Source organism: Lycium barbarum, chromosome 8 (genome assembly GCF_019175385.1).
Source record: "Lycium barbarum isolate Lr01 chromosome 8, ASM1917538v2, whole genome shotgun sequence".
Classification (NCBI taxonomy): Eukaryota; Viridiplantae; Streptophyta; class Magnoliopsida; order Solanales; family Solanaceae; genus Lycium; species Lycium barbarum.
Window position 1 is genome coordinate 117,533,433 of NC_083344.1, and position 72,089 is coordinate 117,605,521.

General features: G+C 37.2%; 1 protein-coding gene and 1 pseudogene across 1 annotated transcript; both read right to left on the reverse strand.

The window, feature by feature from the left end:
• Positions 1 to 21,823: 21,823 nt before the first annotated feature.
• Positions 21,824 to 33,528, reverse strand: LOC132608201 (transcription factor MYB1-like; annotated as a pseudogene).
• A 31,131-nt stretch (positions 33,529 to 64,659) lies between these two features.
• On the reverse strand, positions 64,660 to 70,036 carry LOC132608202 (uncharacterized). Its single transcript, XM_060322265.1, has 2 exons — positions 69,674 to 70,036; positions 64,660 to 68,045 (listed from the first exon to the last, which is right to left on the reverse strand). Exons 1-2 carry the CDS (start codon positions 70,034 to 70,036, stop codon positions 64,848 to 64,850), a joined length of 3,561 nt encoding a protein of 1,186 aa, XP_060178248.1. The 3' UTR covers positions 64,660 to 64,847.
• Positions 70,037 to 72,089: the final 2,053 nt, after the last annotated feature.

Here is a 72,089-nt window from a genome sequence, read left to right on the forward strand (position 1 = left end):
TTAAATACGGACCGTATTTCACAATACGGCCCGTATTTCAAATCGTAAACTAAAACCAAGGATTTCTGAGCATTCTGGAATTTGGCAATTTGATGTCAAATGGTTAAATACGGACCGTATTTCAAAATACGGCCCGTATTTCAAAATGTATTTGGAATTTGGGAAAACCTCCTTCATGAAAGTTGTAGACGTTTGAAATACCTTTCCAACGGTATATTATGGGGGTCAAACGGACATATGTGCAAAGAGTTATGGCCATTTTACTGAAGAGAGGCAGTGCTGTCCATATTTCAAAATACGGCCAGTATTTCAAAATACGGCCCGTATTTTGAAATACGGCCAGTATTTAACTGGGCCGAAAAATGAATTTTTCCAGAACAGTATATATTCGTCCATATCAGTTCAAATCATTATTTTTCATTCCTTCAAGCCCTAGAACGACTTCCTACCCTCTTGCATCATCAAGAACACCAAGGTAAGCCTACTCTAATTATTCCAAATCAATTCTAATACCTATCCTTGTAATCTAAACAAGAAATTATCATTCCTAAACTAGGGTTTTCAAGAAAACCCATCTCAAGGTTCAAGAATTCAAGATTTTGAAAATCTTCTTCAAAGCTCAAGTCTTTAATTCAAGTTTTGGAGCAATTAAGGTATGTAGAACTTCCATCCACATGTGGGAATCTCTACGTTCTTCCCCATGCTCCGTTTCTTGATATCCATGAAGTACAAACCCTAGGGCATTAAACCCAACATATTGGTAGCCCGTATTTATGTACATGAATTTTGTATCTATATTCGTTATTGTATTCCTAATCTTCCATTACGGTTATTAGGAACCCTAACTTAATCCATGAATCATGAATTCTTCCTCATGTATTCTCATTATGTTTATATGAAACTTTATGATTTTATGTAGCAAGTTACAAGCATGTTTTCAAGTCAATTATATATATATAATTATGAACTATTGTTATTACTCATGAATCAAGAACATGTTTGCAAGACTATGACAAGTTATCTCATGAAACCATATTACAAGATATTTCATGAAACCAAGTTACAAGTTATTTCGTAAAATCATGATTACAAGTTATTTATAAGTTATTTCACGAAAATCATGGGCTTCTTAGCCAACTATATTATGTTCATGTTTTGGGAATTGCTTAGTTAACCGAGAAGGCTCAAATAGCCTGAAACTACGTAGCCACCGTAGGATAAGGGTTGTCAGCAAGGAGGCAACACCTTCATTATGCAGTTTGGATCCTTACATGCTTATTATTACTTAAATCTCATATCCCTGGCAAGGTTGTGAGTGTTCTGCTAGTAGGACGCAAGTACCAGACCATGTTGTCGGTTATACTATAGCATTCCCCACGTTACAAGTAGTTTTACATACAAGTATTTCTATTGATTACTGTTTTAAGACTTCACTCACGTTTCATGTTCATGTTCAAGTTACATTCAGTTTCAGTTCATGTCCTATATCTATGTTGTGCCATGTTCTTCGTTTCAGCAGGTTTTACATACTAGTACTATTCACCATGTATTAACGTCCCTTTGCCCGGGGCCTGCACTTCACGGTGTAGATACCGGTTTTCAGGAGCATACACCTGCGCAGTAGGATCACTTCAGTTATCAGCTTATTGGTGAGCCCCACTTCTCTCGGGGTTCAACATGGAGTCTGCATTAATATTCAGTTTATGGTAGTCCAGGGCCATGTCCTGATAGTTAGTATTCAGACATGTTTTAGAGGTTTCATAGACAGATGTTAGTTCACAGAGTCAGTTGTGCTTCATGTTTGCAGACTATTATGTTTTCATGATATTTCATGCTATGAGAAAATTTCAAGACTTTATTCCGCAAATTACATTTTCTTGATTCATTTAAATTGCATCATATAGATTATGTTGTTTTGATACCCATGTTGACAAGCAAGCCATGAGGTTCGCTCGGACACATGCAAGCAAGGCCCGAGTGCCGTGTTACTCCCAGGCCATGGTTCGGGGCGTGACACACTATTAGGACTTAATGCAAAAACTGCCTTCTTGATCTCAGATTCTAAAGGCAAAGCATTCAACATAACATTATCCTGATGAGTAATCACTTGATCAAGGCATTCAATATATTGCAAGTCTGGCTCATTGTCTTCTTGAAAAAGATGATTGAAATGGTTGATTGCTTCTTCAGAAATGTCATCATCCCTATTAATCCACTGGCCTTCACCCTTCAAGATCCTCTGGATAGTCTCATTAATAATGACATGAAAATATTTGGTATTTGCATCTCCTTCTTCAAGCCATCTGATGTTAGCCTTTTGTCTGAGAATGGATTCCTCGAACTTAAGCCATTTAGTATGTTTGAGCATTGTGGACTTGTTCTCTGTGGTCATCAATGTCATTGTCAATATATTCAGTCTCCAAGTTCTGCATTTTAGTTTCCCGTTCTTTGACGTGCTAAAAAACATTCCTTATTTGCTCTTTGGACGAACTGCTCAGGTTCTTGAGTTTAAGTTAGAACTTTCTCATGCTATTTCCTTGTACATCAATCTCCCAAGCCTCTGGTACCACATTTTTTAAACCAACATGTTCTGTCCAGAATTGAAGAAATTTGAAGTACTTGATCCCTTGGAAATTAGTATTGGAACATATTACAAGCATAGGAGTATGGTCAGACCCAGTACTTGCCAAATGTTCTATGTTACTTCTGGAAAACATCTCTGTCCGCTAATGATTGAAGAAAACTCTATCCAGCCTCTTCCAAATCCTGTGAGGTTTACCCCTTGTATTGCACCAAGTAAATCTGAGACCAGTGAAAACAATATCCACCATTCCACAATCATCCATACAAGTTATAAAGTCACAACTTTTCTCCATTCTATGAGGCTTTCCACTTTTTTTTCTCATCGGGGCTCATAATAACATTAAAATCACCATTGATACACCAAGGTCCATTAATGATACTGTTGCAGCTCCTCAGACTCTCCCAAAGATGAGTTCTCAAATGATGTTTAGTCTTAGCATATACAAAGGTGAAGTAGAAAATCTCATCACTGTTATTGTTGTGAACCTTCACAGTGATCTGTTGCTCATCATCTATAACTACAGTAACATTAAAACCAGCAGCCCAGAAAAACCAAAATTTTCCATTGCAGTTACCCAAACATCCTTCAAACGTAAGTGTTACACCTCGGAAATTTCCCCGCGAACGTACCATGAAAAGTTGCAAGATCGCACTTGACCCAGTGGTCGTAAAACAAAATTACGGCCTGTAAAGTGATTTACGGACCGTAAAGTGCCATCGTCCTTCAGCCTTCCAAAAATTTTGACTTTCTGTTAAATGTTGAAATGGTAAAATACGACCTAGAATACGGACCGTAAATCGAAATACGGCCCGTAAACTGAGTCGTAAACTGCCATGGTCTTCAGCCAACCTTTCTGTCTCTGATATGCTTAAATACGACCGTGGAGGACGGACCGTAAACTAGTATACGGCCCGTAAATTGTGGTTTACGACCACTGTACACCCCGACGACTGTTCATTAAAAATCAGATTTAGTGATTATTATAAGTGACCTTCTCATTCATTTCCATTCATATTTCATCCACAACCTTCAAGAACCCTCTAGAATATTCTCCAAACACTTCAACCACAATAAGACCAAGGAAATTTAAGATCATCAACACCAAATCTAAGCAACAAAGTGTATGAAACCTAGTTGGAAGTCATCTTCTTCAAAAAAATTCCAAAAGAGGTGAAGAAGGGTTTTAGTGCTAAAGGAGTGATTCCACTATAGGCTTGTTTCACCATCATTTAAGGTATGTCTCATGACCTTATCATGTTATTTAAGGTATTGGAAAGCTAAGATGCTTGAAATGTAGAAGAACATGGAAAATGGGCCATTTCTGAGTGAATAGTGTCACCATTGAATGATAGTTGAATGGAATCATGAAAGTTGATATGTTATGATTATGAATACGTTATAAATGACATGTAGACCATGGAATAGGTGTGAAGTAAGCAAAATTATGATGATAAGCTAAAACCATTAAATGTGGAGAAATTGGAGAAAAATGGTGGATTTTGCTTAAAGTATATGAATGAGAATTGTTGCTTGCAGTATCATGAGTGTTGTTGTAAATGTTTGGGAGTTGAAATAGAACATGGGAAAAGTAGTAGAAACAAAGGAAATGCTGCCCAAATTTTCCCTAGAAACAATGATGCGTTTTCATAATCGATTAACTAACACTAGTCCAAATTCTCTCGTGAAAGAAACCACGTGATATCGAAGGAAGACAAGTGAACGATAGTTTAGCTAAACGACACAGGTATGTGAGGCTAGTCCTTCCTTTCTAATGGCATGAATCCTATAGCATAAGTTCCTTTCCTCTTCATGAGTTCCTATATTCCGGAAAGCTAGAAGCCTATATCCATAAATGTCTATATAAGATAAGAGATATGATATGATGATGCCATATTGATAATGATGTTATTTATTTCTTACACTCACCTTATGAACTAATTCCTTCAAGGTGAGGCAGAATGTCAATAATTACTCCATAATGAAATCGGGGGATCACGACCTTACGTCACCCCGATAGAGTATAGTTGATCTTGAGTCTTATGCATGTACTATCATAAGCATATTATGATAAGCATATTATTACAAGTATTTTATAATGAGCATGTCATGATCATATTACACCGCGCCTAGTTGGCCGGGCAGTCACCGCTAAGGCGGGCAGCTATACGGATACACCATGACTGTTTGGCATGGGCAGACACCACTAGTGGGCGGCATGAGATGATACCCCGGACGCGGGAGGCCTGGACGCGGGCTAATACTATGACTATCACACCGATCCTATATGGACGGGCAGTTTATACATTATGCATATATGATATGATGATGAGTATGAGTAAGATTGCATGCATTTCCTTTTTTATGATTATCAGCCAGATTCAGATGCTTCATATTCGTATTCTCTTTATATCATTGGCTTATTTATTTGTTTATGCCTCTCATACTCAGTACAACATTCGTACTGACGTCCGTTTTCTTTGGACGCTGTGTTCATGCCCACAGGTAGACAGAGAGGTGAGCTTGACCCAGATTCCTAGTAGCTGTCAGCTGATTGAGAGCACTCCATCGTTCGGAGGTGCTTATGATTGTTCTTTTGGTACATATGTATATTTTGGGCACGACGGAGTCTTGTTCCGTCTATATGTTTAGTATGTCAGTAGCGGCTCGTAGATACGCAGTGTGGGTTAGATGGTCTCACAAGATGTTATTATATGTATATATTATTTTGATGGCCGAGAGGCAAATGTATATAAAGCATTTATGTTTCTATATAAAATATGATTTTTCTCCAATCCGTGTATAAAATTGGTAAAAGAGCATTAAATGAGTAAGATGAGTATTTGAGCGAGCGGTGCTCGGTGGTTAGCCCCGGGTACCCGTCGCGGCCCCTAGCTAGGTCGTGACAGTAAGTCCCCATTTGTATTGATCAATTTTAGTAGAGTGTACAAAAGATTCTTGAATAGTAATAAATTGAGTCTTATGAATTTTAGATAGGAACTTCAACCTTTCAAAAGCTCCCCTTGAGTTCACCCTCCTAATGTTCCAAGAGATTGTGCTAATCATTTAAAATAATTGAAGGGGTAGCACTAGTTTGATTTGCGTTGACCTTAGCCCTTGTGATAGGATCCTGATTTATTACGTTATTAGTCTAGTTGGTCATTTTTCCTTTTGAACCTCTTGGAGAAAGATTTCCTCACATAATTAACTTGTTTTCCTGTTAAATGATAGCATTTTCACTATCTTGCCCATGCCAAACAGTTCTTGGTGCAAAGGTTTTCAAAAGTTCATCCTCATCTATGGAGTTACATTCCTCATATTCTTCTTCTTCTTGATATTTTTCATCTTTATCGCTTTCTCTTGCCTCTCCCAAACTGGACTCATAGTCATTGGAGTCTTCGTACTCCTATTGGCTGTTGATTTTATTTCCCTCTATATTCTTGTCCTGGTCTGACCTAGAATTAGTAATAGCCACATCGATGTCTTCATTGCAATTCAGATCAACAAATAAATTGATTCCTCTCGTATCATATAGTTTGAATTTCCCTTCTTCTTGAGCCATATTTAAATCAGGAGGTTTCTTAGTTATTCCTGTGCCGAGCTTGGTGGAACTTTCTACCTTCTTGCTGGTGTTGGTATTCTGCTTCTCATCTTGTGTAGAAAAATTTCGGTTCTTTTCCTTGCTTCCTTCCCTTCTGCTTGTTGAGTTCTGATGTTGTTTTCCAATAGATCTTTCAAAAATCTTCAGAGGTGTGCTAATATCTTGCATATTCTGGATAGTGTTTAGCTGCGCAGAAATATTCTCATGTCTTGCGTGATTTTTTTTTTTTCTGTTTCTCTTTAGTACTCTTGGCTATGCTATTCTCTATGTTGTCTTGATGATGATTGAGAGTAGGAGTCTTGGCCTGAATTTCCATTTCATTACTCTCATCCCTTCATTCAGTTGAGATGCCTTCTCGTTCCTCAAAATTATCCAAATTATCATCAGTAGTAAGATGTTGAAAACTATTCTTCATGGCAATATTGTTGTCAATAGGGGGTTGGACAGATTGCCCAGCAACTTTGCTTCCTTCCTTGGCTTGAGTGATTGTCACCTCTGTTTGTTTTTTAATCCCTTTCTGCCTATGCTTCTCCACAAGAATTTGTTTTTTGATTGTCAATTTGCTGCATAATCTTCTTCACCATCCATTTTTCTTCTTGTTTTTTTCCTATTTGCCTTCATTCTCTTTTGATAGTTCATGTTTCTAATTTTGACAGCTCTTGCTGGGAGGTTAAACTCCTTATTTGACTTTTGGACATTGGTAGCCTGAATGGACTTGCTACCACTTGTTTCCCCAACGTGATACACTTTAATATCGTTAGTACCAGCAGCTACATGATCTTTCAAAGCCACGGAATCTGCAATTTTCCCATCGGAACTAGCAGCAATCGGTTTCTTCTTCATACATTGAACATCGGAATGTCCCTGGTGCTTGCAAATAAAGCAATAACCAAGAACATAATCATACTCCACCATCTGTTTGAAACCAGCACCTTCAACACCATGATCACTCTTTATACCAACCCACGCATAATCCCTAAGAGGTTTAGCCAAGTCCACTTCCACCTTAATTTTTGCAAAATTCGGACTTGACTTGATGTCGGTGGCTTTGTCTATCGTCAATAATGTGCCAATAGGGGATGTAATTCGCACCAGTACACTCCAATTATAATAGTGCCAAGGCAGTCTAGGGAGGGAATTCGCATAGTTACCAGTAGGAAAAAGAGGTTTAGGGTTCAGAAGAGGATCGTGGAGGAGCTCCGGGGAAGTCCCAGAAGCCCCTGCCATTGCCGGTGAAGAGCAGAGTTGAAAATATGGGTCGGGCTCAACAGCGCGTGAGGCGCGTTCTAATCTGCCTAACTGTTGATCTTGCCTTTATAGTAATCTCAAATTAAGGATACATAAGTATAATATTTGCATAACTAAATCGAAATCACGTCTTTTTAATAATTATGTAATAGAAGCAATTATTTAGTGATTTTTATATTTATAAAATTTAATACTGTGTTGAGATACAACGTATCAAATGCAAAGGTTTCACAGTATACACATATAATTGCAACATTCTTCTAACACACAAAATTATAGAAGTTAATATGGTGTCTCTGCATCAATTTTCCAGTTCTATAAAATACTTGAAAAACCAAAATTTAGAAAAAGAGAGCATAGCTTTGGATTGGTATAGCTCTTTAAAGAGCTTTTGGTTTTATCGGCTTTAAGTCATGGTAGCTCAGCTCTTCAATTGTAAAATATAGTTGTATCATACTTTGGATGGAGGTAAGATTACTCTATATATATTTTCTTGTATATATTTGAAGCCAAGTACAAGCTTAATTAAGTGGCTTTTAGGTGTTGGCATGGCAAGTTTTGACTTGAGTAACAGAGAAAGTACATAAATACTCAATCTATTTTTAGTACATTGACCAAAAAAAAAAAGCCCCCAATTGGTTTCTTTACAATATCCATTAACCTTTCTCTCTAAAATTTTAGTATACTTGCATGTTTTTATATTTTTCCTTTGTTTTTTCAAGAGAATCTTTGACTATATTGCTCTATAAGACAAGAGCTACAATGTATGAGTTTGTAATTGTTTTTGCTCGGTCACCAAGTATTGCAAGAGGTCTATTGAAGCACCAAACAACTATTCTCAAATCAAGTTATCTACTTCTTGAATCAAGTTCTATTGTTTCAATTGTTTAGTTTTGTTTTCATCTAAAACTTGCTTGTTATGACATTTTACTACGTAATATATATTGTCTTTTTAACTATTTATTAGGATATAAAATACTTATATCATTAGAAAATATGAATCTGATTATTCAAAGCTCAAAAAAAAAAAAAAATCTTTGATACAATCTCAAAAAGGATTTCTTGAGAAAGTTAGTGAGATATCTGACATAAATCCTAAAAAAATAGACTTCAAATGAAAAATATATATAATTTTTTTTTCTTTTCTCATTTTTTTTAAAGGTTAAGCCCCTCATTGAAGTTTGGCTTTAGGCCCGCAACAGTATTGAGTCTCCCCTTCTGAGGACATACCTCGAGTATAAGTGAAAATCTCCTTTTGAAACTGGTAAATCCGTGAACCATTCAATTTATCAAAACGTTCCTTCAATTCTTTCCAAATCAAACACGCAGTCGAGTAGAAAAGGATTCCATAGCTACATTCTCCATTAACCATGAAATAATGATCACATCGATCCCATTGTTCATGCAAATTTGGTCTATCTGTCTCCCTTTTTACAGATCTAGTGATGAATCACATTTTATTCCTTTCTAGGAGTGCAATCTTCATTACGCAACACCACAAACTCTAATTCTCCATTCCAACCAGCTGGATTCTAGCCGATAATGAACCAGCTTGTCCGTCCGATGCATATAAGAACAGTAGTGGGAAAACCCACCTAAAAATCTGACCTCCGGAAAAACCGACCTTCAAATGTAGATTTTTGGGAAAAATCGACAAAAACCAACCTCAAATCGGAGGTCGGTATTTTTTTGGTCGGTAAAAAAAATGATCTCAAGAGATTAAAATGGAATGATTTTTAAAATTACAAAACTATAAAATGCACCATCCGGGGGTGGAACACACATCTTAGCTATCTTAGGATACATTTTAACCCCTAGACCAGTCATGCATTGTTGGTACCATCGCAGCTTAGCTATCTTAGCATACATTTAACCACTAGACCATTCATGCTTGTTGGTTTAAGAGTTTGATTTTTTTAATTTATATTACTCTTCAAATTCATTCTTTTCGAAAAAAAAACTAGAGGTTGGTCTTTGCAATAACAATTTTTTTTTAAGAAACCAACCTCCCGAGGATCAGTTTTAAAGTTTCCTGATTGCTCTATAAAAATCGACCTCCGGAGGTCATTCTTTTGACTTTTTCTTGAGGTCGGTTGTTGACTGTTTTTTAGTAGCGTGAGTGTAGTCGGTCACACTCACATGTGCTGGTGGATTCACAGATTTTGATATCTGCTCTACAGCCTCCTTGATCGCCATGTAGTTAATCATGCTCTGATGTCATGTTAACTTTCACAATTGGAAGATGCAATCGATGAAAACACAGATCTCAGTTGACATTGCAAGGATTGAACTAAGAGAAATGTGAGAGAAGAAGTGACAGAGGAAGAAGGAAAATATATATACATCTGTGCTTTGAAATTACAAGTGTTAAACTATACAGAGTGTGCTAAGCTCTACACTATATATCACTAACTGACTTAAGCAACAGTGCAATTAATTATCCTAACCTACTTCTAATAGCTTCACTAACAAACTCACTAACTGCCAAGTAACTAAAGTCAATGTAACTAACTAACTAAGACTCTTAAACTTTTCTCTCTGACTTCTTCCTAAAAGATAGTATGTCTTCAGTTGACTTAAATGGGCAATCCAAGGCCCATCTACCTCCGGTCCCACCAGATCCACCAAATAACTTAACCCAAAATAGCAAACCTACCATTAACAGTAACATTGAAGTGGCAATCACCACCAACAACGGGCAAATTCCAGAGAAAACCTCCACTTCTGACGACCCCAAGAAAGCAGAGATACCTAATTCTTCGACTAGGAATGATGATGGGGAAGACCCAAACAGGATAGTTTTGAATTCCTCTGAAAATTCTGATGAAGAAAAGCATACCCAATTTGGGAAAAAGGATGACGCCTCTGAGGAGGAAGGTGTTTTCAACAAAAATCACAACAAACAAATTGAGCCAAAACAATCCAATCCAGCAATATCCCTGTTAAGCCAAGAGAAGCTTGCCTAAAAATTTCTTCGAACTATGATAACCCCAAACAATCCAGCACCATCACAGAACATGATCTAACTAAACCCAAAATCACAGAGAACAACAAAGAAGCAAAAGCAAATCCAGTTGAGAACACAAAACCTACTGTATAAACTATATCGAAACCTACTTTTGCTGCTACGGTGGGAATGAAACTAGCTGAGGCAGCCAAGGACATCACTCCGGTGGAAATCAAATACGGAACACATCTAGGTAAACCAGCTATATTCTTCAACGCTCAAGATTATTTTGTTAATTTAGCTGAATCATGTAAACTCACCATAGTTGGGAAGTTCATAAAAGGGAAACCTTCAATGGAGGAAATTAGAAATGTGTTTAAAACTAGATACCATCTCAAAGAACCTGTGAGAGTAGCCTATTTTGACAACAAACATGTGTATTTGGATTTTGGGAATATCTTAGATTTCAATCACATCAGTTTCAAAAATTTTATTCACATTGGTGATTCCCCAATGAAAATTCTCAAATGGAGTCCTGATTTTAAACATGAAGAGGAAACAACAATTGCTCATGTATGGGTTCTGATTCACCAATTACCCTGGCATCTCTTTAGATGGGACTTGGTTTCTAGAGTTTTAAACTCAGTAGGTAATGTTGTTGCTCCTGATATGGCAACTTATTCCAAGTCTAGGTGAAATATTGCAAAGATTAAAGTGGAAGTGGATCTTCTCAAGCCTAGACAAGATGAAATTTGGCTGGGGTATAATAGACTAGATAGAACAGAAGATGGAGTATGGCTCAAAATTGAATATAAAGATGCTCCAGTCTATTGTGTATATTGTAAAATGCAAGGACACAGAGAACAGATTTGCAGGAACAAGGCAAGAGATGAAAGGGCTAAAGCTCAAATCTTGGAAGACAAACAAAGACAAAAATAAGAAGCCAAGACCAATGATGATGGGTTCACTATAGTTACTAGGAAAGGAAAACATAACAATCAAAGGAAAGAGGAGAATTCTCAATATAAGGTTAACAATAACAAAACAAGAGGTATCACAAAACAATGCTAGCAAACAGAAATATACCAACACCAAGCGCACACGAGGAAACAATGATCAACAACAAACCAAGAGGAACCAATCCAACAGAGAGGACATCGTTGCTAGAGACAAGGCACAGGGCAAAAAGAAAATCCAAAAGGGGGTTCATAATCAGCAACAAGAACAGGACACAACAAAAAGAGGAAAAGGGTCCACTGACAATAACAAAGGGAGGGCAAAAAAGAAACAATTCCAAGGTCAACATGAGGCATCTCAGCATACTACTAAGGTTGATAACACCAAAAAAGGAAAACCCATAGAAAATACCGGCAATACTGAGGAGATCAAGATACAACAAAAAGTTAACACCAACAACATCAAGACCAATAATCACCAAAATGATGGAGACAAAACGACACAAAACATCAACAGGGCTGATAATTATAGAGTTGATTACACCAAGGAGAAGGAGCATAAAAAAAACAACAATAACACAAGCAAGAGAAAGACCAAAAGAATAGAAAAACAAAAACGAAACAACAACAAGGATGGGAATGTGCATATTGAAGAATTGGAGAGGAGTGAATCTGAATCTGATGGACAACTTATTAAGTAACAACAAAACAATTATAAGAAAGGGATGGACAACAACATAAAGGAAGACAAGGAAGACATTCTCAGTGATGAGTATAAGGATGACACAGGACAAAGGGAGGAAGAATCAACATATGATTCAGCTACTGAATCAGATGATAACGAAAGCCAACTGGAGTCCGATAGTGATGAAGTTGCAGATAGTCTATCAGAAGCTTTCACTGGCTACCAGCTAACCGATCAAATTGATGAAGCTTTTGGGGACATAACTGAAGAGCTAACCTTTCACCTGGAAGGAAGCCTCATTCAGAGGAGGAAGGGCAACTTCCAGAGGCAGAGGGGGAAGAACTCAAAGATATACCGGATATTCAACTGGGAAGGTTAAGGCTTTATCAGATTTATAATGATAAATGTCTTATCATGGAATATCATAGGCATGAAATCTATGGGTGCCTTTGAAAGATTAAATCAAATCAAAAAACAATATAAAATCTCATTCATGACTCTTCAAGAACCTTTTTGCAGAAACACCAAAATAGATAGATGTAGAAGAGGATTGGGTTTCCAATTTGCTTATGCCAATTGTTCTAATAAGATTTGGATTCTCTATGATGAATTGTTGGAGTGCAACATTGTTTCTGATGCTGAGCAACATCTCACTTGTATCATCAACACTGGTAATAGGCACATTACAGTCACCTTTGTATATGCCAAATGTGAGGCTAACTTAAGAGATAAGCTTTAGGATGATCTGAGAAATACTGCTAGCAACTGTAATACCCGTTGGATGGTGATAGGGGACTTTAATTGTATCATTGATGCAGATGAAAAAAGAGGGGGAAATCATCATAGAATGACTAAAATTATGCCGTAGATTAATTGTATGATGGATTGTGAAATAGTTGATGCAAGTTATGTTGGGTCAAAATTTACTTGGTGTAATAGTTGGGCTCTAAGACAGAGAATATGGAAAAGATTAGATAGGGCATTGATAAACCAGCAATGGAGTCAATGCTATAACAACACCACTATCACTCATCTTGTTAGGACAGGATCTGACCATGCCCCTCTTCTTGTCTCAGTAATTACTAATAACAATGTTCCTCCAAGGTATTTCATGAATTTGTGGGTTGATGAACCAGGCTTCATGGATGTTGTTCAAAATGCTTGGAATATTGAGACTAAAGGTGATAAAATGTGGCAGTTTCATTTGAAGCTAAGAAACACTACCAAAAAACTGTCTTGGTGGTCCAGAAACTGCATAGGGGATATCTTCAACAATACCAAGGAAAAAGAGAAGTTGGTGGCTGAAATAAAAGAACAGTGTCAGCAAAACAACAATGAAGAAAACAGAATTAAGCTTAACTAGGCCAATGCAACTTTGATTAGACATTATAAAGTGGAAGAGGCATTTTGGAAGCAAAAATCCAGTATCAAATCGCACAATGAAAGTGACTTTAACACTAGATTTTTTTTCACTCTATGATGGCCTCCTAGAAGAATAGACTCCTTTTGAGCAAAATTAAGGATGATGATGGGAACTTGATAGAAGGAGACAATGACATTGTTAATGAACAGTAAAGTTCTTTGAGGAACAGTTTACCAAATAGGACATCACTATGAATGCCTCAATTTTGAACTTCTTACCAAGGGTGATAGAGCCAAGTGACAATGAAGAGCTTTGTAAACATCCTACTATGCAAGAAGTTAAGGAGGTGGTTTTCAACATGAATTCAGACAGTTCACCAGGTCCAGATGGAGTTAATGGAACCTTTTATAAAAAGTGTTGGGAAGTCATCAGTAAGGACCTATATGAGATGATTCTGGATTTTTTCTCAGGTAGTGATATCCCAAGATCTATATCTCACTCCTGCCTGATTCTAATTCCTAAATTCAAGAAACCACAAAAGCTTAATGAATTTAGACCTATCAGTCTAAGCAACTTCTCCTGCAAGATTATATCCAGGATTCTGAGCAATAGGTTAATTCCTTACATGAACAAGATCATCTCTCCTAACTAAACTGGATTTACCAGGGGGAGATCAATCTCTGAAAATATTATTTTGACTCAAGAAATGGCTCATAACATGAAGGGTAAACAACCTAATGATAATGTGACCTTAAAGCTGGACATATCAAAAGCATATGACATACTGCCTTGGGATTATCTGATTCAAGTTATGAAGCAGCTGCGGTTCTCTGAGAACTGGACTAATATGATATGGAGGATTATATCCAACAACTGGGATTCCATCATTGTTAATGGAACCATGCATGGTTTCTTCAAATCCAGTAGAGGTCTAAAATAAAGGGATCCTCTATCTCCATCTCTATTTGTTATATCAAATTACCCTTCACTTACTTGGGAAGTCCTATTTTTGTTGGAAGGAAGAAGATATGCTATTTCAATGACATGATAGTGAGAGCGTCTAACAAGGTGATGGGGTGGCAAACTAAGACTCTCAGTACAGGGGGCAAGGCTATTATGATTAAGTCAGTTCTTGCATCCTTACCTCTTCATATCCTCTCAGTTATGCAACCTCCAAAAACTACTATTAAACAGATGGAGATGGTGATGGAAAATTTCTTTTGGGGAGATACTAATGGCAAAAACAAACACCACTTGGATTAAGTGGAGTGAGTTGTGTTATCCTACATTGGAAGGTGGAGCTGGTTTTAAAAGTGTTCAAAGCTTCTGTGATGCTTTTTCTGTAAAAACTGGTGGAATTTTAGAACTGAGAACTCTCTTCTCAAACACTTCCTAGAAGTTGAATACTGCAAGAGAATGCATCCTGTTACTAGAAAAGGCAAGCCAGATCAATCTCAAACTTAAAGAAGGCTTATGAATATCAAAGATAGTTGTGAGCCTCATATGTTATGGTGCATTAGTAAAGGAAAAGTGTCATTTTGGTGGGACAACGGGACAGGGAAGGGTGCTTTGGCCAAGTACCTTCATCTTACTACTAAGTCCAAGAGGACCATGGTGGTTGATTTCATGAGAGAGGGTAACTGAGATGAAATTCATCTCAGAACTGAATTACCTTCTAATATTGTTGAAAATATTCTGAAAATTCAAATTCACAAGAGGCAAAAGGACAGGATCAACTGGACAGCTAACACTAGTGGAAGTTTCACTTGCAAATCTACTGGGAGGATTATGAGAATTGCTAGACCTGCCACTATGACATCCCAGATTATTTGGCACCCAAAAATTCCCTTTAAAGTATCATTCTTTATGATGAAGTTACTGAGAGGAAGGATCCATACTGATGAAAAATTAAGAAAATTTAAGGTGCATGGTCCCTCAGTGTGTAATTGTTGTAGGATTCAACAAGAGGAGAGTATTCATCATCTCTTTGTGGAAGGAGAGTTAGCACAATTGTGGAGGAAATTCGGCAACTTTTGTGGAATCAAGTTCAACGGAGGTTCCATTAGAAATATAGTAATGCAATGGTGGTTGGCCAAAACTAAAAACAGAATTCAAGAGGCCATGTATCAATGCCTTCCTACGGTTATGTGCTGGGAAATCTGGAAAAGCAGATGCAATGCTAGATTTGAAGGCACTAAGGTTTCTAATTATAGAATTGTTGAACAGGTTATAAGATTGATGATTCTCATCCTCAACACAGTTTCCTTGCCTCAACTTCAGAGGAAACTGGCAGGAGTTGTGCAACAAAATTGATGGAGCTAAACCTACGATAAATACCAAGATAATTAAATGGGAAAAACCTCCTTGTAACACCTTTAAGCTTAACACAGATGGGTGCTCAAAAGGTAATCCTGGAGAGACTGCTGGTGGAGGAATACTAAGAGATCATCATGGTAATATGAAAATGGCTTTTCACTCCTACTATGGTGACTGTAGTAACAATATGGCTGAGGATCGGGCTGTTTTAAATGGTTTTCAACGGTGTGCTAATAATAACCATCATGATGTTATCATAGAGTCTGACTCTTTGATCATGGTTAATATGATAAATGGTAAAATCAATGTTATATGGCAAGTTAAGGACATTGTTATGCAGATTAGACAGATCATGGAGAATGGCAATTACTAGATATATCACTGCTTTAGAGAAGCAAATGAAGTTGCTGGCTTACTTGCCAACAATTGTGTAATTCAAAAACAAGAGACCTTTTTGACGGAAGCTTCTTCTTTGCCCAGACAAGTAAAAGTTGCTCTGAAGAATGATCAAGATGGCGCTCCTAATCTCAAAATCAGAATAAAAAAGGGTCACTTTAATTTCTTGTCATGACTTTCTGGATTTATATATGTTTCTTTACCCTTTGGGGACATATTAGACAAATAGTTTGTGAAGTATGTCTTACTATAGGAAATACTCAAACCTGTAAGCATAGCATAGAGCATCTTTTGTACAAGGATGAAATATTCATTCTCATTCACCCTCATAGAGGAAAGGACAATCTTCCTCCTCTTGTATCTCTTTTGCTGATGGAATGAATTGGTAGGGGTCTTCCTAACCCCCCACCATTGAGGTGGCTTAATTTAAAAAAAATGTAACTAACTATCGTACGTCAAGGAATAGCTGTGTACACTTAGGGGTCGTTTGGTAGCTGATTAGAGTTATGCATGTATTAGTAATATATGAATTATTTATGCAAGAGTTACTTATTAATATAATAGTTATTCCATCTTATATCCTGCATAAAATAGTACATAGATTTTCTCATAACTTATACATGTATTAGCTATACGGGTTTCCAAATTTCAAACCAAACATTGTATTAGGTTTGTTAAATTTTATACATGGCAAAAGAATGCTACCAAACATGATATTACTTATGCAAAATTTAATACATGAATAACTTAGCTCCTAACCAGCAACCAAACGACTCCTTAGTTAACTCTCTTACATATCTTATATTCCTTTTTAGCTTTAATGCACGTCATTTAATACTATACGTTACTTACTGATTTAGAGCCTTCTTTTCAATCAATTAGTTAACTATTTTCTTTTAATGACAAAAAGTACTCAAAGTACTTTAATTCTCCAACAAGCAAAAACAGTATAACCTATATTGATGAAAAGTAAATTAATGAAAAATGTGGCCCCCAAAAATGAAGGGCCTAAAGCCTTGGCTTTAAAGGCTTCACCCAAAACTGCTCCCGGGCCTCAATCTCAGTTTACTATTCTAGGTTGCGATCATTGTCAAATTTGTCGCATATTATATAGTAATTAAATAAAAACTTTACAAAGAGATTTCTAAAATTATTTTTGAATTAAATATTAATTGGATATATCTTTTTTTTTTTAAAATAAATTTGGTGTCACGTATCTTCACTAATTTCCCCAAGGGAAAAGTACGTATATATACATATTAAGGAGAAATATTTATGAAATGTGACGATAGTTTTCTATTTAAAAAATATAACATTACAAACCCTATAAAAAATGCTTTTTAAAAAAAAAAATCTTTTTTTATTTTTCATTTTTTTTTTAAAAAAAAAAATTTCTTATATTTTTTTGAAAAATATTTTTTTCGCTCAAAAATTTATGTATGAAAGTTGTATGAAATGTGTATATCTCGCTCAAGACTTAAAAAGTCCACTCAAAATTTAGCGTATGAAAAATGTATGAAATGTGTATATCTCGTTCAAGGCTTAAAAAATCCGCTCAAATTTTTGTGTATGAAATGTGTATATCTTGCTCAAGACTTAAAAAGTTCGGTCAAATTTTGTGGATGCAAAACGTATGAAATGTATATATCTCGATCAAGGCTTAAACATTACGCTCAAAATTTTATGTATGAGAATGGTATGAAATGTGTATATCTCGCTCAAGACTTAAAATTTCATTCACATTTTTCGTATATAAAGTTCATATTAAGTTTCTAGAAAATTAATACAACTACAACAACATTGTCACGACTTTCATACAATATTCAAAGCTTAAAGTTTTCGTTCATAATTTCGTCTATGAAAATTATATTAAAAATTTCGTTGACACATACACATTTCGTACATTTTTCATACAGCTTTCATACACAAAAATTTGAGGTTTCTAGTAATTTTTTAAGCCTTTGAGAAAAAATGAAAAATATATGAAAATCCATCATGTTTCGTAAAATATCGTTATGTTTTTTAAATAAGAAAAACTATCTATATATTTTATAATAAAGAGTCTTAAGTAAGTACTCTATGTCATTTTTCTTTCGCCAATACTTGCTACCTCCCACTAGCACAGATAGAAGGTAACTCTATTCATCAAAGTTTAAATAAATGGAAAGAAATCACATTATATTTTTTGCCTTTGTTGAAATTTGAACCTAAGACCTAATCATTTTTCATTATTTTATTAACTATTAGGTCATGCCCTTGAATGGGGTGCTTAATATATCACATTATCAACGAGTTAAATTCCCCTGCCCCCTCCTCCCAAGACTTAATTCTCTGCCTATGCAATTAATTAAAATGTGGTCCAGGAAGTTCTTCCTAGAATCTTATATCTCATAGTATCGACAAACTGTAGCAATCAAGCAATTTTTTCGTTTCCAAACAAGTAGCTGAAATTGGCGCATTATATTGCATCATCCGTTTCTTAATACTCTTTGGTTTTTTCATTCGCGTCCCTTTTCTTCCCTTTTGCAATTGCTGTAGGGGTGTACAAAGAAAATCGACAAATCGCATCAAATCGATAATTCGAATCAAATCGAGAAAAAAACTCGACTAGTAGTTTAGTTTGACTTGATTTGGTATTGGAGAAAAAAACTCGTTCATAATTGGTTTGGTTTGGTTTTAACTATAAAAAGTCAAACCGAATCAAACCAACCCGACATTACATATATATAAATTTTTAATATATTTTATAAATAAAATATTTACTTATAATGTAATTTGTAAATATTTCTTAATTCTTTTCATAATTTCTGTCTTTTAACATATTATTTCAAGCTTGGACTTAGATTTAAATGTTCCAATAAGTTTTATAGCCCATATATGTTAGTAACTCAAATAAAGTCCAAAACCAAATCAATACTAATGCTTATAAGTCATACCAAAAGTAATACAATCCTAACACTAGATGGTAGTAATAATGTTTAATATCTATTCTTTAGTTTTGCATTGTTAATTTAGACAATATAAATACATAACTTAATTTTTATTTTTCTTTGTCATGTAATTACAGTAATACTTATTAGTCGTACTTATTTTAGCAAGACTTGGTATTTTTAGATGATGATCGTTTTCATTATGCCTTATTAATTAGCAATACTAATTTTATGCTATTTCATTATCTTTTTTTGTTGAATATTTTATTAGAATGTCATTACTCATTTCACTTTTTTGTCATTTTCTTAAGAAACACTTTAATTATATAGTTGTATCTTACTAGGACTAAAACAATAATTGAAATAAAAGTTATAGTTTGTATGAAGATTATTCCGGGAAAAAAATAATCCGAAAAAACCCGAAGTTAAAAAACCCGACTTTTATTGGTTTGGTTTGATTTATAGATTAAAAAACCCGATATAATTAATTTGATTTGGTACATAAAAAATCTGAACCAATCCGATCCATGTACACCCCTAGCAATTAGTTAAGCATGGCAGGGATATAAATTAGGAAATGAAAAAGGTCTCACAATTCATGGATAAAACTTCAATTTTTGATTTTTTGTTTTTCTTTTTCAAGATCAACTTCAAATATTTATTTATTTTTCTTTAAGTTTCAACCAAATTATGTCAAAACTACCGTCTAACTCTAATCATCTTAATTATTACCTACTCCCTTTTCTTACATCTCTCCTTATCCTCTTGTTTGCTAATATGGTGTATCGGGTCAAGCGGCCCCTAATCTAGTACCTTCATCGACGGTGCCAAATGGGCGAATTGAGCTGAATTTGAATGGATCAAAATGAGCAATTTATAAAGAAATTATATGGTTTGGTCTTCAAATGGGTTGGTCTTTAATTTTTGCCCTTCAAATTTGAACTTATGCCTAGTGGGACATAAGTTCTTTTAAGGACATGGAACATAACATGTCGGATATTATGATGCGAAATATAAAATTATGCCCAATGAAAAAATATTTATCTTGAGGGGAAAAAATTAAAGACAAGCACAAAATAGGGCCAAAAGTGCGAATGACCCGCGATTGATTGGTCTGCACAAAAGTTGGGCTGAAATGGATTAGGCTAAAATAGTTAAAAGGCCGATAATATCTCAACCCCCCCCCCCCCCCCCCCCCCCTACAATTCTTTTTAAGTTTTAATTTATTTGTGTGTTCTTTTATAATTTCTTAAATACCTAAGTGAACTTAAACAAAAAGATATTTTGAAAATATTTTGACAAGATTTCTTATGGATTAATTTATACATATCAACCCAATTTTTAGATGGTCTTAATCTTAAAATAAGCTCAGCCAATAAATGATCCGCCCAAACATGGACGGATTGGGTGAATCATATATTCATGGGCTAATTTTGTCACCTCTAATCTTGACGCGAGATAAAATGAAAAACTAACGTTTTATTTTTAAGAAAAAATTACACGGTGTAATTAACTTATAGTCTTATACAATATATTTAACATTCACAACTATAATTTGAAATAATTACGACACTCAGCTAATCTTTGTATTTCACAGTAAAAGAGAAAAAGCACGCGCTATACTACTTAAGCCGTAACTCATCTAGATCGCTCGCGTTTTTCCCTGAAACCTTCTTTCTCCTCTTCTATCTTTTTCTTCTTTTCCCCTTTTTTACTCTAACAATCGCAATCAGTGACGGAGTTAGGATTTTTACTAAGGGGATTTAAAAGTACAAAGAAGTAAACATGTGAAGAAGTCAAGGGGGTTCAACATCTATTATGTATACATAAAAAATAATTTTAACCATATACATACAATATTTTTTTCGCCGAAAGGGGTTCGGGCGAACCCCCTCCCCACTACTTGGCTCTGCCACTGGCCCCAACCTACTTCAATCCAAATTGAAATCTAAAAGTTTTGGCGTATATGGTTTCCAGAGGGAGTTCTGGAGGAGAAACTGATCCATGGGTGTTGTGAACCCGAGATCTCTGGCCTGTATTTCTATATTTCGACGAAGGAGTAATTTTCCTGCATCGAAAATCTTTTTCAGATCAGAAATGTAGTTTTGTATTTCGCCTGTATTTTTGTATTCTGAAGGTGGAATTTTCTGGCAAATCACTGTATTTCTGTATTTCGCCTTGATTATACCATGTATTTGTTGTTTGTATCCTTGTATACACGTTTGTCTTTTTGTATTACACGTTGATTCTAACATGAGTGTATGAGATGTATTTTGTTATTTGTATCCTTGTTTGACCGTGTTTTTATGGTTATGTACCTATGTATACCCCCTGTATTTTTGTTGTTTGTATTCTTGCATACGCCTTTGTATCTTCTGTATCACCTTGGTTGTATTTGTTGCGCGAAAGAATACAGTTAATATAGATTGTATTCATTGCGAACGAATACAGACGTTGACACAGACTGTGTTCGTTTTCCGAACATTGACACATGTTAGATTCGTTGCATAAACAAATACAATGAATACCGCCAGCCTCGCAACTAAATAGTTAAACTATAGCTAATAATTAAACTCCAAACTGTAGCGATTTATGAAATTTTCTGTATTTTTAAGTACCACAAAATGAGAATATCCAAATCAAATAGATAGAGAATGACAATGGTGATAAATCATAAAATAATGACCCTTTTGCAAATAGAGAGTAGGGGCCTAGTGGTACTTTGGAGTTTGGACATAGTAATGTAGAGACATTTTTCAGTCTACCCTCACATGCATCTCTTATAATAGTAATGAAGGCTTCAGATATTAAGTAGATCCCATAGGTCAACATCAACAAAAAAATCATCCCTACCAATATCTCCTTCATGCACGGGGTTGGATATTGCTGGTAATATTTCCTCGTCCAACAAACTTTGTATCTCCTCATCAGACCTCTTCTTTAATGATGAGGAGTTAGCAGATTGCAATAAACTTGACCACCATTGGACGTTGTCCTCTTCTTCTGCCGTAACAATGGGCTTCTCCATAATCATTTTCCCTTCATCGGTAGTACTAATATTGTTTGTGATACTTTTGTTGCTGCAGTACCACGAAGCATTATTCTTCTTTGGGCTTGACACACTACACCAAAAGAGGCTTTTAGCGGCATATATTTTCCTTTTAGCGGCAATAGTTATTGCCACAAAAACATTTATCAGCAATTGTTTAATGTCATTAGATCTAAGGTCGTCGGTAAAGCCTTTAGCGGCATTTATTGTTAGGGATGAAGTTTGTTATTGCCGGTAATAATTGATTCTAGAATATAATTAGCGGCAATTAAGTTATCATAGCCAATGATAAGCATAGCATGCTAGTCTATGCTAGTGATCAAGTTGCTAGCCTCTCTCTTCCACCGTAAACGGTAAAAAAAAAACCCACCTGCCCGTCTCAACCCACTCGCCGTCGCCGGAGATGGCGGAACCGGCGCGTGGCAGCGAAAATGCTGCTAATAACACTACTACGACTACACCTACAGCCCAAAATCTCTCTAACTCCACTTATGCAAAGGTAATTCAAACCCCTAAAATTCCTATTTTGAAAGAAAACCGATTAGGGAACCCGGATGTCACCGCCAAATACACCACGCACAATGGAGTACCGGCTGTGTTATTCAACAACGATGAGTATTATGGGGTTATGTCCGAAGAATGTAAGTTCACGCTGGTCGGGAAATTTATTCGAGCCAGACCTCAAATTGAAAAACTACGAGCAAGATTTGCAGAAATAATTACCGTTAGAGGTAAAGTTACAATTGGTGTTTATGATTTTCGTATTGTCTTTGTCGAATTTTCCAATGAGGATGATTTTAAGAAAGTTTGGTATAGACGCTCTATTGAAATTGATAAACAAATTATGTGGTCAGAAAAATGGACGCCGGAGTTTAAACCCGATGAGGATTCTCCGGTAGTTCCAGTTTGGGTTCTATTACCGGGCTTGCCTTTTCATTTACATACTTGGAATTATGTAAAACAAATAGTTGCCCCGATAGGAACCCCTCTTATTATGGATGCTGCCACTGAGAATCGAACCAGGCCAAGTATGGCGAAAGTGAGAGTCGAGGTGAACCTCACCAAGACTCAAATCAACTCTATCTTCATTGGTACTGAAAATGAGAACTGCCCTCGTAAAGGGTTCTATCAAAAGCTGGAATACGAGAATGCTCCCAAGTTTTGTACTCATTGTAGGATGTTGGGTCACTCAATAATCCAATGTAGAAGAGTTGGAAAGAAAAAGGAAGGGAACCAAATGGTTGCTGCGGAAGTTCAGAACAGGCAGAATCAAGACGAAAAAGGAGAAACAATCTTACAAAAATTGAACACAAAACAGATTGATCAGCAGAACAATGATGTACAAGACAACATCACAACTGAAAATGCACCAAATATGTCAACTGTGGCTGGAATCAGAACTGATCAGGAAGACGATGGCTTTATCGAAGTCATCAGGAAGAGGAATAAGAAGATTTTAAAGACGACCAAGAATCAGGATGGGCTGGAAACAGGGAACCAAGCAAAAAAATAAAACTACTGAACAGACGAGGCACTGGAAACAGAGAACAAATCAGAGGGAACAAGAAACGAATTTGCAGACTGAGGGGCAATTGAATACAGCAGCAAAGAATCGAGGAAAGCAGAAGGCAGAGGCTAGAGAGCAATCTGTTATTTTAGAAGCACCCGGAGTTGACAAGCAAGGGAATCAAATCCATGGTTTGCATCAAAATCAAAAAGACAACAAAGAACGAGAAAAACAGAAGGCAGTGGCTATTATTTTGGAAGCACCCGAAATTGGAAAGCAAGGGAATCAAATCCATGGCTTGCAACAAACTCAAAAAGATAACAAAGAAAGAGAGTTCAAAGTAGCAGGAGCCACAAGCCAAAAACTGAAACAAAAAAAGAAAAAAAAAAGGTTACCGCTGCTAGATTTCTCAAGAATATGTTATGGGCAAAACAGAAACCAAAAGCTGGTAACGAACAAGAACACAATGAAAAATCCGATAAAGCCTTAGATGAAGACAAGTCGACAAAATAGCAACGCCAGTATAGTGTGGAAATCAATCAAGGTCGGGAAGAGAACAAAACAGTTGATAGCCAATGCAGCAGCTCTAAAGGAAGACAAAAAGATCATATGTCCCCTGTTACAGCTGATACTGAGTGTTTACAATTAAAAGGAGGCAGAATAGAGATTGATCTGGGTAACATAGAGTACATTCCTCCTGAAAAATATGGTTCTGATTTAGGAAATAACTCCGATCAAGAATATCGTTACGACACCAGTGAAGAACAAATAGCAGGAATATCCTCAGATGAGGAGGTTCCGGATAGTTTTCTAGAGGTCTCCGAAGAGGAAGAAGCACAAATCCTCGATAATTTAATCGAAGTATTTTCTCCAACTTTAAAAGAAATCCAGGACCCGATCATACAAGAAAAAGAAGAAGCTATCTTACGACAAGGTTTGTCACCAAGAGGTAACAAAAACAAGAAAGGTAGAAAGAACAAAAAGGGAAACAACAATAATTTCCCAGAAAAGCCGGAACAATCTGATAAGGTTGTCTTTTCTCCTGAATTTCCTTTATGATTAAATACATTATATGGAATATTAGAGGGATAACCTCCAAGGGTGCTCTGGACAGACTCGCTAAGGTTGTCAGACTTCATAAAATTGATTTCATAACTTTACAAGAACCTTTTCATAATAGTAACAAAATAGAGAAGTTTAGGAGAAGGATGGGTTTCGATCATGCCATCTCCAACTCTCATAGTAAAATTTGGATTTTCTGGAATTCTAACTATGTTTGTTCAGTAGTTTCCAAAACCAGACAACAGGTGACTTTGCAGGTACACTTGCAGGGAAGCATTGATAATTTCTGGATAACTACTGTCTACGCCAGATCTAAAGCAAACAAAAGGAAGTATCTTTGGCAGAAGTTAAGATATTTGAATTCCATCATCGATGGCCCATGGGCCATCGGACGGGATTTTAACTCTATAATGGAAGCTGAGGAAAAGAAAGGGGGTGTTCCTTTTAGATTAAATACATGTTTTGATTTTATAAACTGTATGGATGATTGTGGTATGACTGATGCTGGATTTGTAGGTAATATCCATACATGGTGTAATGGGCGAGGAGGGACCGAGAGGATCCATATGAGATTAGACAGGTTGCTTCATAATGATAAATGGAGTGCTAAATTCCCAAATATCAATGTGGAGCATTTATCCAAAACAGGTTCTGATCACAACCTCCTCCTCATCAATTGCTCCGACGACAACCAACCGGTAATCAAATACTTCAAATTTCTTAATTTTTGGACTGATCAAAAAGAGTTTCTTCCTTTGGTTAAAAAAGTCTGGGATACAGAGGTATATGGCAATCCTATGTGGAGATTACAACAAAAGCTGAAAACTTTGGCTAAGGAACTTAGTAAGTGGTCTAGAAACAATATTGGGGACGTTTTTTAAAATGTCAAGAAATTTGAGAAGGAAGTTTCAGACGCAGAAACTGCTTACTTAAATTCCGATTCTGATACTGATAGAATGCTGCTTAATAAAGCTAAAGCTGAATATATCAATTGGTTGAAAATGGAAGAGTCTATTTTAAGACAAAAAGCTAGAATCAAATGGGCAGAAGAAGGGGATTCAAATACGAAGTACTTCCACAATACTATCAAGGCTAGGAGAAGAAGAGCTCAAATCTATAAAATTAAAGATCAGAATGGTCAATGGGTCGAAGGGAATTTAAATATTTCCAAAGCTGCCATCGATCATTTCAGCGACTTATTCAGTGAAAACCCAAGGGATAGGAATTTGGACTTTATCAGAGGTTGTGACAATCTGATCAGTACTGACGACAACGCCCTATTAGCAAAATATCCCATAGCAGAAGAGATAAAGACGACAATAGATTCTATGGACCCTAACAGCTGTGCAGGGCCTGATGGATTTAATGTTTTTTTTTTTCAATACTGCTGGGACATCATCAAGAGAGAGGTAATTTCCTTTGTTCTCTCCTTCTTTCATGGGTCTGATCTTACTAAGTACTATAGCCATTCTTGTTTAACACTGATTCCTAAGGTCACCTCACCTGATTGTTTTTCTAAGCTTAGACCCATCAGTCTTAGTAATTTTTCAAACAAAATACTGTCTAAAATTCTTGCTTTAAGGATTAACAATATTTTGCCTAAGATCATTTCTGAGAATCAATCTGGTTTCGTTAAAGGTAGACAAATCACCGAGAATATTCTTTTAACACAAGAGATTATTCATGGTATTAGACCTAACTCTGACAGTTGCAATGTTGTTTTTAAATTAGATATGTCTAAAGCTGATGATAAATTGGATTGGAATTTCTTAATTTCTGTTCTGAGAAAGATGGGTTTTGATTCTTTTTTTATCAATCTAGTTTATAGGTTAATCTCTAACAACTGGTATTCTGTAATTATTAATGGTGTTAGATATGGGTTCTTTAAATCTTCTAGAGGCTTAAAACAGGGAGACCCTCTTTCTCCTGCTCTTTTTATTATTGCAGCCGAAACTCTTTCAAGAGCTTTGAATCATCTTAATCAGAACGATAGGTTCATTAATTTCTCTATGCATAAAAAAGGGCCCCAGATTAATCACCTTAGTTATGCTGATGACCTTGTGCTTTTCACTTCTGCCAATAAGTTTTCTATTAAGATCATGATGAATTTGCTAAGGTTGTATCAAAAGGCTTCAGGTCAAGAGATTAATAAAGATAAGACTTTCTTTCTCACCCATAGTAAGACGGACAGGATTTATAATAGGAGGATTAGAAGGTGGACTGATTACAAACAGTCTTCCTTCCCTTTCACATACTTAGGTTGTCCCATATACAGTGGTAGGAAAAGAATCTCTTATTTTTCTGACATTTCCAAAAAGATCCTTAATAAGATTGCAGGTTGGCAACGAAGATTCTTATCTCCAGGAGGTAAGTCTACCATTATTAAGCATGTTCTTCAATCTCAAGCTCTTCATATATTTGCTGCCTTAATGCCACCGGTTACATCTCTATATGAGATTGAAATTCAATTTGCTAATTTTTTCTGGGGAGAGAAGGATGGTAAAAACAGCTATCATTGGTCCTCTTGGGATAACATGAGCTACCCTACCATAGAAGGGGGCTTGGGTTTCAGGAGTCTTCTTGATATCTGTCACACTTTTGCTGCTAAAAGATAGTGGAGATTGAGAACAAAACCTTCTTTGTGGGCACAATTCATTAAATCAAAGTATTGCCAAAGAAGAAACCTCAACTCTAAGACCGTTGCTCCAAAAGATTCAGCTGCTTGGAAAGAATTGCTTCAGATTAGAGATAATATGGAAAACAACATCATTTGGAATATTAATTCCGGTAACAGTTTGTTTTGGTGGGATAACTGGACCCATCATGGGTCTCTCTATCATATTGTAAACCCTTCGGATAAGCCTGGTAATGTGAAAGTTAACCATTTCTTATTGAATCAGCAATGGCAGATTGATGATAATCCTTTTTCCTTACCAAGGGACACTCTGAATCTGATCAAGAGTATCCCTATCGGTAAGCATGATGAAAAGGATCAGCCTATCTGGAATCTGAATAGCAATGGCTTATTTACATGTTCCAGTGCTTTTGAATTCCTTAGGAAGAAGGAAGTTGCCCCTCACATTTATAATTTCATCTGGATAAAAGAAATTCCTTTCAAGGTTTCCTTTTTCATGTGGAAACTTTTAAAGAAAAATCTTCCTCTAGATGCTAATCTTACAAGATTTAATATTGACAAAGGTGCTAGTTGTTGTTGTTGCAGGACTGCATGCATAGAAACTGGGAATCATGTTTTTGCACAAAGTGAGCTTGCAAAACAAACTTGGCAAATCATGACCAGACCATTGGGGATCAGCATCACTGGTTCCACTGTTCAAACAATTCTCTGGCAATGGTAGAGACAAAAACCAACAAATATTGTTCACAAATTCCTTCTACTTATCACTCCAATGATAGTATGTTGGGAAATTTGGAGAGCAAGGTGCACTAAGACATTTGAACAAAAAAATATCACTGCTTCTAATATATGTTTTCAGTCTGTTTTTCAGATCAAGGTGGCTATAAGACAGAAATTCAAATCCATAGACTACACCTGGAACTGGAGCAAAGTTTGTTTCGAAGCGAAAAATTTCAAAGCTGTGATAACCAGTAAGATGATCAGATGGATCAAACCTACAGGCAACACTTGGAAGCTCAACACAGATGGAAGTTACATGAAAAATCAAAACAAAGCCGGAGCCGGTGGTATTGTTAGGAATAGAATTGGGAATATGATCATGGTATTTGCATATCCAACTCAATTTTGCACTAACAATTATAGTGAAGCTTATGCAGCTTTAGTTGGAATTTCTTGGTGTGTCAATCATCCTTTCGAAGCCCTTGAGGTAGAATTGGACTCCAAAATGGTGGTACAAATGATAGATGGTTCCTTAAAACCTCCTTGGAGGTTATTGGACATTATAGAAAACACTAAGGCAAAGATGGCTCACAGAAACATCTCGATAAAGCATTGCTTTAGAGAAGGGAATGAGGTGGCGGATGCATTAGCAAAATATGCAACCCAAATTCAAGTCCCTAGAATTTTTTTGAATGAAGGTGACCTGCCAACGGAGGCTAGAGGACCGCTCAGAATGAATAAACTTGACTTCCCCTCCTTTAGGAGAAGAGTTAAAAAGAACTCAGGCTGGTGCTTTGAACCACCTTGAGGCGACTTAGATGTTATGCATTAACTTCTTAAGTTTTAATGCATTAGTAGATTGATTAGTATATATATGTAAGCTTAAGTATGGAGGTAAGGTGCCATGTCCCCCTCCAATGTAACTATTTTTGTTTCAATCGACATGGTAGGGGTCCGCCAAACCCCCCATCACTACGATGGTGATGGTTTCTGGAAAAAAAAAAGTTATTGCCGGAAATTAATTGCCGCTAAAAACATATTTTGTTGTAGTGACAGTTTCCTAGGTTGAGGTCTTATTATTTCATTCTTAGTAATGGCTCTGCACTTATTGTTAATCTTTTGATGATGAAGAGGAGCAATAGTATTTAACTTCTTTTGAAAGTGTGTTCCAGTAGTTTTTCACATCATTTGATGTTCTTCCCGGCAGTCTCCCAGCAATAAGTGACCACCTAATTAATTATTAGCCGCACAGTAAAATTAAATCCGATTATGTATAAAAAAGGTGGGAGAACAACAACAACCTATTCATTGTGATTCCATAAATGGGATATGGACAGGGGCGGACACAAAGCTAAGGGGTGTCATCCGACACCGCTTCGCCGGAAAATTTTGATAAATATATGTACGTATATAATCTGAAAAACAGAATATATGGTAGATATAATATAAATGACATTGCTTTGCACAAAGGATATTGTGGCCAGAGGCGAATCTAGAGTTTTTGGAGCATGGGTTCACCACTCAATTTTCAATCAAGTGCCCCATTTAATCTTTTGTAGTATGTGTTCCTGTAGATAGTATTATACTAATTTTAGAAAATATATACATAAAATACCTAGTTTTACGGTGAGATCATGTATTCACGTGCTCCAAAAATACCCCCTAAATTCGCCACTGGTTGTGGCTCACTGGTGAGGTAGTTCGGTCACTATTGCGGGTTCGAACCTTTGCAACGTGTTTGTGCTAGTTTTTTTTCAAAATAATTTGTAAGCGCTCATTCCTTTGTCCATCTGCTGAAAAAGAGCACCTTGAATGTGGTTCGAACCCAACCGCCCAACACTTCTCATTGTAAGGAAGGATGATACAAAACAAGTCAACCTACATTCATTTTAAAATAAGACTTATACATTAAGTTACTTAAATGCAATCAGGAACTGAACTATAACTCTAGGGGTGAAAAATTTATTCATTCTTCTCTCCAATTTGTTCATATGTTTCCCTCTTTAAATGTCGACACTGCTTACGAAAAATTCTGCGTACGCCACTGGATATGGAGAGGATGTTTTGTACAAAGCGTTACCCCTATACTAAAGGTAGAGAGACTATTTTTTATGGACCCTCAACCCAAGTAAAACATATCAAAATCAAGAACAAAAATAAAATACTCTAGTGAAGAAGCCATGCTAAAAATAAAGGAGAAAAGAACAACAAATAATTATATTGTAACCGAAGCAACAAAAAAAAGGTAATAATAAAATCAAATAATAAGATAGTAGGAAAATAATAATAATAATAATAATAATAATAATAATAATAATAATAATAATAATAATAATAATAATAATAATAATAATAATACTAATAACGGAAACTCGACATGTCCCAAGTAAGCTGCAAATGTGTCATGTTCTGTCTAATTACCGCTCCCCAATACTTTTTTGTCCTACCTCTACCTCTCCTCATACTCATCATAACTAACCTCTCACACCTACTCACCGGGGTATTTGTGCATCTCCACATGCCCGAACTATCTCAATCTCGCCTCCTTCATCTTGTCCACCACGGAGACACCTTGTCCCGAATATCTTCGTTCCTAATCCTATCTCTCCAAGTATGCCCAAAAATCCATGTCAACATCTACTTTCATCTTCTGGACATGAAAAACGGCCAACACTTTGCCATACCAGATAGGTGGTCTCACAACCACTTTATAAAAGTACGAAGATAACATTATAATATTATTAAATTATTCAAATTTTGCACTTTCATACTCTTGATATCTTTTCTTGATGAATCTAACACGTCAAATACTAATTTAATTACTATTTTATTTCCACAACTAGTAATATTGTAAATAAGTCAAAATGGATATTTTAAATTTTGTGCTCAACCAAAGTTGCGCTAGTATTTATAAGTTCAAAGGGAGATAGATATGAGATATTATCAGGAGCAGATGTACTGAGGTATGTGTCAGCAGAACTCAATAACTTTAGCTCATATTATTTAGATATATGTCTTACAAAATCTATTTAATATGCACAAATTATAAATTTGGATTATTGATCTGTGTTTAAAGCAATAATTCAAAAAAGGTAGGAGTTAGAACAGAAACTAAATAAATAATTCCGAGCCAAAAGAATTTATTGTATAATCCTTAAGTTATTTAATTCCTTCACTGTTGCCCGGGGTACTTGGATTAATTTCTCCCATGATAGAACTGAAAACTATTCTATAATAGAGGCACACTTCAAATTATAGAATTTGTCGAACTAAAAACAACGAATAGCATATCACACCGGACACTTAAGTTGTTTTGAAAACAAATGCAAAATGAGGGGAGAAAGTTTGCAAATCTCCGGTGTGTTGGACGCAGTGTTTTAAAAGGCGGGGGCGTAAGGCGAGGCGTTTTATGTCTGCCTCAGCGAGGCGTAAGCCCCGAGGCACGAGGCGTAAGCCTCATGGGACTTTAATTTTTAGTATTTTATAAAATGATATAATTATAATAAATACTTTTAAATTGGTTAAATAACGTAAAAAATTGAAGAAAACAATAAATAAGTGATATATATATATATATATATACACACACACATATACATACTCCACCCCCACAAAAAAACTAATTAGAACAATCTATTATACGTACTTACAAGTATAAGTGACTGCTCGTTACTTTTTTGAGATAGTAGAAGACAAGATAAATAATTGGAAAAGAACATATATTAGGCATTCTAGCAATAAAAAAAGGTCTTGACTTTTAAATTTAATGTTTCAGTTCCTTTTTAAAATATTTGAGTAATTACATGTTGACTTTTAAAAATTTGGGCATTATACTAAGGACTTATTTAACAAATTTCGTTTTATTTTGAACAAGTTTTCTGGACTTACGCCCCAACAAAAAAAAACTCGCCCCAAACGCCTAGGCTTACGCCCCAACAAAAAAAAAAACTCGCCCCAAACGCCTGGGCGTACGCCCCAAATTGCTGGGCGTACACCTTTGGGGACTTGCGCCCCGACCCATCGCCCCGAGGCATTTTTGGTACGCCCCGCCCCGGGGCTCGCCCCGAGGCTCGCCTCAAAAACGCCTTTTAAAACACTGGTTGGACGTGCGCAAATGCCTTTTCGGAAACAAGTTGTGACTGCTTGAAAATGATGCTTGTTCGAAAATTTTATCAATCAGATCATTTGGCGAAAGTCGACCCGAGCGAGCGATGACGGCACGAAGCTATGAGCACATTAACTTTTTTCTCTTTAATCATCGAGGGACAAAGTTTCTTTTAAAAAAGAACCTTGTTCAGATTTTTATTTCTCATTCACACACCAAACTTAAAACAACAGAATTCATTAACTCGAAAAGACAAGAAACTAAAACTATAAAATTCAAATCTTGAATTTCGCTCAGGATATTATGACAAAGTGTTTGAACTTGCCTGTTGCCTAAAAGCTTATGAAGCCTCAACATAAGATCTATTTCATCCAGGGGTGGACGCACCTTAAGCTAAGGGGTGTCATCCGACACCGCTTCTTCAGAAAATTTTGATAAATATATGTACGTATATAATCTGAAAAATAGAATATATGGTAGATATAATATAAATGACATTGCTTTGCACAAAAGATGTTGTGGCCAGAGGTGAATCTAGGGTTTCTGGAGCATGGGTTCACCACTCAATTTTCAATCAAGTGCACCATTTAATCTTTTGTAGTATGTGTTCCTGTAGATAGTATTATACTAATTTTAGAAAATATATACATAAAATATCTAGTTTTATGGCGAGACCATGTATTCACGTGATCCAAAAATACCCCTATAATTCGCCACTGGTTGTGGCTCACTGGCGAGGTAGTTCGGTCACTATTGCGGGTTCGAACCTTTGCAACGTGTTTGTGCTAGTTTTTTTTTTCAAAATAATTTGTCAGCGTTCATTCCTTTGTCCATCTGCTGAAAAAGAGCACCTTGAATGAGGTTAGAACCCAACCGCCCAACACTTCTCATTGTAAGGAAGGATGATACAAAACAAGTCAACCTACATTCATTTTAAAATAAGACTTATACATTAAGTTACTTAAATGCAATCAGGAACTGAACTATAACTCTAGGGGTGAAAAATTTATTCATTCTCTCCAATTTTTTCATATGTTTCCCTCTTTAAATGTCGACACTGCTTACGAAAAATTCTGCGTACGCCACTGATTTCATGTGAGGAGAAGTCACGTCTCTTTATATTTGGCCTTAGATAATTCAGCCACCTTAGTCTACAACTCTTCCTGCATCTATTCAGACCTGCATGTACTCACATAAGTAGACATAATGGTGCATATTTCGGACACACTGTTCTGATAGCACTTAAAACCATGTCAATAATATAGTGGGATGGCCAGTGAGATTATTTTACCAGCTCTAATGGGAACAAGATGCCACTTTCCTTCTCCGTACTCCTCAATACATTTTCTTAAAAGAAGATCTTCTTCTTTAGTCCACGCACCTTTCTTCACTCCGGACAACGTCGTAGAAACAGAAGTATTGTTCATGATCATCAGTCTCTCTCCCTGCAAACGAACACCAAGTACAAATTAATTAAACACAACCCCAATGATTGAGTTTAAGCAAAGCTCGTGATGGAAAGTCAGAATATAAATATTAAGCACTAGGTACTAAAAGAGAGAAAAAGCCTAGTAGCTCCTGATGGCTCTTGCAGTCTTGTTTGCTTGCTCTTTCTACGTACCTTTTCAGTCTCTTTATATACTAGTAAGGATAACCCGGGTGTTGCCCGGACCCAACATGAACAAAGTTATAGTATTGTTTTATCAACCTCTCAACGAAGACATTTTTTACTATGATTTCTATTGCCAAGTCATATCACATGAAATTAACTTGTTTTTCAATTAATATGTGATTGTATAGAACGATAAAAAAATATTCATGGGCAAGTCAATCAAATCCTCCTTTTGGTATTCATTTTGAAGCATTAGGGGCTTTAGAATTTTTCCTTGAAGCTTCCTTTGGAAATAAACATTAAGGTTGCTTCACGTACTTCAACTATGCTATTTTATATAATTAATTTTAGGAATAATTTCAGAGATCTCCTCTTAAGACTTTGTATCACTCAAAAATCTAACAAACAAAAGAAGATCTTGATTTCCTCATCTCACATATGATTGAAAAATCTAGCTATGGCTTCATCACATGTCATTTATATATATATATATATATATATATAGGTTTAATGGCCAATTAGTTAAATAAATAAATAAATAACTATGCAAACTATTTTGAGATTAAATGATTAAACAAGTTTGGCATGCGGCTGCAAAAAGAAAGTACCAAAAAGCTGCTAACTTGCTATGTACTACTCATTTAACATGACATTAGGCCTGTCAACCGGTTCCAACCGGAACCGGACCGGGAACCGGTTAGGAAACCGGCCGGTTCCGGTTTAACCGGTTAACCGGTTTTAAAGTCCAAACCGGAACCGGTCCGGTTTGGATTGGTTAAAATATTTTATTTTTTTGTATTATATATATATATTATAGTATTTATTTGTATATTGTAGGTATATTTACATATGTTATACAACTTTATAATTAAAGTTTAAATATTTACTGACTAACAGCCTAACAGCAAGTCAGCAATACAGAATAGTGCTTTTCGTACACATATATATGTATAACTTACATATACTTATATGTATAACTTAATCTATATACTATATATACTTATATATATGTATAACTTAATATATATACTATATATATGTATAACTTAATATATATATACTAAATATATGTATAACTTAATATATATACTATATATATGTACTATATACTATATATAGGTATAGCTTAATATCTATATATAGGTATAACTTAATATATATACTATATATACATATCTACTATATATACAATATATACTTAATATATATACTATATATATTTATATAATATATATACTTATATACTATATATACTTATATATGTGTATAACTTAATATATATAGTATATATACTATATATACTTATATATATGTACTATATACTATATATACTTACTTATATACTATATATACTATATATACTTATATATGTGTATAACTTAATATATATAGTATATAACTATATATACTTATATTCCTAACTTAATAAAAGTAAAAATATGAACACAAGTAAATAGAAGAAAGCTCAATGAGCCATATATTTTATTCATTCTTGGATAACATTTATTTGCAAGTTGTATTTTTTTTTAACTTGCAAATAATACATGAGTTATACAAAAATAGTAGAATAATAAAATCACCAATTTTGAACCATTTCGTTAATTTCCCCCACATCATATTCGGTCATGGAAATATCTTCAAAGTCTTCCATTTGGTCCGGTCCACTAGCTATCAAATCTTCAATTTCTTCCTCTTCGCCTTGCTCCGCTTCTGAGTTTTGGTTGCGTCGCTCCGATCTAATCCAATCTCGAATGCACACTAGTACTTGCAAGCTAAAGCCGGATAATGAATGTCTATGGTCTCCAATTTGTTGTCTTCCTTGGCTAATTGCGCTCTCCGAAGCCACGGTTGATACTTGAACCGTAAAGATATCTCGAGTCATTCTTGAAAGTACCGGATAGCTTGCCTTGTACTTCTTCCACCATGCTAAGACGTCCAAGTCATCCTTGATATCCACATTTGGCTGCATCAAATAAAAGTTAAATTCATCAATGTTTACAGTAGAACAAGAAGTTGGCTGTGAATGTAAAACTTTTAAACCCGACAAGCCCTTTTTGCTACTCTGAGAAGTAGTAGGGCGTGGAGCAACGGGTGTAGCACGTTCTTCCAAACTAGAATAATGAGTAAAAACTTTTCTAAATTCATCATCAATAGCGAGATCGGCTTCAGCTAAAGATGGTTGAACTCCCTCTTCAATTTCTAAAAATGTATAAATTTGACTAACCAAATTTTTAGTATAAGACACTTTTAAACAAGGATTTAAATGTCACGACCCAACCCCGTGGGCCGCGACCAGTGCCCTAGCTGGGCACCTATACGTACCCGATACCCAAATTATCATATTAACAAAATAATATAATAATAATATTAGTGGACGCTACAGAATTTAGTATAAAAAGCAGACTTGGCACACATAGGCCGATAAGGCCATCATAGAACAAAGTATCCCAAACATATGTACAGAACCCACACAGATATATCCACAGACCTCTACAGAACATATCATAATAATAAGACGGGACAGGGCCCCGTCATACCCAGAACAATGTACATATCCAGATAGCAGTGACAGACTGTACCAAAAAGTGGGCTCTGAAGAAGAGAGCGCCCCAAAATAGCAGAAGTGGGATCCTAAACAGATGGATCAGCGAACCTGTCGTCTGTACCTGCGCGGCATGAAAACGCAGCCCCCCGAAGAAAGGGGGGTCAGTACGAAATATGTACTGAATATGTAAAGCGGAATCACAGAAGTCAAATCATAATGATTTCAGAAAATGAGTACAAAATCCAGAGTGTCAAATGCATATTTCCAAAACAGACAGAATGTGTACAGAAACATATGTCATATCATATCCGGTCCCTGCCACGGGACTCAGCAGACAGAACGTGGCCACCCTCCCGACGCTGGTGCCACAATACAGAGGAATCAGAAAAAGGGGCGTAGCCCCGTATCATAAAATGTCATCTCAAAATGGCCATAACAGATCAGATCAGAATAGGCGGACATGGCACATCATACTCCACAGACCCATGTACGCGTATACCTGTCCCCTCACATCGGGATGCGGCGAACAATGCAGAGAATCACGCTTGACAACATATCCTGGCCCGGGCTCAGTGAAGGAAACATTGAGACATCCACGAGTGGAGTAGTGAGAAACTAATGCAATATGAGACATAATACATTTTACAAGGACTCGATGGAGTATTCCGAACAACAACCGTATTAATGAAACTGCACGATAGTCACGGTGCGTATATTTCGGATAACAAAAATAGATTATGTGATAATAGTCTTCTTGGGATCATTTCCATATTCTAAAATAATTTATAAGACTCAATAGAATAACTTAAACAAGTGTCATTTAGTAGTCAGAAGAGTAGTTAAGACGTTTCCTTTAAAACTTCTCAAAATAGGTTAAAATGCAATAAGAGTGAAATCAAGCATAGTGGGCCCACCTCGGGTCAACTAAAGTGATAGGCTCAATTTACGTACATTAAGTCTATAGAGAGGGAATAACAAAGTGCACGAATAGAGTCGTGAGTAGTCATATGCATAAAATCATTATCATAAATTCAAACATAAGTAAAATGATCATATTTGAAAATCGAAATAATAGTCATACCAAATTCTTTCAAAAGTCGTCCGAATTACATAAAGGAAAGCCGCGGGACCCACGGACGGGTATTGACCCGAATCGGGCCCGCCTATGGAAAATATACTCATTATATGCCATATAAACTTCTACAAAAATATTGAAGCAATCCGAGCCTTTCGGTGAAAGATATGGCGTTCACAAATTACGAAATTCTTTAAAGTGAAACCTTTTTATGCAAAGTTCGGAAAGCGATTATTTCAAAGACATAATGGTTCATATTTCATCAAATCATACATAAGAGTGCCAAGGAATATATATAAGGATCATAACGTACTCGGATTTCGAATTTAGAATTTCCTCGAGGCTCGTAATGTAGCCTATTGAAAACTAAGGCATGCCAAAAGAAAGAAGGGTTGCGCTTTACATACCTCGAACGCACTTCCAAGATAGCCAATTTAAAGCTAATCCAAATCTACGCCTCGGGCTCCCCAAGGTCTACAATTACGCCAACGAATACCAATCATTAGCTAAGGGCACTTAAGCCATTCATTCCAAGCTAATCATTAAATTCTACAGAAAATTCGGCAGCACTTCCCCTGTAAATAGGCCATCCCGAGAATTTATCTCGCTCAAAATCAACAACAACAACCACAATAACCAACCTAGTAACATTGATAACCAATTCGAAAGGCAAAATAATAATAGTAACTCTCTTTTACATCATTCAACAACTTTCATAAATTCAACTCGACGACTTACCTTCAAGCCAACATCGATGCTTATATATTTAAATACTAACCCGAATCCATACCAACAATACTTAAAGACATTCTAAGCAATTTTTGTGATAATCAAAATTGAAAATTAAAAGCTCTTATTTCATGTCCGAAAATAATTCCGCCTTTAACTTGAGTCGATTTGCTTGCGGATAATTCGTCGTATAAATGTACGGGGTATAACATTCTCCCCCCCTTAAGAACATTCGTCCTCGAATGTTAGATTAATTCCACGGGTCTCACTAACAATTCGGGGGATTTTCTTTTATAGCCACGCGTACACGTCTTTCACAAATCCACATAGTCAAACAAAGGATTTGGATTATCTGTAGGTACCAGAAATAGGTGAGGATACTTTTTCTTCATCTGCTCCTCAGCTTCCTAGGTCATTTCTTTTACAAAGCGTCTTCAATCATCTGTTCAAACTCATTCCAATTCTGGAGCTGCGTTGCTCTTTCTTCTTTTTCACTAATCTAATCCGTCTCAGCCCACGCGACCTTTATCACGTAATTTAAGGCGAATCGGGGTCTTACATATTTTCAAAACGTTCTTGTAGCGGGTCCCACCCCGATCTAGAGAGAATTCTTTTACTTTTCTGACTATATAGTCACCGTGTCGCCCCCTATAAATCCTCAATATTTTTCTCCTCATGCATATACATATATAATTTTAAACAGCCCACAAATTTACGTTTTCATCCCACAAATTCCATCTCCAATTAGTCGATGAAGACTGATAAAATATTTCTGTACGGCATTCTCCAACCACCAGCAAAAGAACACTAAAATCCGACGAACATCGCGAAATCCTTTGGTACTTAATTCACATAATTACCTCCATATTTATACATATATATATATATATATATATATATATTTCTTCTGAGTCGTAAGCGAACCATTCAATTCCCAACTGCCTGTTATACATTTAGTATTCTTCAAATGAATCGAAACTTAATCGTTGGACATTTTTGCCTTTCACATAAGCTTTTCTAAAGCAACATGTGGTTGGAACATATTCTGATCCATTTAAATAAATTACGAATTTGCTACTCATATATGTTTTCTCGGAATAAAATTTCTCAATCAAGGATAATGCTTCTTACGAATGCCATGGAGGGTATCTCTTGACTTTAATCCAACATAATAGATTTACCCTATCGGTATCGACTTTCAAAACATGTTAAGAACTTATATCTCATTTTCTCTCTTTATATTTCTGGCAAAATTTGAGCAGAGGTTCCTCTGTATTTCTTACTATCCAAGACCTGTACACAGGGAATACCAACCATGCCTCACAGGGATAACACATATACGTATACATATATCATATCATATCGTATCATAGCCACACGGGGCTAACAATTGCAAACAAAAGTATACAGATGTCGAGACTTACCTCACATGCCCAAGTCAAACGGCACCGGTGACACATTCCTGTTTATTTTACTTTTCAATCTTCAACTGTATACTTCCATCATACTTCAAATAGCTTCCCCGACATACATTTTTTCATACCATCTCTTACCTGTGTACGGTATAGCTTCCAACATCATCGGTCACTTTCTTACGTCGATACTGTCCTTCAGCTGAAATTTAAGGTTAGTAGAAAGAGATTCATTTCCTACGACTGGCTCTATCGCACGATCTAAGATTCAAAGAAAGGAAACACCCTAAATGTCCTGTAGCCTCTTGTTTATAGATGTGGTGCACAACACACCGATAAACAAGACTCTATGAGACACGGTCTATAGACACCCCAAGAACAAACCGCTCTGATACCACTTCTGTCACGACCCAACCCCGTGGGCCGCGACCAGTGCCCTAGCTGGGCACCTATACGTACCCGATACCCCAATTAGCATATTAATAAAATAATATAATAATAATATTAGTGGACGCTACAGAATTTAGCATAAAAAGCAGACTTGGCACACATAGGCCGATAAGGCCATCATAGAACAAAGTATCCCAAACATATGTACAGAACCCACACAGATATATCCACAGACCTCTACAGAACATATCATAATAATAAGACGGGACAGGGCCCCGTCATACCCAGAACAATGTACATATCCAGATAGCAGTGACAGACTGTACCAAAAAGTGGGCTGTGAAGAAGAGAGCGCCCCAAAATAGCAGAAGTGGGATCCTAAACAGATGGATCAGCGAACCTGTCGTCTGTACCTGCGCGGCATGAAAACGCAGCCCCCCGAAGAAAGGGGGGTCAGTACGAAATATGTACTGAATATGTAAAGCGGAATCACAGAAGTCAAATCATAATGATTTCAGAAAATGAGTACAAAATCCAGAGTGTCAAATGCATATTTCCAAAACAGACAGAATGTGTACAGAAACATATGTCATATTATATCCGGTCCCTGCCACGGGACTCAGCAGACAGAACGTGGCCACCCTCCCGACGCTGGTGCCATAATACAGAGGAATCAGAAAAAGGGGCGTAGCCCCGTATCATAAAATGTCATCTCAAAATGGCCATAACAGATCAGATCAGAATAGGCGGACATGGCACATCATACTCCACAGACCCATGTACGCGTATACCTGTCCCCTCACATCGGGACGCGGCGAACAATGCAGAGAATCACGCTTGACAACATATCCTGGCCCGGGCTCAGTGAAGAAAACATTGAGACATCCACGAGTGGAGTAGTGAGAAACTAATGCAATATGAGACATAATACATTTTACAAGGACTCGATGGAGTATTCCGAACAACAACCGTATTAATGAAACCGCACGATAGTCACGGTGCGTATATTTCGGATAACAAAAATAGATTATGTGATAATAGTCTTCTTGGGATCATTTCCATATTCTAAAATAATTTATAAGACTCAATAGAATAACTTAAACAAGTGTCATTTAGTAGTCAGAAGAGTAGTTAAGACGTTTCCTTTAAAACTTCTCAAAATAGGTTAAAATGCAATAAGAGTGAAATCGAGCATAGTGGGCCCACCTCGGGTCAACTAAAGTGATAGGCTCAATTTACGTACATTAAGTCTATAGAGAGGGAATAACAAAGTGCACGAATAGAGTCGTGAGTAGTCATATGCATAAAATCATTATCATAAATTCAAACATAAGTAAAATGATCATATTTGAAAATCGAAATAATAGTCATACCAAATTCTTTCAAAAGTCGTCCGAATTACATAAAGGAAAGTCGCGGGACCCACGGACGGGTATTGACCCGAATCGGGCCCGCCTATGGAAAATATACTCATTATATGCCATATAAACTTCTACAAAAATATTGAAGCAATCCGAGCCTTTCGGTGAAAGATATGGCGTTCACAAATTACGAAATTCTTTAAAGTGAAACCTTTTTATGCAAAGTTCGGAAAGCGATTATTTCAAAGACATAATGGTTCATATTTCATCAAATCATACATAAGAGTGCCAAGGAATATATATAAGGATCATAACGTACTCGGATTTCGAATTTAGAATTTCCTCGAGGCTCGTAATGTAGCCTATTGAAAACTAAGGCATGCCAAAAGAAAGAAGGGTTGCGCTTTACATACCTCGAACGCACTTCCAAGATTGCCAATCTAAAGCTAATCCAAATCTACGCCTCGGGCTCCCCAAGGTCTACAATTACGCCAACGAATACCAATCATTAGCTAAGGGCACTTAAGCCATTCATTCCAAGCTAATCATTAAATTCTACAGAAAATTCGGCAGCACTTCCCCTGTAAATAGGCCATCCCGAGAATTTATCTCGCTCAAAATCAACAACAACAACCATAATAACCAACCTAGTAACGTTGATAACCAATTCGAAAGGCAAAATAATAATAGTAACTCTCTTTTACATCATTCAACAACTTTCATAAATTCAACTCGACGACTTACCTTCAAGCTAACATCGATGCTTATATATTTAAATACTAACCCGAATCCATACCAACAATACTTAAAGACATTCTAAGCAATTTTTGTGATAATCAAAGTTGAAAATTAAAAGCTCTTATTTCATGTCCGAAAATAATTTCGCCTTTAACTTGAGTCGATTTGCTTGCGGATAATTCGTCGTATAAATGTACGGGGTATAACATTAAAAGGGAACCCAATATAAATAAAGTTGGGATGGGAAAAAAATACTTCTTAAATTTTATTATCATTTCAAAAATAGCCACTTGATAATTGGGTTTATATTTATACTCTTGTAAAACTCTAGCTATTTCCGCTAAGTAGGCTAAAATTCCGGTTACCGTGGGATAGAATTGTCTAGAAAAAACAAGAGTTGCATTATAAAAAATTTCTAAGAGTTCAATACATTCTTTAACATCTTCCCAATGCCTAAAAGTTAACCAATCCTCACTATCAATATTATACTTGTTGTGAACTTGTTGTATGGGAATCCTATACTCATATGCTTGTTGTAGCATAATGTAAGTGTAGTTCCACCTAGTTTCAATTTCTACTTGAATTTTCCTAGGTCTAAGGTTATTTTCCACACAAGCATTCTTAAAATCTCTAATTCTTCCCCTATTAGTATTACAAAAAAGAAACGCAACGGCATTTCTAACTTTTTGAACAGAATCATCAAAATGCATAAGACCATCTTTAACAATTAAATTTAAAATGTGACAACTACATCTTACATGAAAAATATTTCTTAGAGGAGGGTTTATTTCTCTTTTTAAAAGGCGAATTGCCTTTGTATTATTAGAAGCATTATCTAAAGCAATACAAAGTGTTTTTCTATAAATGTTAAAAAATCTCATTATAGTAGACATTGAATCGGCTAAAAATTTTCCATCGTGACGATCTTTTCCTTCGTCGTATAAAAAATCTATACTTCTTTTTTGCATAACCCAGTTGTCATCAACCCAATGACATGTAATAGCAAAAAAATCTAAATGGTTAATACTAAGACCCAAATCAGCGGTAAGACAAATATTATAATTTAAAGAATTAAATACATGGCGCAAATAAAATCTATATTTTTTAAACAAATCTATAACATCGGCTCTACAAGTACTTCTAGGAATACCCTCAAATAACGGGTTATAACAACGTTGAATGTAAGTAACAAACCCCAAACCCGAGGGAAAGGAAAATGGTAAACAATCATAAGCTACCATTTTAGCTATTTCTACGCGTTCTTTTTTCTTGTCATACTTAAAATTTCTACCGGTTCGTGGGTCTATCGTCATTTGAATCCCCCCCACATTTGAACCCGTTTGCTCTCCCCAAACATCCATATGTTTGGTTCTCATATGAGCATTTAGTGTACCCATTCCACCATCCTTACCAGTTCCTTGCTTAAAACTAAATACTTGTCCACATAGGGTACATGTAACTGATTGGTTTTCCCTATCCTTAGTCATAAATTTCCAAACTTTAGCTGTTGGCTTACGAGTTCTAGGCGGTTTGTCTTGTGTATGTGATTGTGCAGGACCTGTATCTCCTATGGGATTTTCGGGGGGTTGTGTTTCATCATCATCATCATCTAAGTATTCATTAAAAGTGTCGGTAAAATGTTGTTGCATTGCCTCATGACCTAAAAGTGGATTATTTCCACCAACATCAATACCTAAATTAGGTGTTTCTTCCACAAATGTTTCCTCATTAAGCGCACCCCTAACAGTACGACTACTACTACTACCGGCACCACGTCTTAATCTCTTTGACATTATTAAATAGAAATAATTTAAATCACAAGAAAATAAATTACAACAAATTAAATTTGCTAGAATTAAATTGCATAAATTAAATTTCGAAAAATAAATTGCTAGAATTAAATTGCGTAAATTAAATTTCGAAAAATAAATTGCTAGAATTAAATTGCGAAAATTAAAGATAGAGTTGGAACGAAGGTACCAAATTGCCGAATTAATTTCCAACAAAGCGAAGGCGGCTAGAATTGCAAATCCACCAAAGCTACTTCGGATTGTTGCAAAATCACCAACTCCACCAACAATATTATAATTGCAAAATTAATAATTGAAAGTTGAAACTATAATAAGACTTTGTGGCTAATTATTGCAAAGTAACTATAATTGAGAGATTGAGATTTGAGAGAAAGATGAAGAAGAGTGAATTGAAATGAAAATGAAGAAGGGTTTATATAGGGGTGGGGGAGGGGTTAAAGTGTTAAAAAAAAAAAATTGGGGGCCAAAAAATAAGAAAATGACCGTTTGGCAACGGCCATTTTTGCAAATGGACCGTTGCCAACGGTCCATTACCGAGGCCCAACGGCTCTTTCCTTTTTTTTTATTTTTTTTTAATTTTAACCGGTTTAACCGGTCCGGTTCCGGTTAAAAAAAATTTGGAACCGGACCGGTAAACTAATATCCGGTTAACCGGTTATACCGGTTCCGGTTCCGGTTTAACCGGTCCGGTTACCGGTTAAAACCGGTTACAATGAACCGGTTGACACCTTTACATGACATCACACGGTTTGATATTTTTGAAATATTGAAAAAGTACTCAGAGTTTACTATATTTTCAAAATTACCAAGGGAATCTAAGAGTATCAGAGAGATAAATCTGGTGTAAATATATGTTGCAAAAACGGCGCAGACAGTTGTGTGCAGTGGCCCCATCTAGTCTACAGTTCTTTCTACAACAGCAGAAGGGCAAAGTGGTCATTTCCCCTTAACAGGAAGCTCCTCAGATTCGTTCACAAGCACGACACTCTGCAAGAATAAAATAAATAAGGTTAGAGATCGGCAAACAGTGAAAGTTACACCAGATACGTTAAAACTTATTAGAAGGAGAGGAAAGAATGTTCACCCGGTTGCCAGCATGCATACCCTCGTTGAGAAGGCACCGCCACGAGAGTCCGTCCATCTTTTATTTGTCGGACTCTGAAACGAGAGGTCGTGGATAACTGGCCACCCCTACGGGGCGAGATAAAAAACTGCAATCTTCAGGAACGATGACCATGGTCAACCTGGTCCTCTTCGGCTCTGCACTTGGAGCCGGAAAAATATTTACAAGTCGAGACCTCGAACCTGACTCAGTAAACCGAGTAGGTCTCCTTGATGCTCGCAGAATAGGAAGATGTCCGAACCTCGAAGTTGTCGTCGTTATAGGAGGAGTGTTGGCAAACATATCATCAAGATTATCCCGTTCCGAGGATGGAGCAGAAGAAGGAGGTGAAGTCATTTCGGCCTTTGAAAGTGTCTCGGCCCTTGTAGTTACTTCGGCCCTTGGAGGTGTCTCGGACCTTGAAGTTGTTTCGGCCCTTTTTACCAAAGGCCCCGCCTCAGGTGAAGTGTCCCCTATAACGCCGATCAGCTCGACAGCCCTTATGGGAACCGAAGCTTGGATATATTCAGCTATTGGGGGAAAGGGACCTCAGTTTCCCCACCAGTGGCTGAGCTCGATATATCAGCTGCGGTACTCTCCTCCGGGACCTCCACCGAAGTTGTCTCAGCCCCAGTGGCAGCAGGTCCCGATACGATGTTTGTAATCCAATTTTCATCCTCGGGATCATCCCTCATGCCTCGAGCTTCGGATGAACTTGCAGTATCCTTCGAGCTCTTTTTTTTTTTTTTACCCCTAGACTTGGGTTTTTTCTTCTTCTTTTCAGCCTCGGTAATAAGCCGTGCTGATCCCGACATATCAAAATCCAAACCCGGTGTGGTGGGCTCATCCACTGGTGCAGGCTATAGGGTCGAAGAATCTCGGCTCAAACCTGAATATCGAAGGGTTAAATCGGAGTAAAGTTGAACGAAAGAGAATAACAAAAACTAAGGAAAGAAAAAAATATCGTGATTCTGTGCTGACCATCGGTCATAGGACAGATCTCTCGATGTCCGCTCTTCGTGCGGGTGTTGGCCGATAATTTTTTCAATCCACCTGGTAAATCCGGGAACCGCATCCCGAAGCCATGCATCAGCTGAAACATTGGAAAAGTTAGAAGAAGTGCTCAAGGCCACGTAAAAGGGAGATAAGCCCCATAAAACCTACGTTTGTCATTCCACCTTCGAGGAAAGGCATGTAATCCGCCGGTATAATGTCTTCGGTCTTAACCAGGAAAAAACGCTCATACCAACCCCGATCTGTTCTCATCGACACAGGAAAGAATAGGGTTCCTTCCTCGTTTGGAGAACTTTATAACACCACCGTGGAAGATCCTCGGGCAATATAATCAAATCAGATGGTGCAAGATGAAGTTGATTTTGGCATTATCAGCCCAAACACAGAGGCAGGCCACGATCCTCTAAATGTTCGGGCCTATTTGAGCAAGGCATACTTTTTATGCCTAGCACATCTCAAAGATAACCGGATCTATTAGAGGGTTAAGCTTGAAGGCGAAAGGGTATGTATAAACATATGAAAATTCCTCCTTAAAGTCGGTGATTGATTTATCATCACCAGGAACAAAAATCTCTATGGGGGGGAGAGAGGTGCAGGGGGAGGGGGGGTTAACCCAGCCACATTCAGTTTGAACTCAGGTAAGGTGCTTCTCTTTGATCGAGGATGGGTAAAGTCTCACATCAAAACCCCAGTCAAATTTCTTTACGGCCATTTCGATGGGGAATTTGTGGTTGAAATTGTATTTCGAGGGGATTATATCTTTGGCCATGGGTTCGAAGGAACTGGTTTTTGCTTTGTCACCGGGGCTGGTGACAGGTTCAGCAACCGGAGAATAAATCGAAGGAACATTTTTGGAATTAGAGTCGATGTCCGTTGTCATTTCTTGAGTTTGGATGATTGGAGTATGAAGATATGAAGATCTGGGGATAAAGATATGAAGATTTGAAGGCTAAAAATATGAAAATATGAAGATTTGGAGATGAACAAATGAAGTTAAGGAAGGTTAAAGAAGATTTTCTAGAAAATAAAGAAGATTTTGGGACCTCGGATGAATTTTCTCAACAACTTTTCGAAGACATGGAATTTCGGAACAAAGATTCCAAAGGGAACAAGAACAGAACAAGGTAAATAATCTGATCGAGAGATGAAGAATGAAGGAAGGAAGTGAAAGGTGAAAAGTCAAAAATGAAATCACTGTAACGCCTTATATAGAGAAAGTTTTGATGCAGTTATCGAAGTCATACAACCAAAAGGAGACACGTGGCCGAAGTAAAAAAGACGTGACATGAAGGGACGTTTCGTTTCCCGCCTATTTTCAAAGTAGAGACTTACTAAGGAAGTCACCGAGGCAATCGTTCCACTTCCCGTCACTTCAACGAAACTTCGATCCGAGAACTGTGGGGACTATCTGTATATAGTAAAAACCAAAGTAATTTGTATTCGGTAAGAACCGGAGTAAAGATTACAGCTGTCCAGTACGAGATCGAAGAAGAATAAGGTCGTTGGCCATCAAAGGGAACGAGGACCGAGGGGTCGTGAGTTCATTCAACTCAGTGTCAAAATCGAGGGTATGTAGATGGGCACAGAAAACCCGAGCTTGAAGCGAACACACTCAACATAGGCTCGGAGTATCCGTTATGGGCCAAGCCACGCGTCATCTGACCGTTCCGCCATTTTGCGCTGACAACAGTACGGGTGTCAGAATGACCGTACGGACGCCGCCTTATCCATTTTAGGTTTATTTCTAGAAAGGCCTTTCTTAGATTGTACTAAGGCCAACCCATCTATTTTTACCTATAAATAGGGATGTACTCCCTTCTTTTTCAGGTTAGCTTTTTCATTATTCTTCACACTTGTAATCTGAAAAGTTGGCATTGGAATTTTCTTAAGCGATTGGCTCGGTTAAAGAAGACAATCTCCAAAACCGGACCAGTTCTCTGAGTTTACAAACTTGGCTTCTTAAATTTTCTTTACTATTATTTATCAATACATTATCATTTACTTGCTATTGTCTTACGCTATAAATTGATCTAACCACATATCTTATCAACCACTTACAAATTTAATTGTTATCCATTTTTTAGGGTAAACAATCCTGCTGTTTATTGACTGTCACTCTTGCTTCTAGAGAGTGTGAGTATCATTAGTTGATTAACATGTGTGGATGCGCACGTATGGATGACCTTTATAACATGAAACAGAAGAGACAAGTTTCTTTGCCCCTTTAATTGGCAAGCTGCATAAGTTAGAATATAACTAAGGATTACAATTATTTTTTTGATCACTTATTATATAAAGTAGTAATATCGGACTTGTTACCACCGAACCTATAGTTAGTTGAAAAGCTTTATATTTAACCTACTTCTTGTTTGACGCGGCCTCATGATCCTTCAAGGGCATCACGTAATTCCAAGTTTCCAACTAGTATGTAAAATTTGCTTTTATATGTATTATTCTATTCGGTTAACTAAAAAAATGTAACTAAAGGCGATAAAACTCTTTCCTTTGTCACTTGTTATACACACACACACGAGCAAACCCTTTTAGTTGACAAGCCATATAACCATATAGTTGAAATGTAAGTAAAGATGATAAAACTCTTTCTTTTGTCAATTATTAGCTATCGTAATAATATCAAACATCGCACCTGTTGTTTTCAAGAAAATATTTATACATAACCTACTTTTATGTTTGACTTGCCCTCATCAGTCTGTCCTCCGTCAGGGATGTCATATAACTCCAACTAGTATATATATATATATATATATATATATATATATATATATATATATATATATATATATATATATTATCCTATCTAGTTTAACAAAAAAAATGTAACTAAGGACGATAAAATTCTTTCCTTTGACACTTGTTATATTATATATATTTATATATATAGCAAAAATAGCAAATACAAGGACAAGTTTGAAAGAGCAAACTGTTTTAATTGGCAAAGCTGCATAAGCATATAATTTATTTTTCTGGTTTAAGTGTAAACCATATTGTTGGAATGTAACCAAGTAGACAAAACTCATTCTTTTGTCACTTATTACTATATCTATGAATATAAATATAAACACAAATAATATTAGACATGTTTCAATCGTACACTTGATGCATTAAAGAGCTACTACTATCATCTAATAGCACATCGAGCCCACCACGAGGGTTATACCACATCGAGCCGAGAAGCGCGTGTATCATGTGACTTAAGTTATACCTTATAAAGTTCTTCACTTTCCTCTACCATGTGACTTGAGTTGTGCACCTTATTTTCAGAAGCTTGTCAGTCTAGAAGTCTGCTGGTAGGAGTGGCATAATTACTAAAAAATTGATTCAAATCGAATTAATTCAGTTCTTTGGTCCGATTTCAGTTTTATTTCTCATAAAACTTTGTTATTTGATTCGGTTTTCAATTTAAAGATATTGGTATATTGGTATTTTGGTTTAACTTTTACAGCTGCATTTTGAGTTTTATAACTGTTAGTTTAGATGTTGATTATTGAGTTTTGCAGCTGCTCCTTTAGCTGATTAGAAATACTGTCCCATTTCTTGCCATCTTGTGTGCTTGCCAAAAAGCTGTAATACTTGTTGTAGTAATCGCACCAGTCACGATTTGTCATTAATTTGTTTAATTAACTTCATGGAATAGTCTCTTACTTTATTATCATCCTCCTGTTTATTGACTGTCACTCTTGCTTCTAGAGAGTGTGAGTATCATTACTTGATTAACATGTGTGGATGCGCATGTATGGATGAAATTTATAACGTGAAGCAGAAGAGACAGGTTTCTTTGCCAGGGGCATATCTACAGTAGCGGGTGTGGGTTCCCGGGAACCCACACTCGTTACGGTTGATCTTATAATTATATTCAAAAATAAGCAGATAAGTATTTTGAATAGGCGACCCACAACTAAAATGAAAAGATAGTTCAATAGCAAGAAAGGGACCCCAGAATTGCGTTTCGCCCATTATGCACGGGATCGATTCCTGCTAGACGCGATTTTTAAGGTTAAAATATTGTCTTGGTTCTCTTCCAGCCCACTCCCCTAGGTTCTTCTCCCACATTCTCTTTTTGTTTATTTCTCTCTTATATTTAGTGTTTATTTTCTGTTTTTCTATTGTCTTCCACATCCTAATTTCCTCTTATGTTGCTTATTTTCTGTGTTGCTAGTCCACCCTCTGCGTTGATAGTTGATTTCATTATCTAATTCTTTGGTTTTCGATATTCTATTTTAGAAGTTAATTTGTTGGGTTTAGTTATTTATTTTAAATTAATTTTTTGTTTTTAAATAGGTTGAACTTGTGAAATGAGAGTGATACGATTAAAAAAAAAATCAAGCCTCAAACCACTTCTGATTCTCCTTCGCTTAGCTCTTCTTCATGTAATTTGTTTGATTATTATGACATATGAATTTATTTTACTAGGAACCCACAAGCTTAAAATTCTGGATCCGCTTCTGTTCTTTGTCCCTTTAATTGGCAAGATGCATAACTATATAAGTTAGAATATAACTAAGGATCACAATTTTTTTTTTAGTCACTTATTATATAAAGTAGTAATATCGGACATGTTACCACCGAACCTATTGTTTCATGAAAAAACTTTATACTTAACCTACTTCCTGTTTGACGCGGCCTCATGAGCTCGCCTTCCTTCAAGGGCATCACGTAATTCCAAATAGTATGTAAAATTTGATTTTATATATATTATTCTATTCGGTTAACCAAAAAATGTAACTGAAGGCGATAAAACTCTTTTCTTTGTCACTTGTTATACACACACACACTAGAGCAAACCCTTTTAATTGACAAGCTAAGCCGCATAACCATATAGTTGAAATGTAACTAAAGATGATAAAACTCTTTCTTCTGTCAATTATTAGCTATCGTAATAATATCAGACACTGCACCTGTTGTTTTCAAGAAAATATTTGTACTTAACGTACTTTATGTTTGACTTGCCCTCATCAGTTTGTCCTTCGTCAGAGATGTCATATAACTCCAATTAGTGTGTGTCTATATATATATATATATATTATCCTATTCAGTTTAACAAAAAAAATGTAACTAAGGACGATAAAAAATTTTCCTTTGTCACTTGTTATATTGTATATATAGCAAAAATAGCAAATACAAGGACAAGTTTGAAAGAGCAAATCATTTTAATTGGCAAAGCTGCATAACCATATAATTTATTTTTTTGGTTTACGTATAAACCATATAGTTGGAATGTAACCAAGTAGACAAAACTCATTCTTTTGTCACTTATTACTATATCTATGAATATATATATATATATATATAAACATAAATAATATCAGACATGTTTCAATCGTACACAAGATGCATTAAAGAGCTAGTACCATCATCTAATAGCACATTGAGCCCACCATTTGGGCTATATCACATCAAGCCCAGAAGCGCGTGTATCATGTAACTTAAGTTATACCTTATAAAGTTCTTCACTTTCTTCTACCATGTGCACCTCATTTTCAGAAGCTTGCCAGTCTAGAAGCCTGCTAGTAGGAGTGACATAATTACTGAGAAATTGATTCAAACTGAGTTAATTCGGTTCTTCGGTCCGATTTTTGTTTTATTTCTTATAAAACTTCGTTGTTTGATTCGGTTTTCGATTTAAAAATATTGGTATTTTGGTTTAACTTTTACAACAACGTTTCGAGTTTTGTAGTTATAACTGCTACTTTAGATGCTGATTATTGAGTTTTGCAGCTGCTGCTTTAGCTGATTAGAAATACCGTCCCCTTTCTTGCGATCTTGTGTGCTTGCCAAAAAGCTGTGATACATGTTGTAGTAATCGCACCAGTCACGATTGGTGATTAATTTGTTTAGTTAACTTCACGGAATAGTCTCTTACTTTATTATCATCCTCCTGTTTATTGACTGTCACTCTTGCTTCTAGAGAGTGCGAGTATCATTAGTTGATTAACAGATGCATTACTATAACGAACAAATGCATTACTAGTACTGTAACGACCCACTAGGTCGTTATGGGGGCTTTGACCATTTTACCCTTGCTAGTACCTGTCATACCCCATTTTAACCGGGATTAAAATTAGAAGTACGACATATTGGAGATTCCTATTTTTTTGTTTGTTGTTAAGGAGTCGCCACCTAATTATTTATGGTGAATTAGGACACCTAAAGTTTATTAAAGTTATGTTTAAAGTCAACTCTGTTTAAGATCTGCGAAACTTAGGATTCTAGGTAAGGGTTCAATTAGTCTAAAAGGAAGGTATTAGGCATCCTTTAAGACCCATCAACAATGGTTAACCGGCCGGACTTACAATTAATTAGGCTAAGTGTAAACATAGTATTATAGAAAAGAAAAGTAATTTTGTAAATATAGCTAAAATTCCGGATAGATATATAAAAGTATGTATTATTCCTGGAAAAGGATTCATTATTATTAGAGATGGTCATTTATTGACTTTAAACAGAATTACCCTGAAACTAAAAATAAAGTTTTATAGAATGATGTTAAGTTTAAAGTAAATGGCTGGTCTTTAGCAGGATACTTATTATAAACTATAGCCAGGCAAGTATGAATTTGGAAGGCCAAATTTACGATGTGGTGAACTGATCACTTATCCGATTCCGTATGTCTAAATGTCGCGTTTTATGTCAGAGGAAGTACTCTATTAACATCTAAAGTGAAACCTTAAAGGAAACTTAGCCTTAAATTATAGCAATTTAAATCTTAGTAATTAGTCATACAAATACAAATAAAAGGTTAGGCACGCCAAACATATAAACAAGCATCATCAACAAATACGTTAGCCAAAATAAACTCCCGACACAAAGATTGGTTTTTTTTTTTTTTGTAATTTCTTTTTGAGCGATGTAAGACTTGAAATGATTCGAGAATGCACGGCTCCGGGTGATAGCGGCGTCGTTGAGTCTCAAATGAGACTCTTCAGCTCCGGTGTACATGCAAAAAAAGAAGAAAATAAAAGATTAGTGAGGATAAACCAAACTTTAACTGTATTATACCAAGGCCAAATGAAACATAGATTATTTTCTGTGAGCATGCTTTCTAGTGAAAGGGAATTTTTACTTAAAAAAGGGACTAAATGAATCTGTTAACGTACAATGGCTAATCCATAAAATATTCAAAGTTAAACCTTTTAAACATAACAGAATAAGACAAATCCAAATCTTGATGCACAATGCACATATACTTCTCATTTTATAATACTTTGACTTAGCATATAGCATACCACAGTCACTTCTCATTAAACAAATATAGAAATCACGAGCATTTCGTCAAACATTTATCATTCATGTTTCAGAATTAACATATCCAAAAGTATGACCTTAAACTCAACTCGTTGAACATGATTTTGCCAACATCCAGGAACACAACACGTCTAAACCAGAGTTTCTTCTTAAAGCTTCGACATACATGGTTTAATAATGGCATAAAACATAACTTAAATTAACCAAGTAAAATGATTGTCATGTTCACTAGAATTTATCCATTAATCTATAAGGAAGGACTTAGTCTCAAACAAAGGAGGAAACGAGTAAAATGATTGGATTTACCTCTTGTTGGTGCAGTGAACGGGGCGTTGACGGCCTCGAATCTACTCCCTCGTTATGAAACAAATTTGAAACTCAGGTCAGAAAAATTAGGATACCTCTGTTGTGGTTAAAGTTCTTTTGGCCGAGCAGTGACGAGAGTTGATCGAGTCGTTGAAACCGAAAAAGAGAAATTCCCAGCCAGGCTCAGACAGAAACCTCAACAAAACCCAACCCTTTTTGCTCAAATCAGAGTTGACAGCTCTCAAAATCAACGGATGGCCGACGATAATTGTGGTTATATGGCTGGCTTTGAAGCTGGATTTTAAGGTGGAAAAAAAAGTATTGTTGACAGATATGGACGACAAGGGGTTGTTGGCGATGGTTTTTAAGGTGAACTGTCGCTGGTTCAGCTAATCACGTTCATGGTGACTTTTATGATGTTCATAATGGAGTTCCAATCCCTTCCTCGATTTTTGTTGTGCTGTGTTGTGTGTGTATATAAATATGGAGTGAGTAAAGTGATGCTATATGGATCTATATGAGTGAGGAAGCTATTTGTTATTCATGGCCGAAGGCATAAGATGGTGTATTATGACCATTGAAGATGAGCTCCCAAAGTGTACATGCAAAAAAAAAGATAAGATTAGAATCTACTTAGTCCCAATAAATAGAGCAAGCGAAACTGAATGACAAGCACATATTAATGCTTCATGCGTTCAAAATAATTTCCAGAAGCCTAATAAATAACCTTCATTATACAAGCTTACAAACAGTTGCTTATTTCGAGTAAAGTCTAGGCTTATATTGCACAAAGAACGATTTTAACTCAAGTCACAGAGGGGTTAGAAAAAAAATTCATGTATCCAAATAATAATGTATCCTGTACTGGTGTCTATGATATTTCTTGAAACATTGCTCGTGAAATGCTACATATTTTGCAAATGCCCAAACGAATTCATGTTAATATGCAGTGTTGATTTCTAATTATAAACTCCTATTTAAAGTAGTCCCAGCATTACACAGACATCTTAACATGAAAATGAATGGCCTCATTTTGGAAAGTAACCAAACAATCATTTTAACAATCTTTTAGGCATGCAGGGTTATGGAAACTGTTGCAAAACTAAACACAAGGTAATATAATCCTATTCTTACGAAACCAAACAAAACCATAACACTCATGCTTCACGTACATATTTACAAAGGAAAGAACAGAAGGTGTTAAGTGTACGAATTCAACTTGGAGGAAAATAGTGAATTATTAACTATTATGAGCTTAATCTTTGTAGAGAAATTAGATTAATTAAACATGGAGGAAAGGATGGAGTATTTCTGAACCAGCCAGTAAACTTGAATCAATGCCTAAGTAATTTTAGAAAGAAAGAAACATATGAGCCTAATCAAATATTTGACCAAACATTTTAAAAAAAAAAGACTAGTTTGTAAAAATGAGATCAAGGTAACTAAATCTTACAAAAGTGAAAGGTACACTCCATTACGATGTCAAACATGAAACATGGATCTTATGCATAATCTAACAGCCCAGCACTAAACAACTCATACCAAACTCACTGAGAAAAGAAAAATATACTAGAAAAAACCATACATAGATCAGGTTTCAGTCAAACACTTCAAATTGGGAACAGGAAATAAACTTCAACAAATATGCGTAGCACTTAACATGTGCACTCATATACACAGAATTATATTGAGAAAAAGGGAAGCAACACAATGCAAACAACATATTTTATACTACATGGAAATTCATCCCAGCAATAACAAACTACAAGAACAACAATACAGATAGGGATTTTGTATGGCAATAGAACCAAAGACCACTAAAACAGAACAAAACTAATCATACAAGGAACATAAAATTAAATGCTCTAAATAACAGGACAGAACTGAACCAAAAAAAAACAATGGCACAATGATACTGACATAACATCGAAAATAATAACACGAAAACAGAACTGAAAATACTAATAACATCACAACCAAACTACAAACAGAGAAGGATTAGGGATAATTACTGACATTATTAAAACCGAAACTAAACTAACACTGAACATGGTATAAACTAAAAAAAAAACTACTTTTGGCTTATCTATTCGCGTACAAACGTACTAATAACATACGACTAAGCTAACCAAACAGAGCATATAGCCACATTCTATATCTTACGAAATAGTGAGTCCAAACTAAGCAGCAATTAACTTAAATGTTAAACAACACACAAACACAAATTAAACTAAACCGGCAAAAATACCGAAAATAAAGAGAGAGTAAAAGGTTTACCGACCTTTTATAGGTACAGTGAACGGGGCGTCGATGGCCTCGAATCTACTCTCGAACGCGAACGAAACCGAACCCGAACCCGATTAAAGTAACTAAAGTTTCAAAACAAAAAATGAAAATAGAGTAATTGTTGGTCGCGGCTAAAGTTCACCGGAAAAAGGAGAAATCAAGTGTGGAAGATGGTATGTGTCCCTCAAAATCAATCATTCCCCCGTTCAACTGAATCGTTCTTCTTCATTTATAGAATGAGGATGAAGAGGAGCGTATGAGAGAGATGTTACACCCCATTTTAACCCGGGAGTTGAAGCGGAGTACAACATATTGGAGACTCCTAAATTGATTGTTTAAAGAGTCGCCACCTAATTAATTTTAAACGGTGAATTAGGACACCTAAATATTAACTAAGGTAAAGTTAAAACTAAACCTCTGTTAATGGTATGCTTAACCAGTGTGATTCTAGGTAAGGGTTCTATATCATCCTAAAGGGAAGGGGTTAGGCATCCTTTAGAATCCGTTAAACACGGTTATCCGGCCAAACTTAAGTTAATTAATTAAGGTCAAAGATGCAAATGTAACATTTAAATTTTAAGAAAATAGCTTGTAAATGTTGCTAAAGTTTTAAAGGAAAATATAATAATGCTATTTAAAATAAGACTTCTGCATATTGTTAAGGCTTAAAAAAATGCTATTTAAAATAAGACTCGTAGAATAATTTGCATAAAAGGAAACTTATAAATAAAAATAAGTTTTAAGAATGTTGCTAAGGCTTTAAATGAAAATATAATAATGCTATTTAAAATAATCTTATAAATACTGCTACGGCTAAAAAATGCTATTTTAAAAAAAAGGATTTGCCAAATATAATAATATGCATATGAATGGAAAAGAGTGTGGGTTGCAGCGTTTTAATATTTGAAACAACTCAAATGGCAAGATATTAATTGATTTTACAATTTAGGAATATAGACAAGGTGCGAATTTTCTTTCTCCTTTTCATTATCTCTTATTAATTATGCTTAGCTAAATATGCATGATTGATTCAAACTGAAGAGTTATTTATAAAATATACTTGAATTTATATTTGTGTATTAGTGAAATCCTGAAATTCCTAAAATGTTAGAACAAAAACGATTCCTTTAACCCAAAATATATAGGCATGCTATTTTGCAAATCGATTATTTCAATAAAATAAATATTATATATGCTATAAATAGTTCAACATGAAAAGAAACTTATGGGACTAATGGCGAGTTTCTTTTTTAAATTCTACCCATTATACTAAAGCTAACCCACTAAATTTACTAGAATTCATCTAAGTTAGGAAAATAAAACAAAGTAAGGGTTAGTCAAATAATACAAATTAAATGCAAAAAAAATAGAAATAAATAAATAAATAGAGGCTGAAATAAAATTAAATGGGCTCAGCCCATTTTGAAGGACTGCTACTGCTGCTGTTGCTGCCTATTGGGCTTTGGCCCTGGGCTCATTTTTTCTATCTTTTTCTTTGCGGACATATGGCTGGACCGAGAAGATTTCGTTGGGCTTTTAGCCCAACACCGAATATGGAAGAAGAATGAGTCTCTCGGACTCGTATACGGTGATCATGCAAAAAATGAGAGGAAAAGGATTAGAATGTAATCAGAAGAATAAGGTCGAACATGTAAGGGTGAAATTCAAAACAGGTCAAAGATTATGTATATGCTGCGCATATTTTGAACATATATCATGTATACACACTCAATAGGGCATATCTGTTCACACAAATACATACAAGACTTACGCAAAAAATGCATTTTTTCATAACAGCCAGCGTGGATATAGTTTAGGCAAAACATATCTGCGGTTTGGGCATACACAAGACCGAGCAAAAAAAAAAGCATACTGCTGTCTACAGCATATACAAGACTTAGCCAAGATACACTTGCAGGATGAATTTGAACTGAACCAGCAAAGGAAAACGAAGCATGGCAGTGGTTAAGTTCAAACAGAGAAAAAAAAATACTACAGTTCCACAATACTTGGATCTGTTTCATGCAAAGTATCGAAGGAGGAAAGCATTTCAGTTTCAGAGAAGACCTACTATCACTTGTAATTCCTTATACAAATTTAAAACAAGACAATTTTAGTTTCCACACAAGGAAAGAGATAGGGTCAACTGTGGACTCCCAAGTCCACATACACAGATTAATACAAGTAAGAGAGAAGAGAAGCATAAATTAGTCACTTCCAATTTATTTTAACACAGGGAGGACCTGGAGACTAGATGAGGCTGGTATCTTAAATCATTGGACTCTGGTTAATAAATGGATCAACAGAAGACTAATCTCTTACACTTAGAGTATGCTTCGCATTGACAGAAGGCATTTAACAGAAAAGTTCAAAAACTAGGCAAAAGTTAAGGTTCGAGTGCTTATGTAACCAGTTAGACTTCAATTTAAATCCTTAACATGATCATGCTGAACTGCTAATAGATGACAGAGACCAACTAAAACATAATAGGGGTGTTGCCAAGTCCAGAATAGCCTAAAACTAGGCACTAACCTGGTCATGCATTTTTTACAGCAAAGAAGGGACTTAACAGATTACAGAATGACATATGCCAACTCACTGATTATAGAGAGATTAGTCCAAACCCATATGTTTAGCAAGTATGCATACTGTTTCAGGACTTAAACAGACACAAGACTTAAGATGAAATGGAAGTTCAAAACCCAAGCATTTATGTAATCACCCCAACATATGATAACTCTCATACATCAGCAAAGTAGGTGTTTAGACATGTTTTAGACAATCAGATACAGGCTGATCCTCAAGCATACAGGTAGACATGGCCATATTCAGACACCAAGGACATACAAGGCCAACATTGGCTCTAATCATCATCTATGAAGACGCAGGGCATATAAGGATAAACCAGACGACTTCCACAGAACCCTTGTACATGACCTAGACTAATGTTGAGGCATTCATGAATTATGTATGCATTTATAAGCCGCCTGAAGACATTGAATAAATATCAAGACTAATATTGGCAGTATATGAGCATTTGTAGAATTGTATAAACATCTATAATAGACTTAACTCAAATTGATCAGAGGCAGGCAGGGGATATTCATCAAAAAAAACTTAAGTAAAGGTATATTAACCTAGCACAAAACCATTGAACAAAACTTTTTGTCGATAATTTAAGCCAATGCTCAAATAGCCACATTAATAATTTCATACCATTTTGAGTCTGTTTTTAGGTATGTAGAGACCCTAAATGATTGAACCCAAAACCCATATCTGAACATTTGATTGCCCCTATGCCATTAATGAATCAGATGAATAAGGAACCACATGAGTAGTTTAAGCAAATCAGGGGTGAGGTAGATTTTTAAGCATGGTGGTGACAAGGACAGTCAGGATCAACTATTAACCATTTTTTAGCCTCTAAGTGGCTTCAGCATAAGGCAGACTAACAACAGAATTTCCAGGACATTTTAACCTTGTTTTATTCCCAGAATTTGTCCAAAAGAAAACACATATGTAGTTAGAGTCTACAAAGGTCACACTTGGTACATGATAGTAGCTGAGCTTAGACATGAAACAAAGCAGTTAAATACCATAACTAACATACTGAACTAAACAAGCATCACATACCACAACCAATAGGGTAAGACTAGCTAAACAAGAAAAGGAAATCAAACATTATGTTGAACATAGTATTAATTAAACAGGAAGCAAGAATTTAAGCGCTATAACTAACAGGATACAACCATCTAGACAAGGAACAACAATTAAATATCATAACAAAACAATAGGAAAGCCAAACAATGCAGAAACAAAGAAAAAAAAACTACAAAGAATACAGAAAAATAATAAAAAGGGACAGGGTATTACATGCTAATATTGATACTATTTCAAACAACTCAAAATACAACAAAGAGAGGAATCAACCTATTCACAAATTTAAGACTAATTTTAAGCCATATTTAGCTACATTGAACAGGAAAACCAAACCAGAAACAGGCAATCAAACAACTAGCATGAAACTCTAGGCTAACACTAACTAGCTATATTAAACATGGAACTAAAGCACAAACAGGAATTGGAACACACAAAAAAAAAAAAAAAAAAAAAAAGGAATGAAGATTACCTTTTCCGGAGGCAGCGAAATGAGTACGGATCTTCGATTTTCCCTCGACACACTACAACTTCCAGATTTGCATGCAATCAGACTTGAAATAGCAATGAGGGCAAAAAGGGAATAAAAAATGGTTTGGTTTTTCGATTAATGCCAGAAGCGGTGATTGAAAATAGATGGTTTAGGGGGGGTTCTCGATCTCAAGAACTACGATTCCTAGGGGATCCTTGCGATTCAAAAGGGTGTCAGTATTTGGGGATCAAGAGAATACAAAAGAAAATGGCTTCGTTTCTTTCTGATTTTTCCTTTTTCTGTTCTTGTTGTGCTCGTTTGTGTTTCTGTTTTTCTCCTTCTCCAAAACCCCCGTCCTTTACTCATTTCGAAAACCCTATTTATACAACGATTTTTTTTTTTTGTGTGTGTGTGCTAGAGACAGAGTGAAGGAGGAGTGGGGGATACAAAGCTGAGTGGGGAACAGGGCAAGGTGGGGAGCGGAGAAGGAGGAGGGAAAGGGGGGAAGTGGGAGCGGCGGCGAGGGAGCGGGAAAGGAGGAGAAGGGGAGAGGAAATGAAGAGCGGCGGAGGAGATGAAGGAAATGAAAGAGGGTAACCCTTAGGGTTTCCCTTATTTTGGACGAAAATGGGCTGGACTCAGTCCATTTGTGGACTGGGTCAAATTTCGGACTGGGTATTGAAAGAATGGGCTAGAATTAAAACATGGACTGGTCTAAAAAAATTGAGATAGAAAATATGGTCTGGTCCAAAAAATATTAAGAATTAATCGGACCTTGATTTGGGGTTTGGTAAATCGAAATACGGACTGAGTGCAAGAAATAGTTTGGCTTCTAAATTTGAATAAGAGACACATTTTGATTAACGATGTACTAAGGGTGCCAGAATATCACCTAATACAGAAATATGTAATTATAAAAAGACCCGGGTAAAAATTATATGATGTCGCAAATGACCGTGCAATAATATTTAATAACAAAACGCTATCATTAAAATGTGCGAAGTAAATGCGATGCGTATGCGGAAGTTGGTAGAAACGTTGAGAAATGCAAGTTTGAATAATACTCAATAATAGCAGCAAATAAATAGCGGTAGTAATACTGCTAATAACAATAATGATAATGGTAATAATGATAATATTGATGATAATGGTGATAAAAAATAATAATAGATATAATAATAATAGTAATAACAAATATTGATAATTAAAAATGATAATAATTAATAATAATAAAGATGATAATAATTAATAATAAAATAATAATAATAAATAACAATTATTGATAGTGGCAAAATGTTAAGAAATTAATAATAATAACAATAATAGTGGTAATAATAAGATAATAATGATAATAATAATAAGAAGAAATAATAATGATGATAATAATAATAATAAATAACAATCATTGATAAAACAATGATAATAATTAATAATAATAAATAAAAATTATTGATAAAACAATGATAATAATTAATAATAAAAATAACGATGATAATGATGATTAATAATTAATAACAAAAATAACGCTGATAATAATGATTAGTAATTAATAATAATAATAACAATAATAATAATGGAAATAACAAGAATAATAATAATTAATGATAATTAGTGATAAATGATAATTTAAGAATAATAATAATAATAATAATAATAATAATAATAATAATAATAATAATAATAATAATAATAATAATAATAATAATAATAATAACTGCAGTAGAATAAAAACGTGGGTGTTAATAAAAGACTAATAATTATAGTAAAATTTAAATGCATATTTTTAATTTTCTCAAAACACTAGAAGTATTAATAGGTATTTCGGGGGAGAGGCGGGACAAAATTGGGTGTCAACAACTTGTCCCTCTTTGCCTGACAATGATGAAAGAATTTTTGGGCAAAGACGTTGACTTAGTAGCCTATTTTGTCCCGGCTAAAGGATTGTGGAGGACTAAGGGTAAAGAAAATTACGGCCGAACTCTGGTTTCTGAATCGCCTACATATCTCGGGTTGCACGAGAATCAGGCTGTGTGTAGTTCTGGGAAGACTACGACACCTATGACTGGCAACTCATGATTTGATGCGAATCTTCGCAAAAAATATTGTCCCAGTGTCGAATTATGATGACACTGGGTATTGTGATAGAACCCTAAAAATTGATTGTGCTGGAATGTGAACGGGAAATTTGAATTTGGAGCCGAGTGTTCGAGGTAGATCTTTGACCCTTGTCGAGAAGTCTGCTTGTCCTTCCCGACGTATTGCCCCAGTTCGCTGCCGAAGAAATAGTTCCACGTTGCGCTAAAGCTCCTGCGAAACTAAAAACTAGATGAAAATAGTCAGTAAGAATAAATATTGAAATACAGCGATGCAAGTGCGGTGCAATGCGGCTGCGAGCATATGCAGGGCATTAATAAAATAATAACAAGACAAGGCAGGTGCGGTGCGGTGCGATGTCTTATGCAGAAATTTAAAAAGGGCGGTGCATGGCCCATGTGATATATGAAAGTCGGTGTTCAGCCTTATGCAGAAATTTTAAAAGGGTGGTGCATGGCCCAGGCAATATATGAAAGCGATGCGAAGGGCGGTGCGCAGCCCATGCATCATATGAAAGGCGGTGCAAGGCCTTATGCTGAAATTTAAAAGGGCGGTGCATGGCCCAGGCAATATGAAAGCGATGCGAAGAGCGGTGCGCAGCTCATGCATCATATGAAAGGCGGTGCATGGCCTTATGCAGAAATTTAAAAGGGCGGTGCATGACCCAGTAAATATGAAAACGTGCGAAGGGCGGTGCGCAGCCCATGCATCATATGAAAGGCGGTGCATGGCCTTATGCAGAAATTTAAAAGGGCGGTGCATGGCCCAGTAAATATGAAAACGTGCGAAGGGCGGTGCGCAGCCCATGCATAATATGAAAGGCGGTGCATGGCCTTATGCTGAAATTTAAAAGGGCGGTGCATGGCCCAGGCAATATAAAAGCGATGCGAAGAGCGGTGCGCAGCCCATGCATCATATGAAAGGCGGTGCAAGGCCTTATGCTGAAATTTAAAAGGGCGGTGCATGGCCCAGGCAATATGAAAGCGATGCGAAGAGCGGTGCGCAGCTCATGCATCATATGAAAGGCGGTGCATGGCCTTATGCAGAAATTTAAAAGGGCGGTGCATGGCCCAGTAAATATGAAAACGTGCGAAGGGCGGTGCGCAGCCCATGCATCATATGAAAGGCGGTGCATGGCCTTATGCAGAAATTTAAAAGGGCGGTGCATGGCCCAGTAAATATGAAAACGTGCGAAGGGCGGTGCGCAGCCCATGCATAATATGAAAGGCGGTGCATGGCCTTATGCTGAAATTTAAAAGGGCGGTGCATGGCCCAGGCAATATAAAAGCGATGCGAAGAGCGGTGCGCAGCTCATGCATCATATGAAAGGCGGTGCATGGCCTTAGGCAGAAATTTAAAAGGGCGGTGCATGGCCCAGTAAATATGAAAGCGATGCAAAGGGCGATGCGCAGCCCATGCATCATATGAAAGGCGGTGCATGGCCTTATGCAGAAATTTAAAAGGGCGGTGCATGGCCCAGTAAATATGTGAAAGCGATGCGAAGAGCGGTGCGCAGCTCATGCATCATATGAAAGGCGGTGCATGGCCTTATGCTGAAATTTAAAAGGGCGGTGCATGGCCCAGGCAATATAAAAGCGATGCGAAGAGCGGTGCGCAGCTCATGCATCATATGAAAGGCGGTGCATGGCCCAGGCAATATAAAAGCGATGCGAAGAGCGGTGCGCAGCTCATGCATCATATGAAAGGCGGTGCATGGCCTTATGCAGAAATTTAAAAGGGCGGTGCATGGCCCAGTAAATATATGAAAACGATGCGAAGGGCGGTGCGCAGCCCATGCATCATATGAAAAACGGTGATTAATGCAGGTGTAGTGCAATGCGGCTGTAAGCACACGCAGTGGCAAAAAATAAAAGCAATGTATTCGAAAGCAATACAAAATATTTGTGCGTTGATATATATTTGAAGAAAATAATTTGCAAGATTAGCTTATGGTGATCGCCGAAAGTTATTTATATTTGAAGACATAATTGATAGAAGAATGCTCAAACCGTTTGACGCGCCATCATTTCAAGGTCGTGCCTATTTCGCTCCTGCAACTTGGCAACCTGCATCCAAAGAAAATTTGTAAGTTTGGGGAGGGGGTTGATTCGCGTTGACTTGGGGATCTGGCTCTTGCGCTTCGTGCCTCCAGCTTCGTATGAACTTGTAACCTCCGCTCATTTTAAGTCTTGGCCGACTAGTAAACAGTCTGATTAGAATCACATTATTTCGAAAAAATAGACATAGTAAACTATATGTATGGTGATAAATAATTTTGCTGAACTCGGAACTGTGACACATTGTGAAACAAAGCGAATGCCCCTTTTCCGAAGTTTTCTTCTGCCCGACGACTCTGTCGAACAATATTCTCCCGAGTCTGTCGATGTTGTCTTACGGTGATCCCCTTTTAAAAAAAAAATTGTCCCAGTTTCTGGTGCAAGGGATGTTGATCTTTTCAAAATGGCCAGACCGAGCCTACACAGGCTGCCTATGTATCCCACTAGAGGAATCAGGTCGAGCGTAGTTCAAATTACAAGCGGAAATGCAATTGGGGAGAATAAAATGATGTGACCGAGGCCTATGCGGGCCGCCTACGTATCCCCCATGGGAATCAGGTCAGGCGTAGTTCATAATTACAAGCAGAAATAAAATTGGAATTTTGAAGTGATGTGACCGAGGCCTATGCGGGCCGCCTACGTATCCCCCATGGGAATCAGGTCAGGCGTAGTTCATAATACAAGAAAAAAAAAAAAAATCGAGAGAAATTCTATCTTAAAGACCTAACCCGATATAGGTTTGTCATGCGTCCCGCTAAGGGAGAGTAGTGCTATTACATGGAAAAGTGTTGAAGAATATTTCATGCAAATAAAAGAAGGTTTCTAAATATAATATCTCTTGACGGCATCTGCGTTGATAGCTTTCGGCCAAATTTCGCCATCCATTTCTGCTAGGATTAATGCTCCTCCAGTCAATACCCGATGAACCATATAAGGTCCCTGCCAGTTAGGTGCAAATTTTCCTTTGGCTTCATCTTGACATGGGAATATGCGTTTCAGTACCAATTGCCCTGTTTTGAATTGCCTCGGTCTTACCTTCTTGTTGAAAGCTTTGGCCATTCTATTCTGATAAAGCTGTCCATGACAAACGGCATTCAATCTCTTTCCGTCAATGAGCATCAATTGTTCGTATCGATTCTGCATCCACTTAGCGTCACTTAACTCAGCTTCTTGGATGATTCTCAAAGATGGTATTTCTACCTCAGCAGGTAACACCGCCTCTGTCCCATAGACCAAAAGATAAGGTGCTGCCCCCGTTGAAGTTCTCACAGTAGTGCGATAACCGAGGAGGGCTAACGGCAGTTTTTCGTGCCAATGCCTGTAATTATCGATCATCTTCCTCAGTATTCTTTTGATGTTTTTGTTCGCTGCTTCGACTGCCCCATTCATCTGAGGGCGATAAGGAGTGGAATTGCGATGAGTAATCTTAAATGTCTCGCAAATCTCCCGCATTAGATCACTGTTAAGATTAGCTCCATTATCTGTTATAATTGACTCTGGGATTCCGAATCGGCAAATAATGTTGCTCCGAACGAAATCTGCTACCACTTTCTTTGTTACCGACTTGTGCGAAGATGCTTCCACCCACTTTGTGAAATAATCAATTGCTACCAAAATGAACCTGTGTCCATTCGACGCGGCTGGCTCGATAGGACCAATGACATCCATACCCCAAGCTGCGAAAGGCCACGGAGAACTTGTCACATTTAATTCATTTGGCGGAACCCGAATCAAATCACCATGAATCTGACATCGATGACATTTCTGCACAAAACGGATACAATCTGATTCCATAGTCATCCAGAAATAGCCTGCGCGAAGGATTTTCTTGGCCAGATTAAAGCCATTCATATGAGGCCCACATGTACCGCCATGCACTTCTTCAATCAACCGAGCCGCTTCTTTAGCATCAACACATCTTAATAATCCTAAATCCGGAGTCCTCCTATACAGGATTTCTCCACTTAGGAAGAAATGGTTTGCTAATCTCCGAAGCGTTTTCTTCTGAACACTGGTAATGCCTTCCGGATAGTCTCTTGTCTTAAGATATTTGTTAATGTCATAGTACCAAGGTTCTCCATCAGGCTCTTCGTCCACATAGAAGCAATATGCCTGTTGATCGTGCACATTTATCTTGATAGGATCTATGCGATTCTTGTCCGGGTGCTGAATCATAGAGGACAGAGTGGCCAAAGCATCAGCGAACTCGTTCTGTGTCCTTGGAACGTGTTTGAATTCCACCCTGATGAATCTCTTACATAAATCTTTCACGCAATGCAAGTATGGCAGTATTTTCCCGTTCTTAGTGGTCCATTCGCCTCGCACTTGATGAACCAGTAAGTCTGAATCGCCTATAACCAAAAGTTCCTGTATATGCATATCAGCGGCCATTCTGAGGCCAAGAATACAAGCCTCATATTCTGCCATATTATTGGTACACGGGAACTTGATTTTGGCTGAAATGGGATAGTGTTGTCCTGACTCTGAAATCAAAACTGCTCCAATGCCGACCCCTTTAGCATTTGCCGCCCCATCGAAAAACAGTCTCCACCCTGGGTACTCTTCTGCGATATCTTCCCCGATGAACAACACTTCTTCATCCGGGAAATAGGTTTTAAGGGGTATGTATTCCTCGCCCACAGGATTTTCTGCAAGATGATCAGCTATCGCCTGCCCTTTGACAGCCTTTTGAGTAACATACACAATATCAAACTCGCTCAACAACATTTGCCACTTAGCTAGCTTCCCCGTAGGCATAGGCTTCTGGACGATGTACTTGAGTGGGTCCATCCTTGAGATGAGGTAAGTAGTATATGCAGACAAATAATGTCTCAACTTCTGTGCAACCCAAGTCAAAGCACAACAGGTGCGTTCCAATACCGTATATCGTGCCTCGTAAGGTGTGAACTTTTTGCTCAAGTAATATATTGCTCGCTCTTTCCTTCCTGTTTTGTCATGTTGACCTAATACACATCCAAACGCGTTCTCCGATACGGACAAATACAACAGCAAAGGTCTTCCAGCTTCCGGAGGCACCAAAACAGGCGGGCTAGACAAATATTCTTTGATTTTGTCAAAGGCTCTTTGGCAATCTTCAGTCCATTTGGTAGGAGCGTCCTTCCTCAATAACTTAATTATTGGTTCGCATATCACCGTTGATTGCGCTATAAATCGATTGATGTAGTTGAGACGCCCGAGGAAACTCATCACATCTTTCCGACTCTTTGGGGCAGGCAACTCCTGAATGGCCTTTATCTTCGAGGGGTCTAACTTTATGCCCCTTCTGCTCACAATAAAACCCAACAACTTCCCTGCCGGAACACCGAATGCACATTTTGCGGGGTTCAACTTCAGATTGTATCGCCTCAACCTGTCGAAAAACTTTCTCAAATCCGTCAGATGGTCTGAGCTCTTTCGCGACTTGATGATGATATCATCCACATAGACTTCAATCTCTTTATGGATCATATCATGGAAGATGGTGGTCATGGCTCTCATGTACGTGGCCCCTGCGTTTTTGAGCCCGAAAGGCATCACCCGATAATAATACACCCCCCAAGGTGTGATGAATGCTGTTTTCTCTGCATCTTCCTCGTCCATCAGGATTTGGTGATATCCCGCGTAGCAGTCAACGAAAGACTGCAACTCATGCTTTGCACAATTATCAATGAGCATATGGATATTTGGAAGGGGAAAGTCATCTTTCGGACTGGCTCTGTTGAGATCCCGATAATCTACGCATACCCTAACCTTGCCATCCTTCTTTGGCACGGGAACGATATTGGCTAGCCAAGTGGGGTACATCGTAGTTCGAATGACCTTGGCATCAAACTGCTTGGAGATCTCTTCCTTGATTTTTAAGCTCAAGTCTGATTTAATGTTTCTTTTCTTTTGCTTTATCGGAGGACAGGATGGATCAAGAGACAACTTATGCGAAACAATGTCAGTGCTCAATCCGGGCATATCATCGTAAGACCAAGCGAACACATCTATATATTCCTTCAGGAGTTTGATCAATTCTTCTCTCTGCGACGGGGTCAAATGGACACTGATTCTCACTTCCATAATGATTTTTGAATTACTCAAATTTATAATTTCCGTTTCATCCAAATTTGGTTTCGGCTTATTTTCAAAATACTCGAAATCCTTAGTTAATCCCTCGGGTTGCATATCCCCTTCATCTTCTTCAGAATCTTGCTCGGCATTTCCTATGGGCTTGCTTGTTTCATTATGTGTCACATTCACAGTATTGGCAGATTTGTTAATTTGATTGCTGAAAAATAAAAGAAAATTAATTAAGCAAAGATGGAAAAAACATAAATAAAAGCATGGCTTGAAAATTGCATTTGAACTTCAAAGTTTAGAGGCAAAAATAACAAAAGCATAGACACGATTCAGGCCTCAATTTCAAATCGTGTCTGTTTCATCAAATGCTGAATACAATTAGTCTACCAAGACTCCCGGAGAAACGGGGGCGGGTTACAAATCCAATTGTTCAAACGACATCCTGGCTCTGCATCCCGGATAGTCGGGTCTTCAGAATACCCATCCGAAACCATACTGCATTCAGTTTCTTCTTCGGTGATGAATAAGTGTTTAAAACTTTCCAGGAGTTTGTCTTCAAGCGTTTCCTCTGGTGCTTGGGCAGCGGAAGCCTTAAGAAATGACTGATTCAGGCAAGGAACAGGCTTTGGCAAGGGAATGTCACTTCTTCTTTTGAGACTAGCCGAAGCAATCTCTTCGGGGGTGGGCTCATATCCGAGACCGAAAGTATGCTTATGACCGGGCAGTTGAATTGGTTCCACAATTCCATTCAAGTTCGGACCAAGGCCTTGACCGGGTCGGAAGCCATTCTTCAGCATCTCCCACGCCACCATCATAAGTACTTGTGGCAATTCCATTCTTTTCGCTTGAGCAGTGCACACATTCTCCTTAATATGAAAAACCGATCCGTCTAGCCTTTCCACACTTTGAATAGGAGGAATTGAACATTCCGGGTCATTGTTGCCTTCTCCATGGATCACTATTTCTTGGTGATTCCACACAAACTTCAGGCTCTGATGCAAAGTGGAAGGAACCGCGCCAGCCATGTGGATCCATGGTCTCCCGATCAGCAGGTTGTAACAAGTAGATATGTCCATCACTTGGAACTTCACAATGAACTCCACAGGCCCAATCTCCAGAAACAAATCGATCTCTCCAACAACATCTCTTTGGGCTCCGTTAAATCCTTTGACACTGACTTGACTGTCACGGAGTTTCCCGACGTCTATCCCTAATGCTCGTAGAGTGGCAACAGGACATATATTCACAGCAGAGCCTCCGTCGACCAATACTTTGGAGATGAACTTATCCCTGCATTTGATGGTGATGTTCAATGCTTTGTTATGCCCCAAACCTTCAGGTGGCAACTCGTCGTTATGAAAAGAGACCCGGTGGGCCTCAAGGATCTCCCCTACCATAGCCGATAATTTCTCACTGGAAGTCTCGGCCGGAACGTAGGCTTCGTTCAGTATTTTCACTAGAGCGCTCCTATGAGCTTCAGAACTCATCAATAATGCGAATAAGGAAATCTGAGCTGGCATTTTCTTCAATTGTTCTACAACAGAATATTCCTTCGTTGGCATTTTTCTCCAGAATTCTTCGACTTCAGCTTCTGTAACGGCCTTCTTCGAACCATTTTCCTTGCTTGACGCCCCTCGTGCTATCTCTTCGGGGGCATAGCACCGTCCAGACCTAGTCATTCCGGTGGCAACGGCTTCCACGACTACTCTTCCTTTCCCTTTGTCTCTTTCACCAGATTGATAATCCCAGGGGACTGCTTTGGTGTTGCGAGAAGGTGTTGGGGCAACGAAAGCTGTGATCCTGGGCCTTGGGGTGAGCACTTCGAATGGGGCCCTCTTTTGAACCGCGATTATTGGAGCAACACAAGCCGACGATTCAACCTCCTCCCTTTCTTTAATTGGCACGATAGTCCCCTCCAGATTGCAATCTTCATCAAGGGTGATCATGGGCACATTTGCATCGCCATGATTCGGCAGCGGATTGTTGTTTATGTTCGGGGGAGCTTCCTTAAGCTGTATGACCCCTTCCTTGATCAACATCTCAACTCTATCCTTGAGAGCAAAGCAGCTTCCGGTATCATGCCCTGCAATTCCTGAATGATATGCACAATGTTTAGTCCCGTCATACCATCCCGGGATGGGATCAGGAGTTCTTCCTTGAATCGGTTGGAGTATCCCTGCCATTTTCAGCCTCTCGTACAGTTGGGCTAAAGGTTCGGCTAATGGTGTATAAGTTTTGGTTGGTCTTCTTTCGACATTTGGGCGTGGTCTAGGGGTGTTTTGTGGGCGGTTTGGTGAATGGTACTGGGGTTGCGTTGCGTAGGTTGGACGGTGTTGTGGTGGGTTTTGGTAGGAAGGTGACCGGGGTGAGTAGTATGTTGGTTGAGTATGATAGACCGGAAGGGGGGTAGGTGGGGGTTGGTAATAAGGCTGAGGTATTTGGGTGTACTGGCTGTAGTGCGAGGGCTGGGGTGAAGAATATTGGCGGGTTGATTTTGGGGTGGGTCTTTGATCTTGGATGGCCATGACCGGGGATACTCCGTCTCTCTTCTTCTTAGCAGGGTCCGCCTGAATGGCCTTACTTGTGGCCTGCAAGGCCGCAAGATTTGTAACTCTTCCTGTTTTTATCCCTTCTTCTATGAAGTCCCCCATCCTGATGACTTCAGCAAACTTCTGCCCAATGACACTTAACATTCTCTCATAATATGTGGGGTCCTTTAGAGATTGTACGAAAAGCATCGTCATTTCACTCTCTGCCATTGGAGGCTGGACTTTTGCCGCTTCTGCTCTCCAGCGCATAGCGTATTCCCGGAAAGTTTCTGTTGATTTTCTCTCCAGCTTCATCAAATAAAACCGGTCCGGGATAGTCTCAGTGTTGAACCTGAATCTGTCCATGAATTCCTGGGCCATATCTCCCCAACTGTGCCACCTCTGCGGGTCTTGGTATGTATACCAATCGAGTGCCTCTCCAGTTAAGCTCCTTATAAACAGTTTCATTCTGATAGCTTGATTTTTACCCACTCCGACAAGCTTATCGCAATATGATCTCAAATGAGCCCGAGGGTTTCCCTTCCCGTCGAACATGTCAAACTTCGGCACCTTATATCTAGCAGGTAACTCAATGTCCGGGTGAATGCACAGATCTTCATATTCAAGTCCTTCACATCCCCTGTTGGTTTGGATGTTCCTGACTGCTTCCCTCAGACTGCGAAGCTCTTTTGCCACATCTTCGTCCGCTCTTGCCCTAGCTTCCCTTTCCAACTCTTCATAGGGGTCAACTTCTGGATGTTGCAAGGCCTGTGCCTGGGTAGTGAAAGGATGAGCTTCTGCCGCATACTGTGTGTTATGGCTGGCAATATGCGCCAATGGTGTATGGTGAACTGTTTGGTAGTTTTGGGTATGTGGGTTAATTTGGGTAACTGCAGGTTGAGGAATGTAAGGAGTAGCGAAAGGTTGTGAATTGGTTTGTTGGAAGTTAATTTGCTGGAGGTTGGCTTGTTGCTGGTCATTTGGTTGTGAAGTAGTTTGTTGTATGTTGGCTTGTTGCGGGATGGTTTGTTGTTGGATAGTTTGTTGCGGGATGGTTGGTTGCGGGTGGATCTGGTGTGGAATGGTTTGTTGTGGATTTGACTGTTGTGAGGCGGATTGTTGGTTAGTTTGTTGGGGGTTGGAGGTATTTGGGTGGACTGTGTAAAGCGGAGGGTTTGAGGGAGAAGGTTGTGGAGCGGGTGAATCGACAGGCGAAAAGGATGGTGGAATTGTTGTGTTTGTTCTTTGCTCAGGGTGAGGGGCGTTCAAAGTGATGGACAGATTGGTGAGATTCCGCAGTCGCTCAATTTCGGTCTGCATATTGGCCATTTGCTGCAACAATTGGGCAATGAGTTCATCATTTCCCCCTCCTGAAGCCTCAGGTTCCTCTCTTGGAAGAGTGACGAGTCCCAAGCCAGTCTGTTCGGATGCCCCTGAATCATTCATATTACCGGATGTTCGTGCTTTTGAT

Excerpts from the sequence above, each read along its gene's own strand:
- LOC132608202 (XM_060322265.1), bottom strand. The coding sequence starts at position 70,036 with ATGATCACCCTTGATGAAGATTGCAATCTGGAGGGGACTATCGTGCCA. Across the intron at positions 68,046-69,673 it reads AGGCCGTTACAGAAGCTGAA|GAATTGATCAAACTCCTGAA; the intron begins GTCGAAGAATTC and ends TCGCAGAGAGAA.